At 32.4% G+C, this 72,089-nt stretch overlaps 2 protein-coding genes across 3 annotated transcripts in view; one reads left to right on the top strand and one right to left on the bottom strand.

The window, feature by feature from the left end:
• LOC127738691 (DEP domain-containing mTOR-interacting protein-like) overlaps positions 1-13,012 on the top strand; it is an 18,213-nt gene extending 5,201 nt beyond the window's left edge. The window contains exons 4-9 of the mRNA XM_052250030.1: positions 3,040-3,215; positions 4,224-4,475; positions 5,649-5,750; positions 6,758-6,828; positions 10,381-10,485; positions 11,123-13,012. Coding sequence (XP_052105990.1) covers positions 3,040-3,215; positions 4,224-4,475; positions 5,649-5,750; positions 6,758-6,828; positions 10,381-10,485; positions 11,123-11,287 — 871 coding nt within the window. The 3' untranslated portion in view covers positions 11,288-13,012. The remainder of the gene's footprint in view (positions 1-3,039; positions 3,216-4,223; positions 4,476-5,648; positions 5,751-6,757; positions 6,829-10,380; positions 10,486-11,122) is intronic.
• Positions 13,013-29,428: 16,416 nt separating this feature from the next.
• LOC127730482 (sister chromatid cohesion protein DCC1-like) lies at positions 29,429-58,926 on the bottom strand. Of its 2 annotated transcripts, XM_052238914.1 has the most exons (13): positions 58,821-58,926; positions 51,574-51,594; positions 48,148-48,312; positions 46,393-46,561; positions 45,814-45,948; positions 44,188-44,278; positions 43,396-43,534; positions 42,423-42,508; positions 39,609-39,688; positions 39,284-39,361; positions 32,122-32,207; positions 31,627-31,689; positions 29,429-29,579 (listed from the first exon to the last, which is right to left on the bottom strand). In XM_052238914.1, exons 1-13 carry the CDS (start codon positions 58,853-58,855, stop codon positions 29,471-29,473), a joined length of 1,257 nt encoding a protein of 418 aa, XP_052094874.1. In that variant the 5' UTR covers positions 58,856-58,926; the 3' UTR covers positions 29,429-29,470. The 2 variants fall into 2 exon arrangements, with proteins under 2 accessions (XP_052094874.1, XP_052094881.1); XM_052238921.1 differs by lacking the exon at positions 51,574-51,594.
• Between the last annotated feature and the right edge of the window lie 13,163 nt (positions 58,927-72,089).

Below are 72,089 nucleotides of genomic sequence, written 5' to 3' on the forward strand. Positions count from 1 at the left end.
CCCTTTTGACCTCAATATGAACCAATTTGATAGCGGGCCCACAAATAAAAAATCTAAATACATGGTAAGATTCAGCATATCAAAGAACCCCATATATTCAATTTTTGTTGAAATCAAACAAAGTTTAATTTTGGACCCCAATTTGGACCAACTTGAAAACTGGGCCAAAAATCTAAAATCTAAATACATGTTTAGATTCAGCATATCAAAGAACCCCATATATTCAATTTTTGTTGAAATCAAACAAAGTTTAATTTTGGACCCCAACTTGGACCAACTTGAAAACTGGGCCCATAATCAAAAATCTAAACACATGTTTAGATTCAGCATATCAAAGAACCCCAAGAATTCAATTTTTGTTAAAATCAAACTAAGTTTAATTTTGGACCCTTTGGACCTTAATGTAGACCAATTTAAAAACGGGACCCAAAATTAAAAATCTAAATACACGGTTAGATTTGGCATATCAAAGAACCCCAATAATTCAATTTTTGATGAAATCAAACAAAGTTTAATTTTGGACCCTTTTGACCTCAATATGAACCAATTTGATAGCGGGTCCACAAATAAAAAATCTAAATACATGGTTAGATTCAGCATATCAAAGAACCCCAAGAATTCAATTTTTGATGAAATCAAACAAAGTTTAATTTTGGACCCTTTTGACCTCAATGTGGACAAAGTTGATAACGGGGCCCAAAAATCAAAAATCTAAATACATGGTTAGATTCAGCATATCAAAGAACCCCATATATTCAATTTTTGTTGAAATCAAACAAAGTTTAATTTTGGACCCCGATTTGGACCAACTTGAAAACTGGGCCCATAATCAAAAATCTAAATACATGTTTAGATTCAGCATATCAAAGTACCCTAAAAATTCAATTTTTGTTAAAATCAAACTAAGTTAAATTTTGGACCCTTTTGACCTTAATGTAGACCAATTTGAAAACGGAACCAAAAATTAAGAATCTAAATACACGGTTAGATTCGGCATATCAAAGAACCCCAATAATTCAATTTTTGATGAAATCAAACAAAGTTAAATTTTGGACCCTTTGGACCTCAATGTGGACCAATTTAAAAACGGGGCCCAAAATCCAAAAACTTAATACACGGTTAGATTCAGCATATTAAAGAACCCCAAGAATTCAAGAATAAAACCCCATTGAAATTGATCAAGAAATAAGCAATTTATACGAAGTATCTTCTTTTGCACAATACTGTGCAATTAAATATTTCTTGCTATTGTGCAATACTGTACAATTGACAATTTCTTGCTATTGCGCAATATTGTGCTATTGGATATTTCTTGCTATTGCGCAATACTGTGCAATTGAAGATTTCTTGCTATTGCGCAATACTGTGCAATTGAAGATTTCTTGCAATTGTGCAATACTGTGCAATTGAAAATTTCTTGCTATTGCACAATACTTATTATATAATAATTTACACATCCTGTTTGGTGTGTATCTCCTACCATATCATTATTATTTGCTTTTAAATATTAATCAGAAATAACCAACTTAAAATGGAAAATTTTAAAAGAAAAAAAAAAGGAAAAAAAGAAAAAAAAAGAAAAAAAAAAATCCCCCCCCCCAAATTTTTTGAACCCCCTTATGATTCATCACCCCCAAACTCAATCCCAGCCTTCCCTTTGTGGTATGGTACCTTGCAGTACAATTTCAGAGAGATCCATACACTTGAACACAAGTTATTGTCTGGAAACTAGAAAAATGCTTATTTTTGGCCTCTTTTTGGCCCCCAATTCCTAAACGTTTCGGGCAATTACTCCCAAACTCAATTCCAGCTTTCCCTTTGTGATATGGAACCTTGTAGTACAATTTCAGAAATATCCAAACACTTACACACAAGTTATTGTCATGAAACTAGAAAAATGCTTGTTTTTTGCCCCTTTTTTGGCCCCTAATTCCTAAAATTTTGAGGCAATTACCCCCAAAATCAATTACAGCCTTCCCTTTGTGATATGGAACCTTGTGGTACAATGTCAGAGAGATCCATACACTTACACACAAGTTATTGTCTGGAAGTTACAAAAATGCTTATTTTTGGCCCCTTTTTGGCCCCTAATTCCTTAACAGTTGGTACCATAACCCCCAAAATCAATCCCCACCTTCCTTTCGTGGTATTGAACCTTATGGTAAAATTTCATGGAGATCCATTCACTTAAACTAAAGTTAGAGTGCGAAAACCAATGTGTCTTCGGACGACGCTGGACGACGCCAGACGACGACGACGACGACGACGACGACGCCAACGTCATACCAATATACGACCAAAAAATTTTCAATTTTTGCGGTCGTATAAAAATTGGGGTTGTCATTTTGATATTTTGTGCTTAACATTTTACAATTTATGTTTATAATGATGTTTTAATCTGATTTTATAGAATAAATTATTTGACTTTTATTCATTTTCTTTATAAATAAAACTATTTCTTCATTTCAGTTATTATGTATAATCCCTGACGTTTTTTCTAGTGATTATACATAATCCCTGAAAATTTTAGTGATTATATATAATCCCTAAACTAGCCAGTGATTCTACATAATCCCTGAAAATTTCAGGGATTCTACATAATCACTGATTATACATATTTACTGTAACATATCTATACATATAGGTACATGTTACCTACATACCAATTTAGAAAATAAAGTGCAAATGGAACATGAGAATAGTATCTTCTGAAATCGAATCATATATATATTTGTTGTCATTGAAACGACAATAAGCAAATTTTATCTTATGTACAGTATATACTTTAGCCCTGTAAAGAGTGGTTAAAATTTAAATTGAACCCTTACCACTTTTGGTAGCTTTAAATAACTTCAACTTTGTGTGTCTAAAAGAAAATGACAAGAAAAACAAAACAAAATTGCAAGGAAATGAGTTTGTCTTTTTATCATTTTTCTGTTTGGAAAGATGAACAATGTTTAATGAAGTTATCATGCAGTAGACCATTTATAAATATGTTTTGCAATATAATTTGATTACATGCTATATATAATATTACAGAGCTACAGCTAAAAAGAAAGGCATAATCCGTGATTATCAGTTAAATTCTCAAGTATACAAAGAGGCTTTTATTGGGTCTGCTTTTGTTGACTGGTTAAGCAATCAAGAACATATTAGTACTGAAGACGCAGTAGATTTAGGCAGAAAGTTACTGGACTATAATATCATAAAGCATGGCAAGTGACAACTTTATTTCATACTAATATTTCTTTTTTAAGTTTAAGCAGGACAAAAGAACAAAATGGACTTTATAGTCAGATGATTGAATTAAAAGACAAGATTAGTATGGGTCGATATAAAAATAAAGGGATATAATTGCCAACGAGACAACTCTCCATAGACCGAAAGACAAATATCTGATCAGTAACAGGTCGACGAAGGGCCTTCAGCAATGAACGAAATCAATACCGTGAAGTAAGCTGTGAAAGGTTCCGTTATCACAAACCATAAAACAAGTTAAACAACTCAGTAAACCACAGGTTAAATTTTACTTTTACTACAGCTATGAACGAAAAACAATTATTAATAGCAGATAGCAACCAACGACAACCACTGGATTACAGGTTTCTGGCTTGGGTTAGGTATAGAATGTGGCGGGGTTTAACATGTTTGTGGTCGCTCACATACCCCCTCCCTTTCCCCGTAACCATGGGCAGTGGTGTAAAAACAACCATAAGAACAAAGTGTAAACACTAGTAGGAAGGGCTTCAATTATAGGTTGGTACTTAGAACAAAATCAAATAGCAAAAAAACAATAGACACATACTACTTTGAGTTCTCGCTGTAACTGAAAGTTCAAAACCCAAATTCCACTAATAAATAAACCATGTTCTCCAAGACAGAAATGTCATTCAGTACCACTCTAAAGAATTTAGGGTAAAGACGTTTAAGGAGTTTGAAAAAAGCATGGACATGCATGTGAAATGGTTGAATAAAAGCATTGACAGGATGTAGATCCATAAGTGTTAATACCTTGATAACAATACATGTTTATTCATTTAATAAATTATTAGAAATAAGATCAATGTTAGCACCGATGAAGACAATATTCTAAGATCTTACTTCTAGACTAAATTTGAAATTCAAGTGTTTTATGTACGTTTTCGGCAGAGTTTAGATTAAACATGTATGTATTATTTCTTTTTTTAACTTTTATTCAAAATTCCCAGTTCTTTCTTTTTCAGTTACAGACGACCACCATTTTAAACATGACAACTGTTTACTTTATCAGTTTGAATTTGACTTTGATCAGAAGTTTACTTTTCACAATGTGTTTAAGTTTTCTATGCGGACACATTCCCGGAACTTTTCGGATTCGTCAATTATTGTGAAAGACTATGACCGAAAAAGATCGTCCAGTAGTGAAAAATCTCATTTATCGGTTGATTCTCATGACGAATTTGACCCAAGCAGAAGATTCTCAGATTCGTACACATGTATGTATGCATACTATTTATCTTTCATTCTCTTACAGATAAATTGATATAACGAAAAGGAGATAACTATTGGAAAGTAAATTTAATAGTCAAATATTTTTTTTATAATTAGTTCCAGTTTAAATTTGCAATGTACATGTACAATGAATTCATCTCAATTATTGTAACACTGGAGTTCAAGAGTTCTAATTTGAAAAGGATATCTTTAATTATTTAAGAATATTTTTGCTAGAGCTTTTATTTTCAAAGGGAAGCATGAAATTCCATAAGATCACGCTAAATTCAGTGACTATTCTTATGGTTGGAGTATTGACGATGGAAAAATATGCCATTACCTCACATTACTATTGAGATTTTCCCCATATTATGTTATTCCTATAAGTGAACAAATTCATATCGCAAGATGCTGTGAAACCAGTCAAGTGAATTTTGATTAATCCCGTTAGAGAATTTAAAGAAATATTATGAAAAAATGTTTATTTCAGTGATATTAATCTGATTCTAAGTATAGAAATTATGTGTTGCTATCTTATAACAAAGAAATTCTACAAAACACATGCCTGTTACAGATTTTATTTCCTTGAGTTATTTGCTTATTTCCCGAGTCCCAAGTATCATCCAGTAGATACCAGTTTCAATTTTCAACCGAATCCTATAAATGACAACACTGACAGAGGTATTTGAATACAGAACCTTAAAGATACCATCTACAATCAAGTATATAAAATATTATGATGTAAGATCGACGAAGAATAAATATTCAAATCTATGAACTATGTGATCCATGGAAACCCTTTTTTGTTGAAAAAAGTTATAACATAGATGAAAAAGAGGGGGAAGATTGTGTGGGGACATTTAAAACTCATAAGTGGAAGAAAAGTAACAACGCCATGGCAATAATCTAAAAAAGACAAGAAAATGTACACAATCTACAAAACACAACATGGAAAACCAAAGACTGAGCAACACGAAACAGTTATGTTGATTTGTACTTGAGTTTAAAAGTTCGGCTGGTACAAGTAATATTACAACTAATTAACTAATAATTTAGGCCGGGAACTAAGCGTTCATTTTGAAAGAACCAGCGTGAGCTGACCAGGAAGCCTATTTGCTCTATTATTGTTGTTTTGTTACACTTTGAAAGCAGACACTACAAGTACTCTTTTATTTAAGGTTCCATCCATGACAAAATTAGTGTAACGTCGTCAGATAATGAAAGTTTTGACGGTACAGAATCAATTGATGGTGACAGTTCATTAATATCGCCAAAGTCAGGTAAATCTTTTACGTACATTGAATATCTATCGAACAAGGTTTGCAATTTACATGAGTAAAAATTGTTAGAAATAATACTAGATACGAATGCATTTTTTATTACTGGACACCCCTTTATCTACCATTTTCTAAATAACAAAAAGTGTATATTTAAGATTTAAAACGATAAAACTAGAGAAGACTAAACTGCCAACACTAAGACCAGTTTAACATTTTTCTGAAACGATACAATTCCTTTAAATTTTTCTTCAGAACAAAATGTTATGTATTTGTAACCAAACGGTTTTTGATGGGTTCGTTTTGCTCATTCATGAGTTTTCTTTGGTAGTGTTTTATTGACTGTGTTTGTTGTCTGTTTGTCATTTTTGTATATGTAAAGCTTGTGAGTACCCTGTTACATAATACACATGTTTTTACTTTGTCAGTACATTTCATATTCTGTTAATACACATGTTTTACTTTGTCAGTTCATTTCATATTCTGTTAATACACATGTTTTACTTTGTCAGTTCATTTCATATTCTGTTAATAAACATGTTTTTACTTTGTCAGCTCATTTTATATTCTGTTAATACACATGTTTTTACTTTGTCAGTTCATTTCATATTCTGTTAATACCCATGTATTTACTTTGTCAGTTCATTTCATATTCTGTTAATACACATGTTTTTACTTTGTCAGTTCATTTCATATTCTATTTACACACATGTTATTTCTAAGTCAGTCCATACCATATTCTATTAATACACATTGTGCTTACTTAGTCAGACCACTTTATATCCCTTTTAGTTTGGTGTTTTTTTCTCATTATGCCTGCATGGCATGACATTTTGTTTTTATGGACCCAACTCTGTTAACATTTAGATGCACTCCGTTGGTATGTGATACCATCATAGCAAGAGCTACTTTTTCTTAATTTTTATTCGATTTTATGTATTGTTTGTAATCTTTAGAACATTCAGTGCTTTGATCTATTAAAGGTTTTGTAGTTATGTGTTTTGTTTCAGTTTTGCTGAGACATGCAACAGTAGCTGAGTTAGTGTCTCCGGAAACCCCATATATCAAAAGATCATTGAGAGTAAGTTTATATAAGTTATTATAACAAGAGAATGTCGCGACTGATTTTTTTATGTCGTCTAAGTTAGTTTAGTGAGGGTATGTTATCATAGTGTTATTGCCATTTTACCAATGCTTAGAAATATGATAGCTTCAGGAGATAAGATTTCTTCTTTAGATAAATTACCAAGACTGACAGGATAAAGCCAACAACCAAGCACACGAACAGACACTCGTCCTTTGACATTTAACGAGTTATATTTTTTAACAGAACAGTATAAAATAACGGTTGCCTTTTCTTTCTATCTTTCATTTGAATTTTACAAACAGATAATTCATTCATATACGGTACAAAATTTCACGGCGCTTATTTTTTAGGAATACTTTTTATTACTTATATATTTTGGTTGAAGTCCTTTTCAATTTTCCTTAATGAAACGGGAGTCCCATTTAAACCTATTTTTTTACCTGAACCTAATTTCCATTTTATACAGTTTTATACAACTTTTCTTTTACACTTTTTGGCGTTAACATCTGGGTTACCCTAGACATTTACAATCATTAACCGTTAGTCAAGTTAGAAGTATTAAGAAGATACAAATGGGGCAATCAAAATCAAGTCAAAATTTTAAACAAAGCATTTGGAAATGGTTTGGCTTGCAGATCCCTTATTTATAATTGACGATTTATAATTATAGCATTTTCGAAAAAGTAACCATCTCCCGAAAGGGTTTCTTGCTACTATTTTTTGATTTTTTTATATGCGTGTCAACTTCCAGGGTCTTGATTTGGGGTCCTTCATGTCGGTCATTTTTCTCTATTCTTTATATTTTAGCACCCCTTTATTCTCTATTCTTTATTTTTTTGCCCTCTTTTTCTCTACTATTTTATTTTTTTTGCCATTTATTCAGCACATTTTACCATTATTCTCTACTCTGTTAACCCGATCCAGACCCTCATAGTTATATAGAGCGATTCCTTTTTCCTGTTTATATAGCTCGTAAAAATACATTTTATTTTGTCGGTCAATGTGCTTATATAGACAATAACTGTTTAGTGTCTTTAAATATCAGCTGTATTTGTACGAGGCTAAGAAAAAGGTATAATGCGAGCTTCAGCGAGCTGTTACTCCTGTTTCGAGCCGAGTACAAATACAGCTGATATTTAAAGACACTAAACAGTTATTGTCTTTATCTTGCAATTAATTTTGTACATTTTTTTTCCATCCCAATCGTTGAATTTGTTTTTGAAAGAAATCGACATGACTTAAACGCGGACCGCAATGAGGACCCCAAATTGAACTGTGACGTAAACAGTAATTTGACATAACTGTTCGCTCGCAACAGAAGCAGGATACCAGGAGACTATAAACGTCTAGTATACGTATATCGCTTCGTGTTATCTGTACACCTGTATTATTATAGTAGAAAGGTTGATTGCAGGATAAATTGTTTTTATTCTGCAATTTAACCCTGACGCTTTACGTCTTTTTTTTTTATTCTCGGTCGAGTTTAATAGAAATCGACATGGTTTAATTTTCTTCAATCATTGATGAAAGTGAAATAGTGAAATTATAATTCGCTTTTAGCAACCAGTTTAGTTCAATTTTGTCCAAATAAGCTAAGAAACATCGCTGATGAATTATTCACTTGCAAGTGAATAATTCGACCTCATTGAATTCGTATTCATGTGACTTTCAATGTAACCAATTAGCTAGAGATTGGTCACGGATGTATTAGTCGTGTTCAGCCATTAAAAGGAAACGAATGTCAACATTGAAAGTGAAACAAAGGTGATCCATTTCGTTGACTGATTCGATCCACAAAAAATCATTCTTATACAGGTAAAAACGACGATTAACTATTTTTTTTAACCTATAACATGAATTCAAACAGACCTACAAAAGATCAATTACACTAGGTCGCTATCTATTTAGATTTATGTTTATGTTTATATCGGGTTATGTGACCGTCGTCAGTCTTCGGAGGTCATCTCGATGGTTAATTAGATGGCGTCTAGACTAAAATACACACGAAATGCTGATATATATATATTATCGAGTCCATGTATTGTTAATTGTTTATTTCAGACTTATTGTAATTTGGATATACGTTTCAGTATGTTATTAATCAAATATGAAAATTTGAGTTAAATCGGTGAACATGAATTTTAACAGCTAATGCCCCTTTAAACGTGGACCTCGAAAATGAACTGTGATGTAAACAATAATTTTAACATTACTGTTTGCTCAGCATAGAAGTTTTTATCTGTAGAAGTACGAATAAAGAATATTGATATACATGGACCTGTTATTTCTAAAATGGTTTGCTAATCTATTCAACACAATGAGATTATGGCTAATGTAAATTGATAGGTCTTTCAAGAAATTTACGTTATATGAGGATAAACCATGACTAATGCAAGAATCATGCAAGATATCCCATTACTTTAATGACACCATGCGGTAAGACAACTTGTTCTTACAAAATGTCTGACAAAATAGCCTTTTATATAATGTATGATACCGATTTCAGTCACAATATATGTTTTTGGAATAAAGTTTGTATAATCAAAACCAGAAGGATCAAAGTCGTTCAAGGTAAACTTTGCCCCAGAGAGTTGCAAAATCACCTTTAGAACAATTACAGAATTTACATAAAAACCCAAATTATGGTGTAAACGTGACTTCGCTCATTTTATATTTTGTGTCTTTTACTGACCTTTTACGAACATGCACTTCCTTAAAACGAAAACATGCACTTCCTTAAAACGAAAATGAATCTCTGTGCATTCATGTGTGTTTTTTTTATTTATTGGAAGTAACGTAACCATTCTATTCATTTATCTCTACTTTTGGAAGCATTGCGGTAAAAAATTACACACGGAAAAGTGCACAAAACGTGAATTTAAAATGTATGAAAATAAAAATAACACTTCATAAATTTGAAGCGCTTTTTTGGATTTTCATTCATCAGAAACGCCCAAACACAAAAATTTGAAAGCAAGGGATGTATAAATAGACTTGATTGCGTGAGGAGATGTACAAACAAAATGAAATTAAAGAGAATAGCAAAATCCAACTAAGGTCAACTTGAAAAGACTTTGTTATATTAATAATTTATACACCTACCAACGAAGAATTCAAGAAAAGTGAAAATATCGATAAATACATAAAGAAGACAATAAATATAAGATAATTAAAAAAATCCGGAAATAATTCAAAATTAAATATAATTAATCAAAAACAACCTCCCGAATGACTTGGTTAAAAACATAACAAGATAATCAACAACTCGCCGAGAAACGCAAACTCCTTTTGTCACGCAGGGGCCATTTATAGCTAAAAATACGGTATCGGATGTGCTCATTGTTGAAGGCCATATAGCGCTCTAAAGTTGTTTATATCTTAGTCCTTTGAGCTTTAGTGGATAATTGTCTCATTGGCAATCATACCATATCTCCTTTTTCTTAAAACACCGTTATCAAAACAAGCTGTAAATAGAATACAAATCTTTAAAAGTGGTATATGATTATGTTTTGTTGCCAGTTTAATTTCATGTATTCCATATTTTAGATCACAAGTGACTCTGTTGGCTATGGATTCGTTGTTAGAGGTGATGGTCCGACTTACGTCCAGACCATTGATCCATTGGGGCCTGCGGCAGCTGCAGGACTTAAGGTGACCAGTTAAAACATATAAATTAAGTAAAGATATGGTCATTAGTTTTCAATACATAAATCAAATGTTATATGTTAAAACTTATATTGGTGCGCAAGTGTTGTTTTGTTTTTAAATCCGCTTGGGGACGAAATTTCGGACAATGGAAAAGAAATAGACTAAATATCCTTAAGCGATCAACATTTGCACATAAAAATGATGTTGAATCAATATTTGGGGCTTTTGTATTTACCAGAATGTGCTTGTTATAGAATCTGAAATTATATCTGAACGATACTCTCTAGAAAAAGACGTTTTGAAAGCCAAAAATATCAAAATTTTATAGTTTACAAACCAAATGGGCCTACATTATTTCATAGCAACCATGCATCAAAGGTGCACTTACAAATTTACACCGGAAAAAAAGAATAGAGGGCATCAAATATAAACTACTGTTATTTCCGATATCGTATGGATAAGAGCAAGAACACATTGAATAAGTGAAAATAGATGAAAATAAGTTAAGATATTAAAGATTTTTATAAAAAAAAAACACAAACGAAAACAAACAAAATATATAGATAAAAGCGTGGTCCTTACCCTAAACGCCTGTGATTCAAAACAATCCAATGTGACGTAAATATTATTTGTTTTCTAGGTACGCCAGTATATCCACTCGGTGAATGGAATAAATGTCTTGAAGTTCAATCACAAACAAGTTGCCAAAATGATTATGGACGTAGATCAATATCTTACTATTTGTATTATGGTACATAAAAGAGATGCAGTTTTTACCGACATCGATTCATTAAAAACTACTTAGACATAAATATTATATCGTAGTGATTTCAAGAAATAATTTTACGTTTTGAAGTTTCTACATCAATTTGAGCCAATCAAATATTAGAGATATTAACATTATAATATTTCCTGAATACTATTGGGTCGGTACTTATACTATTGAATACTACAAGATTGTTATACTTTTGTGTGTTGCCTTATTATGATACTGGGACCTACTGTTATTGAAATACCCCCTTCCTTTAAAATAACAACAAACAAATTAAAACAGGCAGGCAAGTTGGTGCATTACTTCTTTCATAAAGTAGTAATACATTTACGTTTGATGCCAGTTTTTAGTGCTACCTCACGGGGACAGAGTTTGTCCTCCTGCGAGAGCATAATCTATTGCCGGTGATTTGGTCCTGACCGGGGGTTGGTTTGTTTAATTTGTTTCAGAAACTAACGGCATTAAAACAATCATTATGTTGATAACTTTTTCATCAATGTATAACACTTACTTCGCGAACTATTTTACATCGATTTTTTATTTCAAACGTCTTGAAAATTCGCAAAACGAAATTTTCCTGATTATGTGTTGGTGATAAGAAAATGTCCCGGTTCTGTGCGATAAAGTGGCAAATATGCAAGACCATACATGCCAAAAATTAATGTAATTGATACAAAAAGAAAACTAGCATACATATTTCAGATAAGCAAATCTAAGTATATTTTGTTCATTTTCGATTTTTCGATTAAGAAAATGTGTGTATATAATTGGCAGGTTTATTTCATAAACATGATCAAATGCGTATAAGGACCGTCTTCTTTTCTATTTGATTTTAGAATTTTTTTTCTAATCATAATTCTTATAGTTCATATGATAAGAAACATTGTGACATCATATAGTCCATCGTTTTGCTTGCAAATAAAGCTTTATATAAATAAACACCCCTGATTAATCGAACTACAATAACTAAAATGCACTTAAAAGTTATGTTCGATACGGAATTACTGAGTAACTGTAGAAATAGTTTCCGTTTATCGATCAGTAAGAGTCCAACAGCTAAACTATACCCAAATGTTTGGTAATCTTCTTTACTTTCGTGTGTCCGTCTGTCCTGTGAAATTGTCGTATATTTCTAAAGATTTACAAACCAGAGCTGAATGAAATTTTGTAATAAGCTATATGCGAGCATGCTATACCATGTGAGGCATTTCACATACAGTGCTCATCGCCTTTCTGTTCACAGAAAGGTGCGTTTTCAATGTACACGATACGATTTCTATCCGGATGGTGGTTTTCCATTCGATTCAACGACGTCTTCAAATAAATCGAAAGGCGATTTGTATTCCATCTGATTTTCAAACGACTTTTGCAGGTGCTTTAGCAAAGACCTTTAAGGCAGTTTCACTTCGAATATATATTTTATATCCATACAGGAAATGAACTCCTTTATTTATTCGATCAACTCGACTTCAAAAATGCTCTTGGAAAGGGTAGTAAATATTGAGTCAAATAAAGTAAGAACAAGTTCTATAATATTTGAAATAAAAATTGACTATTTTAACGAATTATAGGAGTGTGCAAAACCTAACTTATTTCGTTCCTTGAACCATATTTATTTTCCACTAAATATATTTCAGTCCCGGGAAATCTTTGTTTGTTCTCTGACGATAGACTCACTTTTACGTTCTTCTAAATAATTGTTTTGTTCCAGATACATATTATTTGTCATTTTCTCAAATAAAACATTTGTTAAATCAACATGTTATTCTGTTATCTTGAAATAATTTCATTTGTTGTATGATTAAACACATGTTTCTGGAGGTAATACTGATCAATTATCTTTAGACAAAACGTGTTCAATCTTTATAATTCTCAACCCACACGTTTGTTATTTTTAGCTCATCTAGCTTTTATCTTAAAAATCATAATAGACTGAGAGAAACTAGCGACTCATTCTTGGAGTTAATTGTCCTTTAATGACGATTTTCATCAATTTATTGCCTTTTTACCTCATTTCTGAAAAACTATTATAGATATATACAAGCTTAAATAAGCAAAAATAATTAATAAGACAAAATTTACAATTAAGGAAACTTAAATAAACAAAATTGATCAGCAAGTCCAGATCTACAAATAAGTTTGCATTGATGAAATCGATTGACGACCCCTTGTTAGAGTTATTGTCCTTTGACATGTTTAATGACAATTTTTACCATTTTTTTTGCGTTTTGTGTAGTAACTGAAAAACTATCACAGATAAATAGAAACTTAATTTAACAAAAATTATCAGCAAGATAAGATCTACAAAACGTTATCATGGTTGAAATCGACTCATGACCCCTTATTGGAGATGTTACCCTTTAATGAAGATTTTTACCTTTTTTTTTTTGCATTTTTGACTAATATCTGAAAAACTAAAATAGATAGGTAGAAACTTAAATAAGCAAAATTGAACAGCAAGACATGATCTACAAACAAGTCTACTGGCTGAAATTGTCAGTTTCTTATTGGAGTTCTTGCTCTTTAATGACGATTTTTACCAATATTTTACGTTTTTGCATATTATCTTGAAAACTATTTAAGATAGAAAGACGGCAAAAATGGTCAGCAAGACTAGATCTACAAATATCTTAAATTTTGCCAAAAACGTTAGTGGACTCATTATAGGAGCGATTTAACCCTTTTTTGTGTTTTGGGCAAAAACTAAAGAAGACAGAGAGAAACTGTACACAGAAAAAATTATCAGCAATACAAGATCAACAAAAAAGAGATTTTTGTCATGAATTCTATTATATTCAATAATGTTGGAGGGTGTCCATTGTTGAAGATGCACATAGACCTAGGTGAGCGACATAGGTTCTTTAGAGCCTCTTGTTTTCTTTCAATTTTAACTTTCTTGGAACCCCAGGATTCCATTCATATATATGATGCTGTATCGTGCAAAAATTGATTACAGTAAAATCGACGTAGTGCTAACATCGATTAAAAGGCAACGTAAAAATAAGATGTGGTAATGATAGCCGATAAGACACCTCTCCACCAGAGACCAAATCATCATCTGACGGGCAAACGACGTAAAAGTTAACTACTATAGGTCACCGTACGACCTTAAACAATGAGCAAAACCTATACCGCATATATATAGTAAGCTATAAAAGGCCCCGAAATGACAACGTAAAACAATTCAAACGAGAAAACTACCGGCCTGATTTATGTACAAAAAAATAAACGAAAAACAAATATGATATACCACATCAAACGACGACCACTGAATTACAGGTACCTGTTTTCTGGCACCAAGCCCTTCCCAAAACTTGGGACAGTGGTGTTACAGTAAAACATAAGAACAAACTATAAAAATAAGTTGAAAAGGGCTTAAAAACAAAAACACAAAGTACAGATCTGAGAGTACTCGCAGTTACTGAAAGCTAGTTCAAAGCCAATAACAACTAATAAAAAATCATGTATCTAAGACTAAAATATCAATCATTACACATCCAACATCCAATGGCGTCATTAACAGTCAAGAGAAAAACATGACCTGGTGCAATGCTAAAATATAGTAACGACAGATTGTAGTACCGTGAAAGTGCATATGTGTATAACAATAACATTTAGTATGATTTTAATTTACTGATAACAAAATCAATATTTATACCAATAAAAACACTTTGCAAAGATCTAATTACAGTGTTGAATATGTAACTTTTTAGAATAAGTTAATCTAAAGGATTGAAAAATTTATCTAAATTTCCGGGCTTGGTTATCAACATCACCGTAAAAATTAGGATGCGCTATTCCGTTTGAAGTAAGTTTTCTATATATATATATACAGGTACAGCCAAACTTCCAAACCAATTGTTTGTATCTATGGAAGAATTTTGTAAAGGTTTTAAGTAATTCGTAGTAAAGAAATCCCTGACTTAATAACTTACCAGTAATACATAGATTACGATCATTGAAATCCAAAACGTCACTACAGACACAGGCATAGTGCACAAGTTGGGACATATAAACACCATAAGACGGTGCCAAAAACATCACCGTCCAAAAAAGGAAAATTATTAATAGGGAAAGAAAAATCGTCCCTTTTGTCGTAAATTTTTGTGTAGAGTTTCTCGTGTAAAAACTTAAATATCTCAATCTAGAAAAGGACAATTATTGCAGTTAATATTTAATTTATTTAAAGTAAATTCCTTTTGGTAAATTTCGGCAGTATATTTAGAGAATTCTTAATTATTAAACGAAAAAATATCATCAAGATAACGGTAAGTGTTGTTGAGTTTATCAATTAAATGGAATTTAGACGGGTCTTTACTGACTTTGGCCATAAACTGTGATTTATGACAGTACAGATACAAGTCTGCTACTAAAGGGGCACAATTGGTGCCCATAGGAATACCTATAACATGTCGATAAACTTTATTGCCGAAACGTACATGAATGTTGGCAAGGAGAAAATGTATAGATTTAATCATCTCATCACACCTCACATAAGTATATCTAGTATATGAACCTTTCTCATCAGAGAATGAAAGTACTGACGTGCTGTTTACTCGGATAAATCCAAGATCTGATGGCTGGCAAAAACAGAAAAAAAGTTCTACCTCCATATAGACTACTAGCAGTTGCTTTTTCAGGTCAAATATCAAACATTTCAGCCACATTTAAGACGTTAACATACTAGTATTTAAAAAGTAATCAATTGTCTAGGTTCTGTGAGCATAGAGGGTTTAAAGGGGAAACAAAAAAGTTGAATGTGTTTTGCACTGTCTGAAGACTGGATAATACATTAAATGAATGCATTCGATCAGACGTGATTGTGTTTAAAACAGACGCTCTTCCCAATACAAGAATAGAGAAATTTATGTAACTATAATTCTATACGCATAGGTTGTCCTTTTTCTTAAAACCTCACAGCATAGATGAAAATGTGATTTTTATGCCCAATCCATCAACACCATCACAAGTAAATAAATTGGGGTCCTACATCAAAAATTCTTTAGAACTGAGAACATGAGACTATGGACTATTTACTGTAAATGATTGTGTATATATATGTGAATTTCAGTTATATTGTATATATACTTATTTGTTGTTTAAACTTTATATGGCAATTAACATTTGAATTTGAATTTGAATTATAAGCCTATATGTTTTTAAATTTAAATCCAGTTTCCAAGAGTTGTAATATATCACGACTGGTTTCAATGATAGTTATTTATCACTGAGATTACTCTAAGTTTATCAACATAACACTACGGAGACAATACATACTTTCATCTCATGATTGTACATAATTTAAAAAAAATATCTACTTATAAGCGTATGATATACACAATACACAGAGTCCAATACACAGCTTGCTTATCAGGAAAACAAACGTAAAGTAATATCCCTTTCCTTATTTTGTTTTTGTCAAATGCTTGTAAGGATCAACAGGGACGGATCCATAAATTTTTCAGGGGGTGTCTTCAAAACGAACATTCAAAATATTTCAATTTTTTTAGTTGATATTAAGGTCATCATAGGTAGTAACGAAACAAATGGTAACACATGGTAGTTGTGGGTTAGAACCCCGGCCGGGTAAAACCAAAGACGTGGAAATATGTATTTGCTGCTTCTCCGCTAGGCACGCGGCATCTAGTAGTAAGAGCATAGACTGGTCGACTCGGAGTCAGAATAATTTGTCCACGTAGGCTGACATGTCTATCTGTGGACTGTTTCCTTGTGAAAAAGCACATTAAGAATCAGGCTTAGTGTGTCGGTTCAGTACAATGCAGGGTTTATACTCTGATCATATCACATCATTATCAAGGTATAAGTGTAAATATGTAATACACGTTCATAAGTGCTATCCATTTTCAGGAACATATTTAAATGCTCACATTCGGAAATGGTTACTATCAAGCAGACAATTTAAGAATGACAACGATGCATTTGGATGGTCAAACTGGACGCATGTCTTTATGCTGATCATGGGCAATATTTCTTTAGTATTTTGCCAGAAAGAAAGACTACTTTGCCGCATTAACACAACAACAGTTTTAGGTTTTCGAGCCATGACCAGGTCTTGACTCGGGGGAGGAGGCATTTTCTATATGATATGTGGTAGGGATCGCTGGAGTAGGTAAAAGAGAGGCGAAGGATACCAAAGGGACATTCAAACTCATAAGTCGAAAATAAACTGACAACGCCATGGCTAAAAAAGAAAAAGACAAACAGACAAACAGTACATCAAACACAACATAGAAAACCAAAGACTGAGCAACATGAACCCCACCAAAAACGGGGTGCTCTCAGGTGCTCCGGAAGGGTAAGCAGATCCTGTTCCACATGTGGCACCCGTCGTGTTGCTCATGTTAGTACAAACCCGGTGATAAGTCTAATTCGGTAGGTCACATTCGGGGGGAAAGGGTCCGTAAAATTTACGAAGGGACGATTTCAACTTCACCATTTGGAACTCTTGGTTTGATAGATTCCTTGTGAGCAGTAAACCTCTATCAAGGAAATCATGATAGGAAATACAAACCCTGGAATATCGTATCAACTGGGAGATCTATACTCCGTATGCAGGCGCTGCTGGAATGTTGCTACATAGAAATGGAAAGTTCACAATTGGGAAGCTGAAATCATCTCTTTTGTCGTAAAGTTTTGTTTTCAACCGTAAATGTCAATGTTTTCCGCTTCATTATACGGATTAGACAGAAAATGTGTTTGTGTATGTATGTGTGTGTGTGTGTTTAAAAAGGGAGTTGATTCTAAAAGTGGAAAGCAAAAAAAACTGTTCTATAGTCAAATAGTATAGAAGTAATACAGTTTTGCCCCTTGCTACAACGCACTCAGTAAAGTTTAACAGGCACTTTATTCAATGTTTGAATTCAAGCAAATCAAACGATATTTCCGATAGACTTTGAATTTTCAATATCGCAAGTAGTCAATAGATGTCTATGCATGTCAATCTTTTTTTTAGGTTGCTGACGCGCTGACTTTTAACTAAGTATCTCCTTATTCATATCTTAAATATTAGTATTTAATATAATAGAATGTTTGGCTCTTTCCTCCTCCCCTGACTGACATGTAAACACACCCCTTTTTAATAGTTTCTTGATCCACTAGTTACTTATTAAACTAACCGAATCAAAATATGCTTCTTAGATTGAACAATTTATAAAGACAAATAAAACAATTGCTACTATAAACATGGTTGAAATGACATGACTTTAATATGTTATGCATTAGTGGGGTCATGGCATAATTAAGAAACAGTGAGTAAATTAGAAATAATTAAAACTAACCAAAGAACAAAAAATGTAGTTATCAAAAAATGTGTTTCTTAGCTCCCTATTTAATTCACAATCTAATAAATAATGTTTGTCATCTTCTAATGGCACAATCTCTGCTCTTTAGGAATATTAAAATGTCTTCCTTTTTCTTTATTTAAATTATGTTCTCTAATTCTTAGTTTTGTTATTAATTTTCTATATGTAAAGTTTTGTGTTCTTAAATAATAGTCTTCAAACATAAAATTTTGTTTAAGGTTCTTATATAAATAAAGTATACATTTTTCATCATTTTTTTGTCTTCATTTTATTATAAATCAAATTTTGTAAGTAGTTTTTAGAACTTGTTTTTATATAATCTTCAAATGAATTATTCATCGGAATATATTTTTTACATAGGTAAACCTTATAATGATTACTCTAAAGTAGGGACGCACACATAATAATGTCTTTGAAACAATTATTCTATAAGAACTATTGTACAAAATAAATACATTCAGTTTCATGTAGTGTTACCAGTTATGTTAAGAAGTAAAACCTGATCGATCGATGATGTAGCATAACTAGTGATAGTAGTAAAAATGTAGATAACTCTGTATAATTACGTCCGTCCTATTGTTATTCACAAGGAACATGCATATGCATACAATTCTTAAAATTCATCCGTGTGCATTATGGTTACTTAGATGACCACTATATCTAGGTACCTGTTCGTTATTATATGATATTCATGATTTTTTACTGATATTTCTCGAGACAAAACATGTTGATTACAAATAAATGTTCTTAAAAAATATTTTCTTGAAATTTCATTGATACTATTAATATATATGAAACGATAAACAATTCCATTTTGCACTCGATAACGTCAGTGTATTTACATGTGTATGTAATAATGCGTGTTTTGAGGCACACAGAAACTACCATAGCATTACTTCGGATTCCCTCACGGTTATCCGAGTAAAAAAGGCTTAATATGAGTTGCAGCAAATAAATTTGCAATCAGATTTATCAAACGATTTATCAGTTTGTTTCCGATTTATGAGTTTGAATGTCCCTTTGGTATCTTTCACCTATCTTTTCATATTAATCCTCATAATATAGTTTCCTATAAATGAATTGATAACATAACTAAGTCATACTATTTTTTATCACGAATTTTGCAGAAGGCTACAGAAAAGGATTAGGAAGATGAATATTGAATGACTTTTGTATTGACTTGATTTTTTGTTATAAATATATTATGATGGATAATGACAGAATGATTATGCTACTGCAGCTGATGATTTAATAATGTTTGTATTATTAATATTTTGTGATTAATTTTCATAAAATGGCTAATTTGACTTGATTAAACCGTACATTTGTTTATGTTTCTGGTCTATATGGAATGATATGGAAACTGTTTTTTATTTATTTATTTGTATGTAGTTAACCTATAGCTGTACAATAGAACCTATGGGATAAATCTTAATAACCAAAAGTTGTTCATCCGGTGCAAAAAGCGTCAATTTTGACGATTTTTCGTCCCAGTAATTCTTGACCAGGAAGACCGAGAGATGCTGATAGATGTATCCCACAGTAGTCTGCATGTAGAGTGGACCCCAAATACATTACATTCGGAGTGAAACTGATCTGTGTACAGCAGTCTAAAGAAGGTCATTTGCACAAAAAAAACCCGGAATTTCTCGATTTTTCCCGATTGTTGGCTTCAACTGGACCAGCAACCGGAATTAGTCATTCATTAAGTGTATTTCAACAATAAACACGATCAGCAGTTATATTCCCGCGGGTTTACACTATTTTTGAAAGATTTAGGCCTCTGGACTGCGACACCGAAAGGAAGCCCACCCCTTCAGAAAAAAAACAGTTTTATCCGATTTCAATTTCCAAGTTTGTATTTGAGCTCAAACGCACCTTAAAGCCGAGAAACATGACAATAAATAGCATAAGGTTGAGGGAACATGCATCAACTTCGAAATTAATGTCATAAAGTTAACCTCTTAAAGTATGGAGAGCCATTGGAGCTAAATAACGGTATTTTGGATATGACCGTCATATTACGGTCACCGTATTATAACGTCGTCACCACGTAAAAAGATAACGTTGTGCACTAACGAGTATGAAACGTTGTGGGATAACGTTGGTACAACGTAAGACTGACGAGTACTGTCCCCTGGATTGATACCTACGCTCAACCAGATTTGAGACATATTTATCAGTCTAGTACAACGTCGGTCAGAGGTAATAGTTATTACTATAATTGACATTATCGCACCGCGGGTAAATTATTACGTTGTGATTGGTTTAACGCCGTCACGTGGTGGCCCCCTATGGATCCGTAGGGGGTTAGTAAATTTCATAATGGGTTCATGACGTCACGTCTACTGTTAATGGTGACGTCATCTATTGATGTTGTATTTCATTGTTTATTTTTCTACAAAACGCTGCAGAAAAAGTCTCGCGTGCGATAAATTCGTTATACGGTTCACTACTGACCCCCTACGGACCATAGAGGGTGAATAAAATCCACAGGGGATTCGGCCTTCGGCCTCACCCCCTATGGATTTTACTAACCCTCTATGGATCCGTAGGGGGTCAGTAGCGAACCATATAACTTATAAAGTGTCCCCAACGTTGCCACGTTTACACATTACGTTTTGATGACGTTGTCACAACGTTGAAGAAATTCTGTTTTATGATTTTATTTATTTTGCTTAATATATGCTATATACATGATATAAGTTGAATTGAAAGTAAAAAATTACCTAAATAAAACAATTGGGGACTAAACAGTATTTTTTCCGCTTCACAGTTGCGAAAGAAGTTGGAACTAATGAACAAAACTCAGTGAAATATAGTTTTTAATATACTTCTAATCTCCCCTTCTTATACGACAGTTTGAACAATTTAGGTTTTGGTGATCCTTTTAAAATTCATACCATATTTAACCCATTTGTTTACCGTATCTTTTATATTTCATTCTTTATAGTAAATTTCATTATTTCTTAACAATAGAAAAACGATCCATGCAAAAATAAAAAAATATGTAACACCATTATGAAATATAAGAAGAAATTATATATCATCTGAAAATATGAAGTGAAAGAAATTAATCACATTATTATTAATGTGGTCAGCTGATGATAGACACCAGACAGGTAAATCACTCTCTAATAAATAACTGATTTCCTCTGTCATAATGATGGGATTAGCTTTCGCAATAGGTAGGTAGTCAAAATATCGTAAGCTAGCTATACTAGGAAAAACACTACCAATATGGAAATAATGGAAATGAAAGAAATTCTTAGAATCAATAAAAAATAAGCATATAGGTATACAAATAAATTAAGAGGAGGTCTTTTGATTCGTAGCTCTGTACTACCATCTGCTGTCTAGAAAACACCTAAAAAATACAGTCTGGATCATTACTTCGTACCAACGTTGTGTGGATGCCTTTGAGTCTACAAAGTAACGTTATGTTCACGTCATTTTGTGACGTTGTCACAACGGTAAACTTATGTTATCACAACGTTGTAACAATGTTAAATTGTTTGCTGGGAATGTCTAGTCTATACTAGTAACTATAAATACTTTTCATTATCGCAGTTTGCATATGATATAATTAGCAACTCAATTGACCTATTACAGGTTAAACGAATTCTTTGCGAAGAATACAAGGGCTTGACTAACAGTTTTTATACGCCCGTCAATTTTTGACGGGGCGTATTATGGTATACAAATGTCCGGTGTCCGTCCGTCTGTCTGTCTGTCCGGCGTAAACATGTCGCACCGTAACTTGAGAATGACTTATCCAAATTTCATGAAACTTAACATAGTTGTTTCTTATGATGGTCAAACGATCTGTATACTTTTTGGTGAAAATAAGATTAAAACTTTTTGAGTTACGGGACTTAGTAACTAAAACAGGTGTGTGTTTTTTTTTCACATGTCGCGCCGTATCTCAAAAACAATTTAAGATTATTGCTTAAAACTTTACACACTTCTTAGTTATATTAATCTTAAGATCTGTATACTTTTTGGTGATGATTCAAAATTTTATTTTAGAGATATTGAGTATTTTGTTAAAAAAAGGGGAGGGGTTTTTCACATGTCGCGCCGTATCTCAAAAACAGTTTATGATTATTGCTTAAAACTTTACACACTTCTTAGTTATATTAACCTTAAGATCTGTATTTTTTTTGGTGATGATTCAAAATTTTATTTTTGAGTTATTGAGTATTTTGTAAAAAAAAGGGGGAGGGGTTTTTCACATGTCGCGCCGTATCTCAAAAACGATTTATGATTATTGCTTAAAATTTTACACCCTTCTTAGTTATATTAATCTAAAGATCTGAATACTTTTTGGTTTTGATTCAAAATTTTATTTTTGAGATATTGATTTTTTTTTTAAAAAGGGGGGTTTTCACATGTCGCGCCGTATCTCAAAAATGATTTATGATTATTGCTTAAAATTTTACACACTTCTTATCTATATTAAATCTAAAGATCTGTATACTTTTTGGTTTTGATTCAAAATTTTATTTTAGAGATATTGAGTTTTTTGTAAAAAAAAAAAAGGGGGTTTTCGCATGTCACGCCGTATGTCAGAAACTATTTATGCTATTTGCATAAAAATTCACACACAAGATGACGGGCGTATCATGCGCTCATGGCGCAGCTGTTTATTTTTCTCCTGACGTTCGTTTGGGATATTGACTTTCCGGTCAGCAACCTTCACAACCAACATTAACAAGTCACTTATCAAATACATTACTTTTGAAGACACTTTTGCATTTATTTATTCACCGGCTTATGAAAACTACTAATTCAATTTAATTTCAGGTCTCTTTCACTGTTTGTATATATAATTTGTTGTCCAATGTGAAATTAGTAGAAAGGTTTAATACTCTTAGGGATCTAGTCGAAGCGTTACAAATGCGTTTGAGTCTGTTCCAGTTCAAAAACCTTTGCATAATTAGTCGTTGCCTACGTCATATTGGTCCAGTTGATTTTGTCCTTTTAGGAATTAACATGTTATAACGTCAATGTCTCGTCTATCCGCTGTGCTTTTGAGAACTTGTCATGTGTTCGTCGACGAATACGGTATGAGGATATCTTGGAATTAATTTGTTTACGTGTTTTGTTAAATGTCATCTAAAAGCTGTTTAAATATCACCTCTAATTCTATTGGATAATTACGTCGATGCTGACATAAATTTATATATATATATATATATTAATATAAATATAAATTCCGCACACAGCCTTTATAATTATCTAGCTCGTTGGAACATCAGAAGAGAAGACAATTCTTTAAGACGAGTAAGTTTTTTGGGGTATATCTTGCAAATAAAATATCTAATTTAAATAAAGATAAAATGAATAAACTATTTCTTTTTTAATTTACATTTAGTTTTTATTTAAAAAAAATATTTGTCATTACCGTTAATCCTCCGAAAAATTGTCGTTAATCTTTGTTCTCTTCCAAATTTCAATCAGATGGATTCTTAGGCTTCTAAGCCAGTTGAATCATATCAAAATTATAAGGAGGCATAGTAAAAAGCATCTGGTTCATGAAATTGGAATGATAAGTTAAAATGATAATTTTTCTTTCAAATTTGTTTATTTTACTGAGAATTGAATTGGAATAATCCTGTCGTTTTTATGCCACTGTGACGTTAAACACACGTCAAATTGACATTGGCAATTATACCACAACTCCTTATTTTTACTTTCGACCTGTAAAGGAAAAAATAAATATGTGCAACAAGCTTATCCAAAATGACAAAACTAACATCAACATAATCTTACATTGTATAAAAAATTTTGAGCAAGATATTATGTGATAGTTTTTCAGGTCTTATCTATAAATGCAAGAGGTTCAAGAACTTTAAAAAGCAAATATTTTTAAAGATAATAAAATTATCTAAATTGACATCTAAAAGAATGCTGTTCCCTAAACGACATCGTTAGGTTATCATGTTCAAATATGTAAAAGGTTCACTTATTTTAGACCCTTAAATTACAAAGCGAATTGTATCTATGTTAAATGATATTCTTCAGATGTTTACAAGACTTTCAGATATAAAGTAATTCTATTTTGAAATTTGCATCAGATATTCGTTCTTTGATTTCATTTCCTGTTAAAGTCACGTTTTTTCCTTTCTTCTCGAATCAACATTCACTCGTTACTTATATCTATAATTAAGACTATGACGTTAAAATGACACAGATGAAAAGATATGTTGTCCGTATGCATATTAAGTTATATAGAAAATTGTATTAATTTTCAAATATAATTTGATATTCATATCGTATTTTTTCTATTGCAGCCTGTTACAATGAAAGGCTCATCAGATTCTGTAGTTTGTTGTTGCTTGTAAGTATAATAATAACATCAGTTAATTAACAAAGTTCATCCAATGACCTATTTCTTTAACCATCAGAGCATAGTTTGTAACTTCGTTTAGTTATTATTGGACTAGAATATGCTTATGTTCATGCATTGGTAAAAAAAAAACCGAAACACTTTGTTGTTGACTGTTGATTCAAGAATGCCACAAAAGAAATTTTGCTCTAAATGTCATTTTCAAAATAATGCTTGAAACTCCCTCAGGCAAAATTGATCTAAGATGGCTTTTTTTGTTTGGACTTTTGGCCGAAAATGAGGAGATGCAGTATGATTACAAAATGGGACAAGTATCTACCAGAGACCAAAGGACAATGGGTGTAATCAACTATACGGCCTTTAACAATAAGCAAAACCCATACTGCATAGTAGATATAGTGTATTCCAGAAACGTGTTGTGCACATGGAAATCATATCTGTTGTTTTTACCATCAATGGGTCGATACTCCTGCTGATGAACTAAGTTTCCGATACCATCCGCCCATTAGCCAAATTAAAATGATACATTTTGTTTGTTAATTTCAAGATCACAATATTATGTAATTATGCTAAAACTAAGATTTCAACTCCCATGCAGTTTACCTAAGACGGTGATGGCCTTCTATTTAGTATTTAGTCCCTTTTGGTTTTTCTGCTCTTAAAAGCCCATTTTTCCTATCAAAACTTGGTCAGAAGAGTACTTTGATGAATGCAAATCCAGAAAAATGTGCTCTGCGCACGATAATCATGTTTGTCTGTTTCTTTTAACTTTTTAATATTAGTTATTTGACTACGTCCAACGACCAAAAATTCCAAAGTGGCGCGTTGGTTTTTTAACGTTACCATTATATACCAGCAAAAGCAGCTAGACATTTAAATGATTTATTCTAGATAAATTTCGGCGAATACATTTTATGGCAACAAGGAGTAAATATCAAAACATAACGGAACAAAACAGAAGGAGTCGTGAAGTTTTCTCAAGAAGCAACCATTTGATTTAAAGAGGTGTTTTATGAATAAAGAACGTGTGGGGTATACTTTTGTGGAGCTGATATGTAGTTCTGGAAAATACCCCCTTTTGTCTGCCTTTAAGGGGAAAAAATGACTGGAAATGTAATTGCAATTTGCACGAGTAGAACCATGCGAGAGAAAAATGCATTAAACGTTCCAAGAAGATGTCGCAAAATCAAGTTTCGATTTATTTTTTTCAGGTCGCTTGTTATATGATTAAGTTGAGGCTTATGCTTTTTACAGGTAGCCTCATTCAGCTGACCTGACGTTATAAATACTCGTTAGCGCATCTTGTTGTGTAAGTCGTTTATCAAGAAAACTAGTAACCTTTATTTATGTTTTGTAGAATCATCATGGTTTGTTTTACAATGATACACTCGACTCTATCAGTTGAAATTATTGATTCAAACAACGTGGACAATGGAGGTCAACAGGAGTTGGAGTATGATTTACAAGTATTACCATCCAAAAGAGAAAGAAAAATAATGAGATTTTCATCCCTCAGGGAACTGCTGCAAGCATTAAAACCTCGTAGCTGGAGTAACAACTATTTCCGATTATATAAACAATTTTGAAAACATTGTTAAAAATTGCATTTCGCCTCTTAGTTTTCACACGACTTATTTTCTCAATGTAAACAATCTACTATTACTTTATATCATTTATTATGAACTTATCTTTTCCAAATAAAAATTGTAATAACAGCATTCGAAGATTTTATGTCGTTTTTGTTTTACCAACATCAGTTCATGGACTCTGGTGTTGAAAAAAAACGTGCACATCATGCTTTATTTTTTTTCTTAATTTCAATTTAAACAAATTTACGAATATATCAAATATTCTCATGATTCAAACAACCATCGTAAGTGATAGACCATTGATTGAGTATACCATCAAGATTTTCTATGTATTAAATTATTGATTGACTGTTAACTTCCAGTGGCAAAATAGTTCATGTATGTTCATGACGAGAACAAACCAACAATCAATACAATAGGTTGGTTTTGCAAGATATGTCAACCCTTCGGGATGAAGATGGAAATTTGGAAAACCACTGGTAAATGAGTGTGGGGAAAGTGGGGCAGATATTTTTCCTTGTTACAGACCAGTTTTTTTCAAGAATTCTTTCACGTGCAGAGAGCGTGACACTCTTCCTGCACAAAACATTAGATTAAACTTCCACAGTCTGACCAGACGCCGTGTATTAGTTAGAATTTTACTGCTGGAAGTGAGAAGTCCAGGGATGACCATATTTCTATCAGTTAACACTGAACACTTTAAATTTGCAAAACACTCATTTGCAAATCCGCCGCCACACTTCCTTAAAGATATGGGGTCGTGTAAATAACCAAAATTTGCAGAATAACATGGGATTCATTAAATACAAAGTTTTAAACCTCTAGACTATAACGTTCTTTTGCATTTTGAATTTAAAAAACATGGGATTTTATAATTGTTGTTTAAATCAAATAAAATATATTGGCAAACTCGCTTCTGATGTATTTCATGATGGTTCAATAAAATAATCTTACTGTTCTGTACAAGGTCTACAGGTACATGTGTATAAAACAAAATTAATGTTCTTTAATGTGAGCAACACCTCCCCCAATTACCAAACCTTTAAAAAATCTTTTGATTCCAACAGATACTCAGTAAGTGGGACCTTCTGAGAAATTCAATGCAGATTTTTGAATATTTAAAATTTAACTGTCGAGAGGGGATAAATATCATATTGCATGAGATTTGTGGTGGAATTTGTTTCTCTAATGATTTTTAGACGATTTGCAGACAATCTTAATCCTCCTCTTCGAATGACTTGCAGAAAGATGTGTTCTTTCTATGTGACGTCATCAGACATGGTCGCCTTTTTTCATGACGTCACAATAGGAATTTCAGAGGAAAGCAAGAAAATTTGACGTTGAATTTTGACCAATGAATAATTGAGATCAAACGAACCACACTTTGATTAAATAAAAATAACCAACAGGTCAGGAAAAGGATAAATCGGGTAAGAATTAGAGAAAAAGAATTTTATAATGAAAGGTCCTTTTCTAGTAGAGAGCTCTATACATGTAGAAAAAAATATTATGCATAATACAAACACAAACTACCTTCTTACTGACAAAAATAAAAAATATGCTAATTTCTTTGGTCATTGGACGTAAATTTTGTTCAACTTATTTTAAGACTTTTTTGTGAAAAATAACCCAGTAATTGAATGAAACTAGTTAAAAATAGAGGAAACATACAAATGCAACCATTACAATCTAAACTATATAGCTATATTCCTTTCAAATTGCGGCACACTTTTTCATCAAATTCATTCATTTAATATGATAGATAATTTTTTTTCATTTTCAATTAGTACATTGCATAGTTCAAAAGAAGATTTTTCTACATAATTCTCAGAGCCCCCTAACTCAAGACATATTCCAGCAGTAATAATGGTTGGGTGATTGGAAATTATGTACATTCAACATCTGTAAGTTAAAAAGCATGGACATTTCATTCATTTTTGATTTCCACTGGTGAACTAACCCTCAAAAAGACTTTCCAAAATTTGATCTGTAGGTTCCAATGTGAAAGTTTCCTTCTGGTTACTATTGACCAGCTGATCAGCATCAAAGTAACTATACCTTACAATTTGCTTTTAGAACAACATATTTTCATAATATTAATATAACTTAAAACTAAATGCTCTATTCTAAGATGACATTCTCCTTTCACTTTGGAAACAAAGCCATGTTCTAAATCCAAAAGAACATGGGCTGCATGTGATTGACTTACAATTTAAAAAAAATGCAACATCAGTTGTATTTTGAACAACACCCTGAGATTAAAAAGGACATTTGTGTTGATGTTGTTCCCTAGGAAATTAAATAAAATCATTCTAAAAGTAAGTTTACATATATCTGTTCATTTTTCATTGTGAAACAATTTTCTACAACGTTGTGGCTTCATCAAATCAAAATGGCTGTCTTTCAAACGTGTATTATAGGTCTGCTTCAAAGTACAAAAGTTCTAAATTTTCCTATTAAATTCGAAATAATTCTATCATGCCATGCTCTATGCTCATTTTAACATGGGTAGGCATTATATTTGTCAATATGTTTATACCGAGCTTCAGCGAAGTATTTTTTAAAATGTTGACAAATATAATGCCTACCCATGTTAAAATGAGAGTAGAGCATGGCATGAAAGAACTATTTCTTAAATGAAAAAAAAAAGTCTCTTGCTGGTAACCATATTTGTTGGATGTGGTGCACTAGTTCTGAAGGATAGATTTGTCATCAAATTAGTCAGAACTTATGACAATACTTTCTTATATCAGGAATATTTCTGCCAAATTTGGTCTCATTTTCATCAGTCATTTGGGAAATTTTTACAATGTTTACAATTGATGGACAACAAGTAATGAAATATACTGCTTTGGCTTAAAATGATAGGGATGAACAATGAATAGCAAATGATAATAAAAGTTCAAACTGGTTAAAATGATATGAAATAATTTATAATACATTTTAAGTAAAATTACAACAAAGGTTTTCTTGAATTAAACACTTTGACACCATTCTGCATAGATGACCTGGCATACTTAGTCAACAGTCCCCCAACATCTAATTTTTCTGTAGTTAGATCTCTGAAAAAACAGATTTAAAACAATATTTTATTAGGCTTCTATTAAACTATCCACTCAAGTTACTTGTCTTACTTAATAATAGCTCAAAGATTGACCAAACAATGCAAATTCCATGTTTCCAATGTGACACATAAAAAGGCTGGTAGTACATTATCAATTTGTTATTTAAATAACCAAATAAAACATGCATGTATATAATTGTGATGCAATAATTCAGCAGATAACTTTCTTCACCAAGTAACATGGTGGAGAAAACATGAATATCATTTTTAAACCATAGGTACATACATAGGAGCCTGAATTGCTTACACAACAAATATATGCCAAATTGATCTTTATCTTTAACAGTATTTCCAGTACATCCAAGTGAAACCAAGACCAATACTCTTTTTCAGTGCCAGGATTATACTTGTAATTTTCATAAATTTTAGGAAAAAAACACCTTTACAAAATCTACTAGGCCACCCCAATCAAATGGTTGTTTCCTAAATAGAAATCGCAAGGTAAATGTCCACTGAAACGATTATGTTTACCAATTTTGCTGAATAAAATTTTTCTCTGTCTATAATTGTCTTTGATTAAATATTCAAAACGCTTCATTGTCTTCAATTAAAAATTCAAAATGCTAAAAAGTCATAAATATTATAATTAAAGGGCAGAAATTGTCTGAGAAATTTGGCATATGAAGTTTTTTGCTTGATCAAAAATAATATTTTAAGGAAAAGTAACTCTTGTAATAAGTCAATTGATGGTTTCAGTCTAATTACATTTTTTTCTTTAAATCTTGTACTGCTGATCATTTTTGCTGTTTACAATTCCTTCCATCTATAATAGTTTTCAAGATGATAGTTCAGGGACAATAACAAACTAGAGGCTCTAAAGAACCTGTGTCGCTCACCTGTCTATGTGCATAATCAACAATGAACTCTCTCCAACATTGTAGACAAGAATAGAATTCATGACAAAAATTTCTTTTGTGTTGATCTTGTATTTCTGATCATTTGGTCTGTTAAGTTTCTCTCTATCTTCTTTAGTTTTTGCTCAAAACACAAAAGAGGGTAAAACAAATCCTCATTTAAGGGCAATCATTCCTATGAAGAGTGGGAATCATGTAAGGCAAAACGTAAAAACAAATTGATAAAAACTGTCATTAAAGGGCAATAACTCTAATAAGGAGTTGTCGGAAAATTTCCTCCATATTGTCTGAAATGTAAAATTATGTCTTGCTAATCATTTTTGCTTATTTAAGTTTCTATCTATCTATTATAATTTTTAAGACACACGGCAAAAATACAAAAAATTGGTAAAAATCGTCATCAAAGGGCAATAACTCTAATTAGGAGTCAACTGACGATTTAGACAATGCATTCTTCTTCGTAGATTTTGTCTTGCTGATCATTTTTGCAACGTAAATTTTCTCTGTATCTATTCAAGTTTTCAAAATAAAAGGCAAAAATGAAAAAAAAGGTAAAATTTGTCTTTTAAGGGCAATTAACTCCTATAACAAGTTGTCTGACAGTTTTGAAGTCAATGAACAATTGGTAGAGCTCAACATTCTGAACATTTCTGCCCTTGTCTGATTTTCTCTATTAATTATGATTTTAAAAATAATAGACAAAACTTGCATTTTAACCCTATGTTCTATTTTTAGCTATGTTGTCCATCTTGATTGGCAGGCAGGGTCATTTGACACACTTTTTAAACTAGATACCCTAATGATGATTGTGGCCAAGTTTGGTTAAATATAGTCCAGTAGTCCCCTATGGGCCAGGTGAGCTAAAAATGAGTTCAAATTTTCTTTCATGGGCAATAACTCCTACAGGGGGATGAATAGACAATTTTAGCCATATTGACATTTGACCCATTTGAAATCAGAGGAAAAGGTTTTTTAAAGGTTAACAACAAATGAGGGATAGACAACAAAAGACAGCAGTTGATGCCAGGTGATGCCATGTGGAAACAATAACTACACCATTAAGACACTAATTTAATACTATGAACACATGACAAGGAATTTGTGCAAATTGTAGCCTTTATAATTACTGACCTGATATAGGGGGATATTTCTTCTAATGACCACTTTTCTTTTGTTCTAAATAGCTCATCAAATCTACAGTAAAAAGAATAAGTAAATAAATCAAACTTTCAAACCAAGGTGATACCAATCTTTCCATGTGCAGCATGGTATGACCAGAGAAAGTCAAGAAGAACTCCTTTAGAAACCAATACAATCTATTAGTTCTTTCAATATTTCAGAAGCTTATTTTGAGTTTGATTCTTGTTGTGTCTATTAACTGCTGGTAAATCTTTTTGTTTATGTACTGATTGAGTTTTCAAGTAGTATAAGAGCTTGAGCTTAATTCTTTGGTCAACATAACTAGATTTTGATCTATAGGGTCTATATCATTCATATTGGTTCTTTCCTATTTAAAGATATAAAAATCTTGCAAAAAACTGAAAATCTGACAGATAGTCATGGAATTTACTTCTGAACTCTGTTGAATGTAATTTGTGATATTGACTTTGAAAATAAATTATGTACCTTTCTCCAACCTCCTCAGGAAGATCATCAACAGAATAATAAGTAATTGTCTCCAGCTGACTACTTCTGTCTATTAAAGCCATACCCTGGAAAGCATTACATAAGTAAATGACTGTGGTTACATCAATCAATACCTTACTTTGATGATCAAACTACAATAGCTTTGTGGCTGCTAAATGACCAGTTTCTAACCCCAATGGTACCATATAAAGAAAATATGAAACCTTCTGTGGTTTTAATCTCAATTTCATTAATGTTTTGTTTTCTTTAAAGAAAGCATGTGTATTACTGATATCAAAAACTCCATTAGAAATTGATTAACATATCATTTTACATATTTACTTCCTATAATAGACTAATCATAAAAGTACATGTGAAAAATGTTTCATGCTGTTCTTAAATCATTTATTTTTATGTTGGCAAACTTTCACAATACAATCCATATTTCTAAGGCCAGAGACTTAAACAATATTTTTTTTGGTCAAAGCTGGACAGCAAAAAAAGTTGGAGTATGTCAGTAGGTGATTTAAAAAAAAAATAAAAATTCAAACATTGTGGAACTAGATAACAGAAAGAAAATAAGCACAAGGTTAAAAGATTAAGCTTAAATTTTGTATCAAATATCAAGAAATTAGATTTGTTGCTGGTGAGAAAAATACAACAAAGTTTCTTAATCATTATATATGCATCAATGTTAAGAACATACATGTATTGGGTTAACAGGAAGTTGACAAGTGAGGGATCTGAAAATGTGTCGCACGGTATAGCTTACCAATATGAAACTTGGCAACAAATATTTGTAGTTGCAGACAAACATGCAACAAACTGTTATAAGGACAGACAGAGGTAAACCAGTATACCTCCGTTAAATTTTAAAATATAAGAATATTAAAACTTAAGTAAAATAAAAGAACAGAGTTCCAATGTCCCCCACGTTGCACATATTTTATATTTCCAAATTGCATAACTCTTTTTAAAATTGTCAATCTTCCACCATTATAAAACTTGTAAGAGATATTGCTGATATTAACCTATAGTATAAGTTTTATAAAAATCTGGCAAGAATTGTACCTGTGAGAGCGCTAACGAGGCTATTTTCTGTAAATTTAATATTTCCAAGGGGCATAACTCTTTTAAAAAAAGTCGATCGTCCACCATTATAAAACTTGTCCAAGATATTGCTGATATTTACCTATAGTATAAGTTTTATAAAAATCTGGCAAGAATTGTATCCGTGAGAGCGCTAATGAGGCCGTTTTCCATAAATTTAATATTTCCAAGGAGCATCGGACACCGGTGATTACCAGCAGCCTATATTGTGCAAATGTTTTTATCACTATGCACTTTTTGCACTAAATATCCAGGGAGAATATTCAGTAAAAGTAACAATAAATAACATTGGTATAAATATCTGAATACAGAAATTACTGTTACAAACAGTCTTTACTAATACAAAATTAGTATATTATTTATATTTATAATAATATCTGTAATATTACAATATCTGTAATTACACAAGTTTGTAAGTATTTTTACAGAAATTATTCGTTACTCCGGAATGTTTTTTTTTAATACTATCTCTAATGTATCAGACACGAAATATGGTCAGTGACCTCGCACAATTTTTCAATCCGCAAGTTCGGATATATACTTTTGTGTATTACAACTTATTGAATAAATTTGTTATTTGATTTGACCCAAATAAATATTGTGCCATGACCTTTACCTATCAAATGTTTGTAAACATTTAAAACAATATATAACGTACATGTGGTACATAGTACAGTACCAATATATTCAAATATCACACACACCCCTACATATACCAATACATCTGATGTACACACAGAAACATACTTAGGTACATACATACTTTTGCAACTACAACATCACATGCATATGCATTCAGCTACATATAACAAAAATACATTCTGTAGCTTTATTAATAGTACCAGCTCAATTTTACAAAATTACATCAATTTCTGCTCAGAGTATAGAGCACTTTTGTTAGTAAACTAATTGATACATACATTTCATACTGTTTTGTTTTTGTACTCATTTCTTCATATCATAGGTGAATTATTAAAGCATATTTTTTTGGAACAAATTTATACCCAAAACTCAAACACACACACACCCAAAGTACATCACATGCATTAACACATTAATTGACACCCTCTGGTTTTTTTCACTAGTAGCTCAATACCATAAAATGACACCAATTTTTTCTCAAAATATTCAACACCTTTGTTAATAAGCAGCTTATCTCTATATTTGCCATACTATATAATTCTACTATATTTTTTACTTCATATTTGAAAATTCTTAATGTGTCTACCATTTTAGCCTTTTGATTAGAAACATAATAAGCTTTATAAACTGAAAAGAACATTAAGCTAAGCAGATGATTTAGTGTATAGTATGCATCATCATGAATTTTGTATCCTATTACAAGAGAATGGAGACTTATTACATGTTTGTCAATGCAGACTTTTTCATTTCTTAACAGATTTCAATAAAAAAAAAAATGTATTTAAAGTAAGGTTTACATCAACAATATCTCAATCAACAGAAAAGGTCTTGTGAAAAATTTGTAAGTGTTGTCCCTTGAATTCATGAATGTGAAAACTGCCTTGTTTGTGCTATCATCCTTAAAACACTTAAACATGTTAAATGGATTTTTATAAAATAGATATGAAGTTTTATATTACCAACATCTTATTGAGTTCCATATGGAAGCTGAATGAAAATTTTCATGGTAGAAATGGCCCTGAGAATGTACATTTTGTAAAAAAAATTCCTTGTAATAGCTCTCGGGTTTACAATAAAAGTTGATCATAGTGATTTTTTTTCATTCAAAGATTTAATGGAGTTATTACACATCATTTGGAGAATTTAATTGCAAGAACTACATGTACTTTTTTCTGCCATAAATTAAGTAACATTTACTTCATCAATGGTCAAGGGACATTTGACACTGTTCATTTATTTTACAATTTGGTCATTTTTTTGTAATTTTTTTTTTAAATACAGTTTATTTTAACTATCTTCCTAAAAGATATTTGAAAAAAAAACATCAACATATTTAGAAAAAAACTAGATATAAATACAAGGAGATGTGGTATGATTGCCAATGAGACAACTATCCACCAGAGTTTAAATGACGAAGATAAAAGCAGTTATAGGTCACTGTACGGCCTTGAAGAATGAAAAAAAACTTGTACAGTTTATGTTGATGTCAAGGTTGCCAAGTCTCATGCTTATTCAATAGTTACACACTGTTAACATGGCATTTTGTTAAACACAGCATGTACACTTGTTCCAAGCATTTACATGTAAACATACACAGTCTTGCATGTTCTTGTTCCCTGTTATGTAACAAGTACTTGGATTTAAGTTCTATTTCTATGCCCAGGATTTCTTCACCAATTTGTTAAAGGATGGTTTCCACAAAAACATTTACAAAATTGTTTTCTGGAAAATTATTACATGTAGTGATAGTTTCCTGGACCTTAATTTACGGTAGACTGGTAGCCCATAAAACTTTCTTTGCTGAGAATAAATCAAAGCACTGTGAGTGCTGTGGGCAGTTAACCAAGACAAAAGTAAAGATGGAAATTATGTGGTTTAATTATTTATCACAGATTGTCATATCTCAAGTATCAACATTTTTCTGTACTGTACTGTTTTCCACTTTCCACAACAACTATACCATTTGTTTTCAGAGGTCAATTACCAGATTTTAAGTAACTTTAAAATATGTATACTTTTTAAAAGATTCAATGTCTGAGAAGATGTATGTATATGTATGCATGTCTCCATTGAATTCATTGGAAAAAAAGCAAACGCATCTATCAAGGGACTTTATGAAAAGGTGGTTTAGTGAGTTTAATGGGAAGGTTCAATCATACGATACATTTTTTTCCCACAAAATATTACTGGTATATAGAATGCTAATATGGATATGAACGTTGGTGTGTTAATGATTATGAACCTTGCTTTAATTGTTTCGCCTGCTTTACTAATCATGATTTATTTTATGTTGATAATCTTAAAGATGAAGTTTTACTTAGTCTACAAGTATCACATTAACTTGACATTATCAATAATCCATGAAAATAAGGTCATGGTCAGATTAACCAAGCCAGACAGACATGTATACCTTACAATCATTACATACATTTGTACACCAAATATTGTTGACATACTGCTTATAGTATACAAGAAACAGACCAAACCATGAAAACTTCATATTGACCAATGAACCATGAAAATGAGGTCAAGGTAAGATGGACCCTGTCAGACAGACATGTACACTTTACAACCATTCCATACACCAAATTAATATAGCTGACTTATTGTGTATAGTATCTTAAAAAAGGAGCTTACTACTGAAACTTAACTTTGACCAATGTGCCATGAAAATGAGATCAAGGACAGGTGATACCAGTCAGACATTACACCTTACAATCATTTCATACACCAAAATAAAGATGACCTATTGCTTATTGTTTTAGAAAAATAAAACATTGACCAATGAACCGTGAAAATGAGGTCAAGGTCTGGCGAATCCTGGCAGACTGACATGTACACTTTACAGTCATTCCATACACCAAATATAATTGGTCTTACGTATACAGTATCTGAGAAACTGACCTACTCATGTAACTTTAACCTTGATCACTGATCCATGAAAGGAGGACAAAGTCAGCTGCACCCTGTCTGACAGACATGTAGATCTTGCAAGAAACACATATACCAAATTTAATTATCCTTTTACTCATACAGTACTGTAATAATTGAGAAATTCACATCACAAAAAAACTTTTAAAAAAATTGAAGCAGTCGCTGAACCATGAAAATGAGGTCAAGGACAATGGACATATGACAGACAGAAACTTCATAACATAAAGCATCTGTATGCAACGCATGAAGCCTCCAGTCACTACCCTCTGAAATATAAAGATGAATACAAATAGTTTACGCCGCCACCAGATTGTACTCCCTATGTCTCGCATTCTGAGACTTTCGTCACAGGCGAGACAAAAATGGTTAACTCTGACATTTTGCAGAGCTGTTGAAATCTTTTGGGGTCTGACAGACTCTTTGAGGTTTTGCCACTTTATTTATTTTATATAAACTGAGCATTTCAGTAAGTCATGTTCTCGTATGCATTGTTGAAGTCTTTCTAAATATTACAATATACTAGATAAAGGCAAATACAAAAAAATACTGGACTCCAAGGGAAATGTCTAGAAGAATAGACAAGTCAGTATCCACAAAGTCAAGAATTCCTCAATGCAATCAACAAACAGAATAAATGTCACATCTCCGACTTGTACAGGCTTTAAAAAATAATGATGGTTAAAACAGGGATTTGTGATTCACATGTGTTGCCTTTTCTCACCTTTAACCCTTTTTCATACTAAAACAGGAACACTTACACACATCCTAATCACCAACACAAGAAATGGTTCAAGTCATTGAGTCATAAAAATAAACCAACTGCAACTTCAAAGCATTATACATTTTTTGTTCATGCTATAAGTTTAAAATTTATAGAATGAATGGGACAGATAAATTTTGCTGTTGATTTCTCACTTTCAGAGAATGAATTCTTAATTCTCATCTGTTTTAAATCAATGCATGGCATAGCTGTTTAAAGATAATAATAAAGTAGAGAATAAACAACATGCAATGTGCCATTCCATTTAATATCTGAAATGGAGTGGGTGGTTACCTTATCAAAGACCCCAATTAAGCAAATTTTCAGGCAAATTTCCATGAATCCCTCAGATGCTTGGCTTTTAACCCCTGATGCCAAATTGTATCATTGACCCCTCATTTTTACATATTTAAACAAGAAAAGACTTCTCAGAAACAAAAAAAAAGGGTACCCCTCAGATATATTGTGAGCCAATCGGTGTCCATAAGAAATGACTTTTGATACCCCTCAGAGAAAACCTCCACCCCCTTCTCGGATTTTAAATGGAATGGTCCAATAAAGGAGGACTAATGAATCATTTGAAAAAATAATTCAGTACGGAATGTTTTATGAATCGTAACCAAAAATTATTCGGACAGCCAGATGACCTGGGTCAAACAGCAAATGTCATTTACAAGTCTTTAATTACTCAACAAAAACACCGGTAGAAAAATAGTCTTGCACAGTTATTTTTTAATTTGTGACGACTTGTATCCAAATATAAACACTTGCCACAATGTAGATCTAGGCCCCTCTATTGACCGACAAGTTATAAGGAAAAGACATTTAAGATGATGAAATCCTTATATGATGCTCCAACTTTGGTATCATTATTGTTTCCTTATTTAAAACTTAATTTCATTGTAATATTATGTGTTGAAGAGACATTCAAGAGCACTGATACCCGGATTGCTTTTCGTCTTCAACTTAAATTTACCACCATACAATATTTATGCGCATATTGCCATTTGACAAATATAAATGGACTGTAAATAGAAAGTTTCGGTGATGAAATATTTCATACAATTGTTTTTTAACATCCTTATCAAAAGTACAGAAAATATAAAAGAATGTAAGACTTTCCATTGAGCACTATTTAATATATGCAACGTCACTTATTTTGGGTTGTTAGACAATCATTTAAGGTAATTCTCGAGATATATTTGTTTTTCCCGAATTAAAAGCATAAAAAAATGTCCAATTAGTTATAAATAACCTACAAGTACTCTAGATAAAGGCAATGACACCAATTTCAGTATTCCTGAGGAACAAAAGCAAATCTGGTGTGCTAGCATAGGGCAGCTTAACTGCTCAAAAAACCATGTCACATGATTTTACAGGCTGTTTTGCATACCTATCATATCAGGACATAATTTCTCATTGCTGTAGGTTGACAACTATGAAATATCCATTGGTATATATCAAAACTGGGCATTTTCAGTTTTTCTTGGGAGTTTCAAAGCAAATTTGTTTGATGAAATCTGAAAACATCCAAACTGATACCTTGTAGACAATGTTTGTATGAAACACAAAAGAATTCTGCAGGTCACGTCACCTTAAAAATACAGCTGTTTTGTCAGTCATTCACTCATGACCTTTTCATCAAATCACAGAAAGTAATTGTAATGATAGCTGACCACTCCTTCCATCCTTATATGAATAACTAATATTACTAACCTGTAGTTGTTGATCCATTGTCTGCATACCTGAAGGAACTGTTTGCTGCCAAGTATTGCTAAAATCTTCATAGTTGAACTAGTGAAAATAGTAATACATGTACTATAATTTTACACAAAGAAACATTTCTTTTCCCTAAATTACATCTTAATTCAAGTAACAAAAAACCTTATATTAAAGGTATTGGTAACCCATTGTTCACAGGGTCATAATTCAGATTCTGCATATTTTGTTGTTGACTTTTGTTGCATATTTAATAAATATATTCATTATAACAATTGTTTAATGTTTATAAAAAAGGAAATACAAGAACATTTTACCATACCTTTCCTCTTGAATGTTTAAGAATTTGCTCTGCGAAAAAACGGCAAACTTTGTCCTCATTCAGATAATAAAAATCCACATCTGAAAGGGAAGACAAAAATAAATGATTATGATTTGTTTTGTTTTTGACAGAACATGACAGTAAGCAGAGTAGTTGAAATATATTTTATTCCTGCAACACTTCTGAAAGTGCCCTGTAATTATTAAAGCTCACACACTTTTGTAAATGCAGCAAAATTGCATCATTATAATAATAGAGATGTGGTATGATTGCCAATGAGACAACTATACATCCTAGACTAATTATATATGACAAGGATGTTAAGTATTATCATTACTTTAAATATGACTGCTCTTATTATTTTTTTTCAAGGCATTTGCTGAAACAGTAAAAAAAAATCATGCACTGGGTTTTACCTATTCTTCTATTAAATGTCATCAGGGATTCCTCTGGCCGTCTCCATTATGGCATTTTGCAGTAAACAGCTGCGCCATGAGCGCATGATACGCCCGTCGTCTTGTGTGTGAATTTTTATGCAATAAGCATAAATAGTTTCTGACATACGGCGTGACATGCGAAAACCCCCTTTTTTTTTTACAAAAAACTCAATATCTCTAAAATAAAATTTTGAATCAAAACCAAAAAGTATACAGATCTTTAGATTAATATAACTAAGAAGTGTGTAAAATTTAAAGCAATAATCATAAATCGTTTTTTGAGATACGGCGCGACATGTGAAAACCCCCCCTTTAAAAAAAAAATCAATATCTCAAAAATTAAATTTTAAATCAAAACCAAAAAGTATACAGATCTTAAGATTAATATAACTAAGAAGTGTGTAAAATTTTAAGCAATAATCATAAATCGTTTTTGAGATACGGCGCGACATGTGAAAAACCCCTCCCCCTTTTTTTACAAAATACTCAATATCTCTAAAATAAAATTTTGAATCATCACCAAAAAGTATACAGATCTTAAGATTAATATAACTAAGAAGTGTGTAAAGTTTTAAGCAATAATCATAAATTGTTTTTGAGATACGGTGCGACATGTGAAAAAAAACACACACCTGTTTTAGTTTCTAAGTCCCGTAACTCAAAAAGTTTTAATCTTATTTTCACCAAAAAGTATACAGATCGTTTGACCATCATAAAAAACAACTATGTTTAGTTTCATGAAATTTGGATAAGTCATTTTTAAGTTACGGTGCGACATGTTTACGCCGGACAGACAGACGGACACCGGACATTTGTATACCATAATACGTCCCGTCAAAAATTGACGGGTGTATAAAAATTGTGGCAAAGTTTTCTTTTTTATAGGCAAAAGTTTTTTGCAGAAGAGTTTTAACCATTCAATATCGTTCATCTTGTTCAATCTTTTGGGTTTCTCCTACTTTTTCCTTATCAGTCAGCTTTTTAACCTTGAACTTGTCACAAGATCTTGACAGAAAAGCAATAATTAACTGATTGGAAAAAAGGAGAAGAATTTGATAGCAATCAACAACTTATCAATAAAAGGTGTTAATTGAATTGTTAAATAAAATTGTGTGAGCTAATAGGCTTCCCATGTCACTTAATTATTGACATAAGAGCACTTACAATGCAATTTTCAATATAATTAATATATCCATGGGCACAACTTGGTGCTAACCAACTCTTTTAAAATAGTTGATCAGCACTGATTTTCTAACTTGTCCGACACATAGCTGGTATAAACCTTTGATATAAATTTCATAAAAATCTGAAATAAGTTATACATGCAAGAGCGCTTACTATGCAATTTTCCATACAATTAATATTTCCAAGGGGCATAACTCTTTAAAAATAGTTGATCAACATTGACTTTTGAACTTATTTAAGACATTGCTGTCAGATATAAACCATTGATATAAATTTCATAATGATCTGGCAAAAATAATTATACATGTGAGAGTGCTAACAAGACCTGACAAAAGCCTAGTATTTCTATGTCCCCCAAACATGTTGCATGGGGGGACAATTACTGTTCCAATTTAGTGTTCACTTATCAAAATGTTGATTATAAATTAGATGTGTGGGATTTATGTACACTGGAACTCCATATTACATGTTATATTAGAACCCAAATTGACATGAGACAATGTGGCTGCAAATTGAAATTTAGTTTGCTGTTAAATGGTACCTATTCTTTTGAACATTGTAAGTTGAAAGTCCAATTAGTATACAGGTATATGTTGTGTACAAATTGTAATGTTGTACAAATCAAAATTTTTGAATGTTTTTTTTTGTGCAAGTTAAAACCAGAATTTTGTGAACCTATATATATGAAGTATATATATTTGTGAATAAAACTTCAAGCTGGTTAATTATTAGATAAACTTGTATCACTAATGAAAGAGGGTGTGTGCCAAGTTATTGATAACTTGTACAAAAACAAGAATGTGTGTCCATAGTACACAGATGCCCCACTCACACTATCATTTTCTATGTTCAGTGGACCGTGAATTTGGGTCAAAACTCTAATTTGGCATTAAAATTAGAAAGATCAAATCATAGGGAACATGTGTACTAAGTTTCAAGTTGATTGGACTTCAACTTCATCAAAAACTACCTTGACCAAAAACTTTAACCTGAAGTGGGACAGAAGGACGAACAGATGCACAGACCGAAAAACATAATGCCCCTAGGTGGGGCATAAAAACCTCTACAAATTATAATTTGTACAAAGTTACAACTTGTACACGACATATGCATATATTAATAAAGTCAACATTGTTCAGCCATAGGGATATCACACTTAATCCCAGCCTGAAAAAATTGGTGTAAAATTTACCAATTTCCATTTTATCTTCATCATCTTCTGTGTTAGATGGTTTAGCTTTGTCTGCATAACTCTGTAAAACATGGTCTAACACCTCTCTAAAATTGAAAGCAAAATTTAACACTAATTGTTCTTATGAATAAGAGGAAATATGGGAGTATACAGCAGTCATCAGTGAGACAACAACCTAACAACATACAATCAGAAAAAATGTCTCAATGTCAACATTTGGTCTTCAACAAAAAAACAGTGTCTAAATAGCCCATGTGAATGAATTTGACAAGACACTTTCAAACCATTTCCTAAAACATCATAAACTTTTTAGGAAAACAATAAATTAAACAATTGTTGTCTCAGAATCAGTCTTATTAAGAAAGGGCTAAGTTTAGATTTTTTTATCCTACAATATTTTGGAAAATGTTAGTACCCAGCTACAGGATAGTAGTAGTAACCACCACCTATGTATAGCAGGGTGTTAATAAGCAAACAGTAATTGGGGTTATACCACATACATGAATATACATAGGAGTGTCTAAGGTTTTTTTTACCATGATCATCAATGTAAGATCTTTCTCCATGAAAGGACACACCTTCTAGTAGTGGTGAAAAATCACACCACATTTGTTTCCTGAACTTCAAATTGTTTCAAAGTTAGAGAGCAGAAACAATTCTTGTACATATACAAAGGGGTGGCTAAGTTGAGCTAAGTATTTTACCATGACTTTCAGTGAACAGTTTCTTCCTTGTAAACAAGACACCTTCTGTTAGTGGTGAATAATCATGTCAAGTTTCATCACTGAACTCCAAGAACTTTATAAGTTTGACAGGGGAAACAATTAATGACGGGCAAGATATTTACTATAGACCTTGTTCCGATTAATTGTTTGGGCCCTTAAAAACACATATCAAAAACTCTCCATATGCAACATTTGAATCTGATAACTCAATATATAATTCAAGATGAAGTCAACTTAAACTGTAATACCTAGGAAACAGTTCCACTAATGTCTTCATACACTCTTCATAAGGCATCCCAGACTTTATCCAATCATTCTCATCACACAGCTGTATCACATGACTTAATACCAACGATAAAAACTGGAAGTCAAGTATTCTCCAATACCCTATAAATAGGAAATATATCATTATCTGATTATTTCAAATTTTGTTCATTTTTTGATGCAGCAGATTAACAAAAATACAAGAGGCTATTAAATTGACAGCAAACCTTGTGTTTCCTACATTTATAGTGTCATTGTTAAAGCAATCAAGGGACTGATAACAAATACAGGAACAAGACAATTCATATAGACTGTGACATATTGACAAAACATTTTGTATACTACTTTATATATAAGTAAAATACTCAGTAAGGGGAGGCAACTAATCTTTTCTTGAGTGGATAAATTTTGAAACAATTCTTAAGCTTTGATTGCAATTATAAGGGAACATTCAACTATATAGCTAAACACCAATTTGAAAAGTAGTGTTTAAATAATTCACAATTGTTGATAATTTGCTTTAGACCAACTGATTAGCAATGTAACTGTATCACATCTCTAAAATCAACTTTGTCGATATACTTTCAGGTGGATATATCCACGTATCGAGCTCATACAAAGGCTATAATTGTATAATGTAAAATAAGGAGATGTGGTATGATTGCCTATGAGACAACTATCCAAAAGAGTCCAAATGATGCAGATTTAAGCAATTATAGGTCACCAAAAGGCCTGCTATACTCATAAATATTTTCATTAAGCTTATAAAATCTTACCTTCAAGCTTACAAGCCTGAACTTTCGTGAGTGCTGTTTGTAGCTCCAATCTACTGGCTTGAACCAAGTTCAGTAGGTCATCATAAGTGTACTTCAAAAGAATGATAACTTTAGAAATAATACAATAATAGCACCCCCAAAAATATTAGTCAAAAATTGTGTTAATATACTACAATTAATAAGATTTAAAACATTTATAGTTTTTAGTATTCTTAAGAATTGTTTCAATCTTTGCAGTCATAAATATTTGATTTATAATGTACATTATATAATTGATTCTTATTCCAACTCTTACTCTACAATGATACACAACCAACCCCAGATTTTTTTTTTAATTGGATATATTCTCTACAAAATGTCTAACCACTTTGACCATAATTTTCTTCTGGAATCATGCTGCTAAACAGATGGAACCATACTGCTAAACAGATGGAATCATACCACTAATCAGATGGAATCATACTGCTAAACAGATGGAAGCATACTAAACAGATGGAATCATACTTTTAAACAGATGGATTCATACTGCTAAACAGAGGGAATCATACCACTAGTCAGATGGAATCATACTGCTAAAAAGATGGAAGCATACTAAGCAGATAGATTCATACTGCTAAACAGAGGAAATCTAAGGCTTAACAGATGGAATCTTAGGCTAAACAGATAGAATCATACTGCTAAACCAATGGAATCATACTGCCCAACAGATAGAAACATACTGCTAAACAGATGAAATGATACTACTAAACAGAGGGAATGATATTGCTAAACAAGTGGAAGCATACTAAATATATAGATTCATACTGCTAAACAGAGAGAATTTAAGGCTAAACAGATTGAATCTTAGGCTAAACAGATGGAATAATATGGGTAAACAGAGAGAATTTAAGGCTAAACAGATTGAATCTTAGGCTAAACAGATGGAATAATACGGCTAAACAGATAGAATCATACTGCTAAACCGATGGAATGATACTACTAAACAGAGGGAATGATACTGCTAAACAGAGTGAATCCTACTGCTAAACAGAGGGAATCATACTACTAAACAGAGGAAATCCTACTGCTAAACAGAGGGAATCATACTGCTAAACAGAGATATTCATACTGCTAAACAGTTGGAATCATACTGCTAAATAGAGGGAATCATAAGGCTAATCAGAGGGAATCATACTGCTTAACAGAGGGATTCATACTGCTACACAGATGGAATCATACTGCTAAACAGATGGAATCATACTGCTAAACAAATGGAATCATACCGCTAAACAGATGGAATGATACTGCTAAACAGAGGAAATCATACTGCTAAATAGAGGAAATCATTCTGCTAAACAGAGGAAATCATACTGCTAAACAGAGGAAATTATACTGCTAAACAGATGGAATAATACTTCTAAACAGGAAATCATACTGCTAAACAGATGGAATCATACTGCTAAACAGAGGAAATTATACTGCTAAACAGAGGAAATTATACTGCTAAACAGAGGAAATCATTCTGCTAAACAGAGGAAATTATACTGCTAAACAGATGGAATTATACTGCTAAACAAATGGAATAATTCTGCTAAACAGATGGAATAATACTTCTAAACAGAAAACAAAACATAAATAGCATTATACCTTTCTTCCTTGATGTTCTTCATCTTCTTCACATTCTTTTCCACTGTACATATTCTCTTCCAGTAATATTCGTAATTTCTTCACCTTAGGTTTACAGTGTCGTAATTCATAGTAGTTATGTATCGTGGAGGTTACCTACAGTTAACAATGTTTTTTTCACATTAAATGATTTCATTCATCTTATCTTTGTATTACCCTAGACTTCAAAGCTCTGGTATATAACTGGTTACATCACTGAAGTCTCATCAAACTTTCCCTTTATTTCTAAAAGAAATACATTGACATCTGACAAGACTGCAAAAGTCTTAAAGTGACCTCAATATCTTATGAATAATACATGTATATGTCTTTTGTTTTTTTGTGTAGTTCGGTTTCTCAAATCTTATATGTGTATACCCCAATATCTCATTTTATTCATACAGAAAATTGAATATTTCTATCTTTTGAACTCGATAACAGAATTATTTTCATATACATGATATAAATTATTTATGTTTCAAACATATTTGTCTGGTGCAAAACTAATAATCAGACTGTTCTTTGCAATTCATACACCCCAATTTGATAATATAAGTTTACCTGTCTGATATTAAGTTCCTGACCCAGACTATCACCATCTAAATCTTGACCTGTTTTAAGTTGTGGTATAATTAACATGGAATTAGATATCTCTGCTTCCTTGATGTCGTATGTTTTGTCCTTCGTACATAACACAGCCATTTCATCTTTGTCTCCACGTATCACAAGTCTAAAAAAAAGCCAGGTCAATTAGAGATACTGTTTATTTCATGACCTCATGCTTTTCATTCATTTGATGTGTTGAGCTTTTGATTTTGCCATTTGATAAAGGACTTTCCGTTTTGAATTCTACTTGGTGTTCAATATTTTGGCCATTTAACTATTTCAGATAGACAAAAAACTAGTTTAAGAGTTCCTGATAACATAGATAATTTCCAAGTGCAAATGCTAAAAAAAAAAAAAACACAAAATACATATGCTTGAGAAATTGTCACAAGGATAATTTATTCCAATAAACAGTCTATTATGACCTGTTGTCAGGTCATTAAAGATTGCATATTTTGGCTTTAATATTGATTCACTTATAGGGTCTTTGCATCGGAATCCAACATATTTATTCTAAAACCAGTTGTTGGCATGACACGGGTTATGTTCTTCTCATATATTTTATGATGGTATAATACTAAACCCCTAACAGGAGGGATTGTGCCTGATATTCATGTGATGAAGACATAATCTTTCAATCAGTTTAATTGAGGTCTGGAGCTGGCATGTCAGTAACTGCTAGTAGTCTGTTGATATTTATGTATTATTGTCATTTTGTTTATTTTCTTTTGTTTCCTATTCTGACATCGGACTCAGACTTCTCTTAAACTGAGTTTTACTGTGCATACTGTTGTACGTTTGTTTTTTCTACATTGGCTAGAGGTATGGGGGAGGGTTGAGATCTCAAAAAACATGTTTAACCCCGCCGCATTTTTGCGCCTGTCCCAAGTCAGGAGCCTCTGGCCTTTGTTAGTCTTGTATCATTTTTAATTTTAGTTTCTTGTGTATAATTTGGAGTTTAGTATGACGTCCATTATCACTGAACTAGTATACATATTTGTTTAGGGGCCAGCTGAAGGACGCCTCCGGGTGCGGGAGTTTCTCGCTGCATTGAAGACCCATTGGTGGCCTTCGGCTGTTGTCTGCTGTATGGTCGGGTTGTTGTCTCTTTGACACATTACCCATTTCCATTCTCAATTTTATATTGACAGTTACATCATGTGACTAGTTTTAAATATTGCTTTGCAGATAATTTTTGCTGTCTATAGTTTAATAAATACATGTTTAATAGTTTCATTTAAGGGCAATAATTCCTATAAGGATTCAACTAATGATTGAACAATTGAAGTCATATTGGTATGTAATTTTGTGAGTGTTGTAGATTTGGATACCAATCATTGCAATCTAAGATTGCAAAATACTCCATATCATCCTGACATGTACTGCAATTCCATTTCATTTTGACCCAAAACATGTTTTTAATGCAAATTTTACATATAGAATCAGTTTGGAATAATATATTATAACTATATATGAATTTTCATTGTAATCCTAGCACAGAAAGAAGTTTCACAAAATTTATGATAAAATTTGTGATTTTTAAACAAAAAGTAAGTTTTTTCCTAAAATTAATGAGCACAATTTCACCAAAATATTTTGCGTTTATAAAAATTGTTGACGAACAGATGAAAGATGTATAAAGTGAAAATTATAGGGCTCCCCCATCCTCGATGCGGGGCCCCAATATCGCCAGAACTAGGTGTTACTTACTCATCACCAATTTTTATAGTATTTAGAATGCAACTATCCACTTCCATAAGTTTGAAGGCATCATTGTCCATTTGTGAAGAGAAATATATACTTTGTATTGATGGCTTCACCTCAGATTTATCTAACTTGGCATATTCCATTACTAAGTTGATATCTTGAAGTGTTCTAAAGAAAATTCAAATAGGTAAATCAGGATGCCTAATATAGTGTACACAGAAATGTATCATTCAGCTGGGATTCATTAAATTAAAGTGAAATATCTTTAACAAAATTTTTTATTTTTTTATCAAATGAATTTACAAATTACAGATAAATATTCTTTCACTTTGAAGGTAAAACACATGTGAATATTATACAGAAAAATATTTAACTTAACAAAATACATGTATGATCTCATTTTACAAAATTTAATTTTGTTTACAATACAAAAACCAATACAGATAAACACATATCTTTAAATACTGTTCCTATGATGTGGCATGTATGTGAATTTTGGACAAATAGTAATACAGAAAAACATAAATAAATATATACATGTTCAAAGTCCAAAAAAAGATATATATATAAATATATATATACATAATTACTCTGAATATCAGCACAACTTAGATGATTTACAGTACCTTAACATTTTCAGATAAATATAAACATAGTACATGTACATACATGTATACATATTCATTTTCTCAATATTCCATTTACTGACCTTACAACAATGTTCAATGTTTATGTAAAAGTAAACTGTACTAGTTGCATGTGCTGTACATATAGCATTCAAGTTATATGAAGCTATAGCTAATCCAAAGAATTTTGAAAGATGGCCATGAAAAAAAATATATCTAAATTATTTCAATGATTATTTCATCTTATTTTACCAACATTTTAGACCAAAGCACTGTTAAAAGTAATGATTGCTTTGATTATTTAATAACTTATTAAAATGAGGTCAAGGCCATAGCCAATTTTCAGATGACTTGTATTTGCATTTGTACTGGTTACAATAAATCCAATTACCAAATGTTGTAGACCCAGTAAATATGAACAGACCTGCATTTTTCTTAAAATTTGGCCTTATGTATAAACATGAAGAAATACTCATACAACATGTACAACTGTACAAAAATATATGTCAAAGCTTATACTTATTACATTAGCCAGACTTATAAAAAAGTATACTTATCACAAGAAATATACAAACCTACTATTGTTATAAACCTATATATTATCAACAACAAAAACCTTAAGTTTGTATTCCTGAAAATTTAACCTGACCACTGGTAAGTAAAAAGTGAGGTCAAGCCATCAAGGCCATATGACATGTCAAGCTAACATATATTTTTTAAAACAAATGCATAAACCATATATTGTTGATTTATGACATTTGTACAAACAAACCCACATTCTGTATTCCTGTAAAGTTAATCGGACTGCTAAAATCAAAGTGAGGTCCAGGCTGTCTAATGTATGACTTGTTACAATAAATTCACACACATGCACATACATGTACCAAAGCTTGTAGACCATAACAATTCATGCATAGTTCCAAATGGCAAATACTAGTGACATGTAAAGCATTATTGAAATTGGAGGAACAGACCAAATCTTAACCTAACTACTTAAGCATACATACATGTATATAATGGTGCTACATATAAAATGACAATTACAGACTGTAGATATTGTCATACGTGTATCAAACATCCATACAAATGTTTATTCACCTTTATCATGTTTATGAAAGAACTTGTTTAAGATGAGACAAAATTTGTATGAAATTTTTTAAAAAATCAAGAAATTATTTGAAATTTGTACATGATGTATTAAACATCTATATCATACGAGTTTGACTTTTGTAAGACAAGATATTTCAGGGCTTATATTTCCTATAAAGACCTCCATGATAGAGGGTTGCTGCTTTAATACATGGAAGATATTGAACCAAAGTAAAGTGATAAATGGTAAACTTAAATTCATCCCTTTAAAAGTTTTACAGACATCATAATTTAATTGACTACAATGGAATGGATGACTGTCTCACAGACATGACAGATGACCATGACTATGTTCTATATGTAGTAGTCACAATACTATTCTCTTTTCCTTGATTGCGACATCTGCCAATGCTACTTATCACTGAATTCTTACTAGCAAATAAGTAACACTGATGGAATAGGAACTACTAACCCTTCTGGAGTACCTGTGTTCACCCCAGTTCTTGGAGAAGTGCTCAATGTTAACACTGATGGAACAGGAACTGCTAACCCTTCTGGAGCACCTGTGTTCACCCCAGTTCTTGGAGAAGTGCTCAATGTTTGTTTTCCGTGTAGTGTTTTGTGGACTTGTCTATTTGGTCATGGAATTGTCTGCTTTTTCTTTAGTTATGATGTTTTAAAAAATATATTGCCCCTTCGTATTGTCTTCCTCTTCTTTGTAAGAATAAAATTATATTTCTCCCTTTATTTTCTTGAAAGTTTTAATCTTGAAGAAATACTTACACACTTGTTTTCATTGGAGTTTGTGTTGTTCAGTCTTTAGTTTCCTATGTTGTGTTTTGTGTACTGTGATCATCAGATAATATACATTGTACATGTGATGTGGTATGAATTCAAGTGAGACAACAATTAACCAAATGATAAAATAAAGAGATGCGCCATGAGCGCATGATACACCCGACGCTTTTTCAAAGAATAAAGTTCCATAACTCTTCAATGTCAAATCAGAAATTTATAAAAAAAAACTAAAGGGAGGTTATTTTAATAGATATAAACCAGTCACCAAAGTTTCATGAAAACTCAGCTCACAGCTCAAAGCACTTTTGAGTTATTGTCTGAAAACTGGAAAATCCCCCTTTTTTATGAATAAAATCTCATAACTCAGAAACGTTAAATCTAATATTTATAAAAATCAAAAGGGAGCTTACATCAACATATATAAACTAGTCACCAAAGGTTCATGAAAACTGTGCAAAGCATTTTTGAGTTATTGTCTGAAAACTGGAAAATCCCCTTTTTTGATGAATAAAACCCCATAACTCGGAAACATAAAATCTAAAATTTATAAAAATCGAAAGGGAGCTCACATCAATAGATATAAACAATTCACCAAAGTTTCATGCAAATTAGTTAAAGTGTTTTTTAGTTATTGACTGACATGTTGACAACAGACAGACGGACAACTCAAACCCATCCTAAAATATAAAAGTTCTGAAATAACTGTCAAGTAGTTAACAAACATGTAGAGGAAAACAATTTTGTAAACAGTAACTACTGGACTACATGCTCCTGACTTTGAGACAGGTACATAAAGAATTACAAATGTAGGTTCTTTCAAGAAACAAGTATAGGAATCTACTTATAAAACTATATTAATATATTCTATGCTATATCATATGCATATTACAAAACAATCACACTATTGCTACTTTACCTGATGTCTGGAATCTCATTCCTTTAATAAAATAACATAAAATAAAGCATAATTCATAAATATGGGGCTATTATGATTGATTTAAAAAAGTTTATTCTTTAAAAATCTTTTATGCTAAGCCTTTCTGTCATTTCAAACTAGTTTACGTCAGTTATAACCTGTTAATTAATTTTTAACTTAAAGTGATCTATGTCTGCAAATCAGAAATCAAATAAAAATCTATATATATAAAAATAAGGAGATATGGTATGATTGCCAATGAGACAACTATCCACCAGAGTTCAAATGAAGCTTATTTAGCAAATATAGGCAACAGTACGGCCTTCACCTATGAGAAAAGCTCATACTGCATAGTCAGCTATAAAAGTCCCGACATGAAAAATGTGAAACAATTCAGATAAGAAAACGACCTAACTTATAACAAAACAATTTACATAAAACAAAATATGAAAGACACTTGAGACATGAACCAATGACAATCACTGAACTACAGACTCCTGACTTGGGACAGGCACATAAAGAATGTAGCAGAGTTAAACATGTTTATAATCGATCCCCCTAACCTGGGACAGTGGTACAGTCGATTCCGGTTATTTGCATAGCCTATTTGACAAAATTATGCAATTAAGTGGAGTATGCTTAGTATATCCGAAATGCCAAATTACGGAGTCAAATACAACACCACATGTACATGTACAACATAAGAACAAACTGTAAAACAGTAGCAATTGGCTTAACTCAAAAGATCTTTACAAGGCACAAAAACAATTAAACACAACTGTATGATACATGTATCCATCCTTACCCAGTTCCCAAATTTATAAATGATATCTTAACCCTTACCATGCTGAGCCCGTCATATGACGGCATGACCCAGACCACCGTTATTTGGCTCTAATGGCTCTCAATACTTTTAGAGGTCAACTTTATGATACTTATTTCGAAATTGATGCACATTCCCTCAACCTGAGGCTATCTATTGTCATGTTTCTCATGTTTAAGTAGCATTTTGAGCTCAAATACGAACTTGGAAAATTGAAATTGGATAAAACTGGTTTTTCTGGAGGGGTGGGCTTCCCTTCTGTGTCTTACACAGGAAGTTCAGAGGCCTAAAACTTTCAAAAATAGTGTAAACCCGCAGACATATATCTACTGATCATAATTATTATTGAAATATGCAGAGGAAACGACTACTTCCAGTTTCAGGTCCAGTTGAAGTCCAAAATCAGAAAAAAATCGTGAAATTCCGTATTTTTTGTCCAAATGACCTTCTTTAGACTGGTGTTCCCAGATCAGTTTCACTCCAACCTAAGAACTGTTGTGGTTAATGTGTTTACTGGGGTCCACTGTACATGCAGACTACAGATGGATACCTATTTCAGCATCCCTCGGTCTTTGGGGTCAAGTAATAGGACGAAAAATCGTCAAAAATGACGCTTTTTGCACCTGATGACCAACTTTGGGGCACATATTTTAGATTTGACAAACAGTGATGTTGGCATACAACTTGAAATTGTTACACTGTCTGTAAGACACAAATGATGCCCCCGCCTGACCATTGGAAATAATTTTACACTATGTATGATGATCTATGTTTTATTCTTATGCTAAAGGCTACACTTGCAGAACTGAATGTCTAGCCAAAAGCTTTCAACTTTTAAAAATACTGTCGGCTACAAGTTTTTCTTAAATATAAAGCTGTAGCTCCAAAACTGTAGGAGGAGATAGCCGGAAAAACCATGATCTCTTTATGCAGCTAGTACCAAAAAAATGACTAAGTCCAACTACCTGTCATTTTCTGAATATTTAAAAGAAATCAAAATCCTGTGGTCATGCACACCTTCATTATGTGTATGAACATTCTACAAAATATTAAAGTTGTACCTCCAAAACTGTAGGAGGAGACAGCCGCACAAACAATGTATCCTAATCCTGACGGACGGACAGGGGTAAATTAATATGCCCCTCAACATTTTGTTGCCGGGGGCATAATTATCTCAACAGTCAGTAACCTGCTGACATTATTTTTTGAAGTGGTCATTTCTAATAAACTTCTGCTTCTGTCCTTTGGTGGTCACCATTATTAATGCCACTTTTAGTCAAACAAAGGTCGAAGGACTTGTCTTTTCTAGGAGGAGACTTTTCATTTTTGAATTACAAAACTTAAGGACCTCCCATTTTTTACACTGTCAGATGGTTTAAATTTATACAGAATTGATGACTTTCATTTAACTTTCTTCAGGAGGACCTTTTGTTTGATAATTCAAATGGTCCCCAACTTAAATTGTCTAAAGCAAATTTGAACCCCTTGAAGGTGTACATGTGTGCATAATTTGTGAATTTACAAGGAATTTATTATAATAAACAAAAAAAGTCCTGTACAAATCAAATGTGCAAATTGATTTAAATTGAATCAAGTAATAGATATAACAAGAATGTGTCCATAGTACACGGATGCCCCACTCGCACTATCATTTTCTATGTTCAATGGACGTTGAAATTGGGGTCAAAACTCTAATTCAGCATTAAAATTAGAAAGAGCATATCATAGGGAACATGTGTACAAAGTTTCTAGTTGATTGGACCTCAACTTCATCAAAAACTATCTTGACCAAAAACTTTAAACTGAAGCAGGACAGACGGACAGACGAACAGACGTACAGACTGAAAAACATAATGCCCCTAGGTGGGGCATAAAAATAAGAAGATGTGGTAAGATTACCAATGAGAAAACCCCTTGAATGAATCAAGAGTCTTGGCCTTGTCAGTATCAAGTTAGAGCATTCTAGTCACATGTTCCTTTAATAGAACATCTTTGAGCAACTGTGCTGCTGGATGGTACATGCATTCGGAAGGATACTAAATACAAAAATTATGTGTGTTCAATGGCATAAAGAGTCTATCTGACAAATCAAGTCCATTATTATTTTTGTACATCAGTAGTAGTTTTGATCTTACATTGTATATAAACTATACTCTCTCGTCACTTTGCATTTGTAAACTACTGTCATAGAAATTCATGACTGACACTTTTTATTTTCTGACAATTATAGGTACATGTTCATCATATTTGTAGTCATGACCCTCCTCCATATTTATTATTTTTACTAAAAAAAGATCCTATGTTACTGTCCAGATGAAGGTAGCACAATTAAGTTATTTAATGCTGATCATTCAATAGCAATGGTGACAAATTGATTGTATTCTATTGATGGATGGACACAGGGAAAACTGCGCAGCTTTATCTTCATTGTCTTTGAAAGATGTTTGTTTTTTCTGTATCTTTTTACTCAGCGAGGTGGTGGCTCAGGACAATCTCTAATCATATGACCTCACATCAGTAACATTTTCGCCATGAAGAATTTCTCGACTTCTCCTACTGATGGTATCATGTTATCCGATTTTTTATTATTACTAACTGCTTCCCATGGGTAGGGTAAGCATCATTTATTATAGCCTGGGGTCCTGGCTAATCTTGTCAGTATAGCCAGGCGTGTATCAATGTCCTGCCTGTCAATGATTGGTTAATACTAATTTTGTCGCGCAATGTTTGTTTTACATCTGTATCCAATCAATTTTTGTTTAACATCAATTAGTAAAAATTAGACTGTATTTATTTTTCTTTGTGAATTGATGTACAGTGTTATCATATCTAATTATTAGTATGATGATAATTAGTAAGCAGAAAAGGGTTAATTCTTATCAGCAATCAACTGGTGAGAAAGTTAAAAGTTTAAGATTTCACATGACCAAGGTGTGAATTGGATTTCACTTTTACGACCTAATTTACATGTACACATGTATCTCAAAGGCCAAAAAATATATGGAAAAAACCGTAAAAAGTAAAGGCCAACAAAAATTGCAGATATTTTTTTTTGGGGGGTTACATTTCAAATGACATGTACATGTGCGAAGATACACCATCGTACATCTATTTTAAATTATAATTACATTAGACAATTACAATATTTATTAAGTTTGATTTTTTTTATTATAAAGAGTTGTTTCGTTGACTCTTACCCCATATAATCCTTCCTGATAAAATATATATTAAATGTACAACATTTTTCAAAGTTTCTTTTGATTACACATACTAGTATTTATCTATACTGTTTAATATATATTTATTTTATTATAATACTGACAATGGGGACTCGTCAATCTGAGAGCAAAATTTATTGAATCAGAAGCAATGTTTCTTAATCATTGGTTTGAAATCGCTGGTTTACATCAAACATCAAAATTTATGCAAATATTTATTCAGCCTCACTTTAGATTCAGAGTCAACTGGCACTGAATCGATCACGTGGTATTTGTTCCCCACCTGGCCCTTGCGACGTGCAGCTAGATCGGGCCAGGATGCCAGGCTACATTTATTATTTTCAAAAAGACTTATCCCCCAAATGATTACACAATGTATTTAAACTGGTGAAAAGGTCACTCATTTGGTTTCCAAGAAAAATTATTGTCTGAATCAACTGACGTACAAAATGTACTTGCTGTTCGTATTTTGCCAGGTTCCTTTCCCTGACAAGTCAATTAGAATAGCAGCTTTCTTGTTAGGGACGACATCAAAGATCGATGTCGGATAAAAAACTTAATTCAAATAGTTTGGGGGTGGGGGGCTTAAGTTTTGTTATCCGACATCGATTTTCCGATTGAAAACTACGGATTTAAGTTCGGCCCTAACATATATGTTTGGACTTTTAAACCAAATGAATGCCATCAAATCGTACCGGAAAGCTTATTTTTGGCCGAAAGTATTGGGGGGAAATTAATCAAAGTACCTATGTCGTTTAAACACTTTATCGATCATGAATTTTGAATAATATGAAACCATATACAGATCAACAGATTGTTTTGGTCCACATGGCATGGTGGAATTCTAAAAACTAACTATGAAATTTTCTTTGAATTGTGTTAATTATTTAAATTATTAAAATGAAACTGAAATATAAATTCAAATAAAAATTTGAAGATTATATAGAATTTTTTGAGATAGTAGAAAAATATATATGACAGTGGTAAACAGACATTGAATAGAAAGTACATAGATCATATCACATTCACTACATTCATTTGGGATTGTGCTTTTCCCTCTCTCCACAGTTGGCACAAATGCACTGCCCTTTCATCACCATACATTTCAATGGACCACTATTTAATTTAAAGCAATATATTTTATATGAAACAATGAACTGTTTTCAGGGCCTAATCTAGGATTTTTGAGTGAGTGACTTCTCCTTCCATGAGAGAGTTGGGAGAAGTGAAATTCCATTACCCTTTTTTTTGCATAGTGTTTTCATGCACATCATAAAGGGAAAATTGTTTTATTTGTGCAATAAAAAACATACTTGCAGTGTTTTATATGATTATGATATTGAATAAAATGTATGAATTGAAAATTCTTAATAAAAAGGTTTAGACAATGTAATTGTTATTTATCCATTCAACCTTTTGTGCTGTCAACTTGAAATTAAGTTTGTTGCTTGCCTAGTAATATTATCATGCATTAATCCCATGTGCATCTGATTCAATTTTTTTTTATAAAGTTCAGAAAAATTTGACTCCCAGTTTATGTGATGACTTTTTAATGATTGGGCAATTTAATGTTTATCATCACGTCATAATTTTGTAAAATATTGACTGTCCAGGACATCATGTCAGCTGTAAGTTGAGAATCTCGTGAAAGATTCTAAGCCTATATATTAATGAAAATATTTATCAATTACATTTTAATTAATCGATAAAGACCTAATTTTTTATTATTTTGTTATAAAAGATATATCCCTCATTAACAATTTGGTCGTGAAAAACCCACTTCTGACCACAAGCGTGTTGTACGTTTGCAATCAACTTATCCATTAGCTGTCTTTATACCTTTTATGTTTCAATTTTTAATCAAAGAATATATAAAATCTTCCGTTCATTCCCACCCTTATCCTACCGAATAGTAAAATTGATCGTCTCGTGATAAAAAGAAAACAAATCAGCTGAGTGATTACGCAACATCCTCAGATGAAAATCATCGTAAAATGATGACTCAAATAGGCGCTCGGTTTCTCGTTTCAATAGTTTTGAATGTTAATTTCATGGATGTATTAAGTCCCTGTTGTATTTATTTCATTTAAACGTCGACAGTATTAGTCCTGGGTCGTATCGAAAATTTTGATTTTCCATGTCGACCGCCATTTTTGTTTACCTGTGAGACTTGTAAAATTCAAGTTGTCTCCCTTTTACCAATTTTTGATAGCAATTTGACTTCGCCAAGTAGTCAGTCGGCCGGCAAGTTTTAGCGATTTTCAAAATTCCTTGGCGACTTAAATCGTCATTTCGCCGGCAAGATTATGGCCTGTGTTTTATATTCATTTGAGAAAAGAAACAAAAACAATCAAAACCATAAACCCACTATTTACATGCCAATAGTGGGCAGATGAAAAATGCAGAATCCATTCTGACTGTAGTGTTTATAAAATTATAATTTAACAGTCAGTGCCTTTTTTGATGCATACTTAAAATACACATCACTTTTTTCCAATATTTTTTAAAAGTGCTGTCCAAGTCAATATACAGAACAAACATACAATGTACATTGTTGACGAAAAACAGGACCCATGATTCAAAAAGTATACTCTGAAAGCATATGCCCATATTAGTCAATCAATTTTTCCCAAATTAAGTTAAGATGGGGATGGGGGTCAGTGAAAAGGGGGGGGGGGGGGGGGTCAGTGAAAAAACTATATGAATTAAGTTTTTTATCCTACATGTACATTGAACTTTTGATGTCATCCCTTATGTAACAGGACCAGTGCATACACTTTAAAACGAGCACAGAGATAATACGTTGAGCATAAAGCACGAAGGAGAAAACCTGCACATTCGAGACAATTTGTGCCAACAGGCCTTTGAGATTGAGGATCCATCAGCACATTGATGACAAATATATTGGCTCCATTAGAACAACTTAGGTTACAATATCAAAGTTTCTGCATAAAATAATTAGAGGGCGAAAATTGCCGAAATTACACGTATCCTTATTGTGGGTTTTCGTGCTATTAAGAATGCATTGTGTTGTCACAATTTCCATTGAAAAAGCATGCATAGTACGACAGCTTATGATCTGACGATAACTAGTGAATTTAAAACCGTGGGAAACCGGAAGACGTGGACAAAACATTCATTATTTTCATAGACTGAATGGAGATATCATTTTTCATAAGAAAATATACATATTTTTCATTTATGACCTGGTATAACTGCTGTCTGATTCCTGCCCTGACATTTTGATGGTTGGTTTCCTTGCTTTTCACTTGTTGGCGATTGTTGTTTTTCAGAGATGGCGCCAAATTTGCAATTTAGAGAACCAAAGTCGGGCAAATTTTCCGGAAATTGCTTTCCTCTCCAGGAATATACAAACGGGCATTAAGCGGTATCTTTTTGTAATCAAAGTTTGTCCATACCCTTGACCATCTCTGGCGACTAATTTATTTTTTGACTCGATAAATATCCTTTTAGATAAAGGTTCTAAATCTATAGAAAATTATACAATTATTAGAGAGAAAATTTAAAATACAAAACAAACAAAACTTGGGGAAAAGTATAGAAAACAAAGAAATTTGGAAACACTTGAAATTAAAAGTAAGTATATGAAATGGTTATGTCTGACCAGTTAACTGAATTTTTTGAAAATATATTTCATGATTTTTTTATGTGCATTAGAGAAAACGTCATGGATGTCAGACAACTCTGTCTCTGACGAGACTCCTCAGTCAAGTTGAACATGTTGAAGATTGGAAAGATTTGATAAAAACAGCCGGTATGTGGTAGCAATACTTATGGATTTTTCGAAAGCTTTTTACTGTCTAACACATGACATTCTTTTAAGTAAATTATCTGCCAATGGTCTTTCTTCAAAATTATCTTACAGATCGTAGGCAACAAATTAAACGCACTAGTTGGGGTGACAACCAGAAAGGTGTACCCCAAAGTTCCATCCTGGGACCTTTATTATTTAATATTTTTATAAATGACATACTCTATTTATTGAATATGGAACCATTACACAAAAAATAAGATAATTTAGATGTATATAAATGTTTGGAGAAGTATTTATCTAAAAATCTGGAGATAAGGAGAAGTTCAAAGATAATAAACGCAAATTAACCACAAATATACTTATTTTGAGTGGTATATTTTATAGATGTTATTTGTATTATCTGGTTCTGTCCTGACTTAAAAGTCTTTATAATATAACAGTTATTATAAAAGTGTTGTTTTCTTTTATATTTCTCAATTTATGTCTAATCTTATGTATTTGTATGTAATGTGATAAAAGCTCTTTATAGGGCACTTTAACTTGGAAAATAAAATATTCTTATTCTTATTCTTATTCTTATTCTTATACGATTCGGCGATAATACTCCATCATATGTTCCTGATGATTTATGGCATTGTATTTATAATTGTTTTAGGGAAGGTTAAAATAGGTAGACCATTCACGCCCATGCAGGTTGAGGAACTGGGTAAGCAATTACATTAATATGTGCCAATCTGTGCTAAATGTTCTCCTTTACACCATTACTCATGATGGTGCTCCTTTAAAAGAAGGAATATACAGAGCATACATTACATGAACATTTAAACCAAAAAAAAAAAAAAAACAATAATCAAACATACATACAAAGGACCTACCAGACCACGTAGACTATGATACTTACCTATTTGCGAACGACACTCAGATGTTTACAATAATTAGATATCATTGAGATGGGAGCCATCTCTGTGGGCCCCGCTGTGAATAATGTGTGGTAAAAACTGATTTGTATCCGTTTATCATTGGACAGGGTGTTGTCAACTGAAACCAAAGTTTTTGACCTTGACCTTTGACCTTGGAAGTTGTACATAAATTCTGACACACCCTCTGGTTTTGGTTTATATACATGGCAAGAATAAATTTTGAAATCATAACGGTTCTCAAGATATAGAGCGGACACGATCTTTACCATAGGACATGGGGTTGTCAACTTAAACCAAAGTTTTTGACCTTGACCTTTGACCTAGGAAGTTGTACATATATTATGACACACCCTCTGGTGTTGGTTAATATACATGTCAAGTATAAACTTTGAAATCATAACGGTTCTCTAGATAAAGAGCGGACACAATTTGTTACGGACGGACAGACTGACAGACTGATCACTATAGGGCGTCATTAAAGAACCAAGCGACAGAAATATTGAAAAACATAGAAACGTGGAGTGATAAATAGCTATTGAAATTTCATCCGAAAAACGTAAGCACATGAAAATATGCAGGAAAGCAGGGGTGTGTTTTATTGGTCTCTTCTGTACATTTTCAGAATGTCTTCTGGTGAAGAGTCCAAAAAAATGAATATGGACCTCTTCTTGAGATATTCTGTTTATTAGAAAATAAATATAAGTCAGTTTCGATTCGGTAGACATTGGTTGTCGTTTGTTGCTGTGTAACATATTTGTTTTTCGTTCATTATTTTGTACATGAATTAGCCGTTAGTTTTCTCGTTTGAATTGTTTTACATTTGTCATTTCGGGGCCTTTTATATCTGACTATGCGGTATGGGCTTTGCTCATTGCTGAAGGCCGTAGGATGATCTATACTTATTAATTAATTTCTGTGTCATTTAGTGGAGAGTTGTCTCATTGGCAATTATACCTCATTTTATTTTTTTTAAATGACTGTAACATTGTGCTCTGTTTTGGCATATTGATGTAATTATATAATAAGTGTCTGACTAACAAAGAAAATTGGTTGGAAGAAATCGCTGTGTTCGGGATATTTTTTCTTTATGCTTTCCTAACTCAATTTTGCTAAACAAATTCGGCTTAAAGCCCTGACCATTTATATCTGGAATAATCCTAAACTGTACAAGAATTTGTCAATGTTTGTCTGGTAAATGATCGAAAAAGGATATCTTGTCTATTAATTTTTTTTTAAAGTAACCAAACTGGATTATTTTTTTATAAAGCAAAGATATCGCAGAGTTCTCAAAATCTTGTTTTCCCTGGTGGTCCTTGAAGAACATCTACTGGTCCTAACTATTATTTAAATTGCAAAGTTTTGATGTTCAATATCACCAGCCCAGTAGTCAGCACTTCTGTGTTGACATGAATTATCATTGATATGGTCATAATTATAAATTAACTGTTTACAAAACTTTGAATTTTTGAAATACTAAGGCCTTTAATTTCTACCCCAGGAATAGATTACCTTAGCTGTATTTGGCAAAACTTTTAGGAATGTTTGGTCCTCAATGCTCTTTAACTTCGTACTTTATTTGGCCTTTTTAACTTTTTTTTATTCGAGCGTCACTGATGAGTCTTTTGTAGACAAAACGCGCGTCTGGCGCAAATACAAAATTTCAATCCTGGTATCTATGATGAGTTTATTTCGGACCACCACTTTTCGAAAACCTTAATTGTATATGCATGTATAAAAGGTATACAAGGTCATTGCGTTTCTCAGACTGTTTATGACTTAATCCGTTGGTTGTGTACTTATTGATACTTTAGTCTGGGAGAACAAGATTTATTTCAGTGATACTAGTAGCTTTGAACTAACTTTCAGTAACTGCAAATACTCTTATTTTGTTACTTTGTGTCTATTGTCTTAATGTTAGTTGTTGTTTTTTTTGTGTGTCTCGTACCGATCTTTTGAGTTAATCTAATTGCAACTTCTTTTTACAGTTTGTTCTTATGTTATACGGTTACACCACTGTCCAAGTTTAGGGAGGGTTGAGCGCTCACAAACATGTTTAGCCCTGCCATATTTTTTAATGCCTGTCCCAAGAGCCTGTAGTATAGTAGTTGTCGTTGGTTCATGACTGTCGACTCATATTTGATTTTTATGCCCCACCTAGGGGCATAATGTTTTTCGGTCTGTGCGTCCGTTCGTTCATTTGTTTGTCCGTCTGTCCGTCCGTTCGTCCTTCTGTCCTGCTTCAGGTTAAAGTTTTTGGTCAAGGTAGTTTTTGATGAAGTTGAAGTCCAATCAACTTGAAACTTAGTACACATGTTCCCTATGATATGATCTTTCTAATTTTAATGCCAAATTAGAGTTTTTATCCCAATTTCACGGTCCACTGAACATAGAAAATGATAGTGCGAGTGGGGCATCCGTGTACTATGGACACATTCTTGTTTGTAAATTGTTTTGTTATATATAATTAAGCCGTTAGTTTTTTCGTTTGTTTCACATTTTTTATGTCGGGGTCTTTTATAGCGGATTACACGGTATGGATTTTTGTCATTGCCGAAGGCCATACGGTTACCTTCTTCATTTGAACTCCGGTGGATAGTTACCTCATTGACAATCAAACCACATCTCCTTATTTTCATATTACATACCTGACTTTTAAACTCGTATTTTCCTGAACATGCATGAAATATTTGTCACTGGACGTTAAAAATAAGCAACCAACAATCAATCAATTTAAACTTGTGTTAAATAAGGGGAAATCCATTTGATATTCATTTTTATTTTTATGATGTCTTGGGCAACAGGGGGATTTTAAATATGAATATGGTGGCCTAATAAGAGCTTAAAAAAGGCACAATTATCGTCAGATTAAAATGAATAATAAATCCGCAAAAAATCCTCCTGCCCCTCCCCCTCCCCAGAATATCAAAAAGTCGTCTACCTACTGTTCTGTCCGTGTAGTTCTTATATTAACCCAGCTTATCGTCCCTACTGGGATGTCCTAATAAGGCTGCCATACCATAAAAACGTTTATCACACAGCTCACATTCTATTAAATCTGCATTCATAAATGTATTAATTGTAATTATGAATAAGCGACGCCATGTTTATTATGTGCCTCTGCCGTCTAAACTACCTATTTAAAAGGAAGAGATAGAAGAGAGCCAGAAGATCTTCCCAATGCAAAAAAAAAAAACAAAAACAGAAATGGACCTCTTCTGGCTCACTACCGAAGAACAAAAAAACACGCCCCAGATAACAAAATGGAACAGATCCTGTAACAAATGTGTAACACGTTTTCTACATGTACATGTTTTTTTTAATATCATTCTTGTATTTTGATATTTCAATGAACTAAAGCAATGGGAAAATAAACAGCAATCAAAAATCTAGATTCAGAAACGATAACTAAGATTGATTGATTGTTGGTTGCTTAACGTCCAGTGGCAAACATCTCATACATGTTCAGGACGTTAACAAATTAACAATAAATACAATACGTAGGTCCTGTAATAAGAAGCCGTTCGGGATGAAGGTCTGCCACGAGAAAATGATTGTATATTGGACAGGGGCTGAAATTTAGCCTTGCAACTGACCACCTACGGAACCCTCAGAGAGTTGTTACAAGGGTTCTTAACGTGCAAAGAGCGTGGCATCCTCTATACACAACGTCCCTATTTTGACCGAACGTGGCTGCATGCGTACTTGTACATCCCGCACAACCAAACGGACGCCCCCACTTTGGCGAGGGTTTTACTGCCGGTCGGAGGAAGATCAATGGTGACTATACTTCTATTCCCCAGTCACCTTTTTGGGACGATTACTAAGTATTTATATTTAAGTATTTATAATTAAAAAAAAAGTAGTTATTTTACTCCTAACGGTTAAATTTACGACAAAAACGACGATTTTTCGTTCGTTAATCAGTAAGTTTTCTTTTTTTTGCGGTGATGTTCCTTTGGCACCATCTTACGGTGTTTGTATATATAATTCAACTTGTTCGTTATGGCCGTGTCTGTTGTGACGTTTTGGATTTCAATGAACGTAATCTATGTATTACTGGTAAATTATTAAGTCAGGGATTTCGTTACCGGCACAAATTACCTAAAACCTTACTAAATTTTTCCATAGATACAAAGATTTGATTTGGAAGTTTGGCTGTATCTGTAGAAAACTTATTTCAACGGGATAGCAAATCCTAATTTTTACGGAGATGTTGTTTACCGAGCCTTGAAATTAAGATACGATCCGGGTACACTTATCGATCCTTTAAATAAACTTAATCTAAAAGGTTATCAATTCAACTTTGTAATTAAATCTTTGAATATTGTTTTTATTGGTATAAATATTGATTTTGTTATCAGTAAATAAAAATCAAAATAAATATTGTTTTTATATGCATATGCACATTCATCGCTCTACAATCTGTCGATACCTATATCTTGGCATTGCACAAGGTCATGTTTTTCTCTGATTGTTAATAACGTCTTACACTAAATTCATTGGATGTTGGATGTGTACTGATTGATATTATAGTCTAAGATACATGATTTTTTTATTAGTTGTTATTGGCTTTCAACTAGCTGTTGGTAACTGCAAGTACTCTCATATCTGTACTTAGTGTCTTTTTTGTTGTGGGGATGTATAAATACCCTGCCACGTCAGGTCTGTGTATTTGTTGGATGTTTTTCTGCTTTTTATCGATCTAATGAGTTCAGCCCTTTTCAACTGATTTTTATAGTTTGTTCTTAATAATATGTTGTACTGTAAAACCACTGCCCAATCAAACTAGTTTAACCCCGCCACATTCTATATGTGCCTGTCCCAAGTCAGGAGCCTGTAATTCAGTGGTTGTCGTTTGTTCATAGCCGACTACTATGTGGTATGGGTTTTTCTCATTGTTGAAGGCCGTACGGCGATCTATAGTTGTAAACTTCTATGTCATTTGTTCTCTGGTTGAGAGTTATATCATTGTAATCATACCGCATCTTCTTATTTTTATATAAACCATCACTTTGTTCTAATTGTCATGAGTAATAGACACAATCACTTAAACTTTCTAAAAGGAATACTATTTTCCCCTAATTTTAATTGCAAGATTGTTTAAGTCAAAATGTCCTTCAATCTATTTGATAAGCACCTTTAACTTTCTTCACAACGCAATATTCAAGGTATCTTTTTACCGTTATCCAAATTTTAGATAAATAAAAATCATAAAGATTAGGAAATGTTCATGTTAATCTAGTATTTGTGGTGGGTCATTTTCTCTCTAATATGTACTATATGTGCATGAGTTTGGTTTGAGATTTACCTGCCATGTTTGTTTCGTTTTTGTAATCTTCCAGGTTTTGACGCTTGTGGTTTCAATCTCGGCGTTTCAGTGACATAAGAAAAGACATTCTTCATAATACTTTTAAAATACTTGACTCCTTGGTTCGACAAATGCACTCATCTGGTCCATAAAACTTGTTGATTGGTACATTAACACTACTTGAACCAGAAGTACTATTGATTGTAACATATACATGTATAAGATACGTATACTGTAATTAGATATTAATTTCTACAATTTTTTTATTCTCGTATTGTTGCAAATGGTCAAGATAATAAAATTTTAGCAAATAGACCATGCTTGTGTAATGCGCTTATTAAGTCTTATGGGTTTTTTATTGCACGCATTCTTCAGCTGCGTTATTCCGAATGTTGTTTGTGAAGACATGCAGCACAAGGCACTCGTATACATATAGTCGGTGTCTAACTCTTCTATTGTGTCCGTCATTTCTTCACTGGAGTGTTCAATGCATAAATAAACTACGCAATTTTGCAAAAAGTTGCCGGTTTTACATGCGCGTTATTAGTTATAGAAGCTTTTGAAGTTTTACTGTCCGAAATTGTTGCTTCATTTTTTACAATGTTATTATATGATAGTTGAGTGAATCAGTTGTAAGTTTCTAGTTCAAAATGTTGAGATCCTTGCGTGTCAATTCTTGTCATTCTTTAATATTGGATTATTTTGTTAATTTGTGAAGAAATCTAGTTTTATGTTCTTTGTGATATCAGAGTTTGTATTGACGCTTTTGTCAGTTGATTTGTCAGTTGGTTTGTCAGTTGGTTTGTAAGTCTGTTATAAAGTTTTATTGATGTTTCTAGTTCGGTGCTTATGGTTTCTAGTTTAGTTGATAACATCTTCCTTTTTAAACAGCAACACTCTATATGGCCTGATATAGATAATGTAAGCTCTGGAATATCGTATAAATCAACTCCATAAACCTCTCATTTGTTGCAAGGGTTTTTTAACGTGCAGATGCACTCTTCCTACACGAGACACCAGATACAGAGTCCGGGGCTGAGTATTCATACATCCCACACAGCCATATGGTCGCCTTTCCTTTATTTTTTGTTTTTCTATTGGATGAAAGAAGTCCAAGGATTACCCTATTTCTATACTCCAAGCAGGCAACAATGGGGTCTATGTAATTAGAAGATAATTTATAAATAAGTTAGAGTTATCACTCTTAGTCTAAAAACCATTATTCCAATAACTAATGTCTCGACATTACAATGAATTTCAGCCGTAGAGGAATTAGCTACTTCATTTCCGTATTAATGTTTTCCTTTTTTTGTCTGATTATTCGATATACATTTGAAAATCCTCCTTAAGTTTGGTTATCTTGATTTCGCACTTCTCCCATCCGAAAGTATAGCCCTTGCTAAAGTGGGGTGTCTGTTACCTGTTCGGGATGTATACATACGCAGCAACGTCCTGTCGGAATGGGGATGCCTCTTCTAAAAAGAGTGTCACACATTATCGAAACTTCTTGTCGCACTGCTCCTTTCAACCTCATGTCTATTATAGTATCTGCGCTATAGTTATTCTCTGTAATTTGAATTAGTTTAAAAGGATTGTAACAACAGAAATGCAAGACATGTTTTATTATTCTTTATTACTGTTAGTATTCTAATTGTTATCTGAAAATACTTTAACCGCTTCTTTTTTCAATTTACACAGAAACGCGCAAACTTCACTATATCTATTTATTTCTTATCCATGGTGTTATTGAAAGTTCTTATTGCAGCACTTCAATGTTTGATACTTTAAAATATAGTTAAGTTGTACCATTATCTCGTTATCAATTGTAAAAATATAGCTTAAACATTTTGTATCAATATCACGTTTTGGTATACAAATTTTACACGTATGCAAAATTTAGATTTTTTAGTTGCACTCAAATACTTTAATAATTGTCAACATCATTTATACTTTTAATATCAATCTATGTAGGATTTCAAACACTTTTAAAAGTACAAGACTGGATTAGTATACTTTAACCGTGAGAAGAGAAAATTTATTCACTTAAATTACATAACAATGTGAATGACTGAACTTGTGCTATAATTAAGTAGAATATAGGTGCTTGCTTTTATTAATACATGACATTTATGAAGTATATATAGTGGCTGACTAGTATAAACATAGCATTTAGTTATTTAACACTTTTACAACAGATTGTTACAACATGACGTTAGAACTTAGATACATGATGCGTGCAATCAAATTAGTTCGACAGATGTTATCACCTTGGAAGAATATGCTTTATACATATATTATACATTTTTGTACGTCAATGTAATAACATTATATTTTTATTATTTCTTATTTTTGTGAAATAAAATCTTATAATATAATGATTTGTATCTCCTTAGTTCAATAAAAGGAATGAAAGGTTGTAGGTCGTATGCACTCCTAAAATGTCTATAAAAATAATGAAACAACTGAAGCGAATTTAAAAATCATAACTGAATGCCACATGAAGTATCTAAACCTTAAATTAAGTCTGACAAACATGATGATAAAGAGTGGAAATGCCGAACAAGGACACAAGCAAAAAATATTAAACAATAAAAAAGTACGTCCTGAAACTTAGTTGTCCTTGCAGATATGAAAATTAGAAATTGTATACCATTTTAGTAAAATGTTGCTCTGAATCGTAAACACTCTTTGTCATATATTTTTGTGAGCATATGATGTATAAATACGCCACATTCACATCGAATTGAAACGTTAAATCCGAGGACTCGTGTAAAACAACAGTATTTTTTAGGGTTCGTGGGACCTGTTGCAAGGCATTTCTGTCCCTATCCAACATACCCTACTTTTCAGTGGCAGTCCAAAGTTCCAATTCTTCATCCTGGTCAACCGACTTCAAAACTTATCTAAAAGAGACAACAACCCGACCAAAGAGCAGAAAACAGCCCAAGACCACCAATGGGTCTACCCTTTTTGTTTTGAATATCATATGTATGAATTATTTGCCGTTGGACGGTAATCAATAAATCAATAATTATACATTTTCAACATGACCTTCAGTATTCAAACAAAATATTTTCTCTAAAAAAAACAAGATTTGTCTTAAATTATCATACTTAACTTGACCCAACACTTACTTTATTCATCGTTGAAAATGATTACTGTCACATTTGAGACCTTGATATTATATTTTTATGGTAATATTAAGAATAAACTATAACACTCAGGACTTGTTTCGATATGCATATAATTACAGTGAAGTGACAGATTTCAACGAACGTAATATTTTTATTGTTAAAAAATATACAGTAAAATTGAGAATGGAAATGGGGAATGTGTCAAAGAGACAACAACCCGACCATAGAGCAGACAACAGCCGTGCATAGGATACAATTGAATGTTGAATTACAAAAGGGATACACATATTATAATTTCGTCAAACATTACTGGATTTTAACACAAATATAGGGATTTATTACGGATGCATGTTTGATTATGTTGTATGAAGTTGTTTTTTTTATATTTTTAAAAGTGATATCAATGCTATTCATATTTTAGAGAAGAACACAATTTGTACTCAAAATGAGATATGTTCTCCTTTACTTAAATCATTACATTACACAAGATCAAGTCTTCCTGCACTGAACAATCTTGATGGTCTAATGATAGTATACCTGTCTCGGGTGCGAGAGGAGTAGGTTTGAACACAAGGGTCTAACCAAAGACTTTTAAATTGGTTTTGCTGCTTGTCTGCTATAAAAGAAGTAAGAGCAAAGACAAGTCGGCTTAGAGTCTGAATAATGAGTATAGCTATAGTAAGGTGAAATGGCCTCCTGTGGATTGTTACCTTGTAAACTATCACGCTTAAAATCCGGCTCAGCGTGTCGGTCTAGTACAAAGCATAGTTCATATCAAAATCGTATTAACATGTTCTCGTCCGGAAGATACATTTAAGTTGCTACTGGACGTTAAGCAGCCATCCATCTACCCATCTTCCTGCACTGTGTATGGCTTTGCTATATATCTGCAACATCGATATTTTATTAAGGATTGCAAATGAAAGTTTTGTCTTTTACGCTTGTTTTCAGCAACTTCGAACAGTCTTTGATATTTGTTCTTGCATTGCAATCAGTTATGCTTGCTTATTTGTAGATCTTATGTAGTGGCATTTTTTGTTGGTCTTGTAAAGATGATTATGAGGGTCTCGCCGAATGGCGGGTCGCCCTATAGTGATCAGTCTGTCCGTCCGTAACAAATTGTCTCCGCTCTATATCTAGAGAACCGTTATGATTTCATACTTTATACTAGACATGTATATTAACCAACACAAGAAGGTGTTTCATAATGTTTGAACAACTTCCTAGGTCAAAGGTCAAGGTCAAAAACTTTGGTTTCAGTTGACAACCCCATGTCCTATGGTAAAGGTCATGTCCGCTCTATATCTTGAGAACCTTTATGATTTCAAAGTTTATATCTAGAGAACCGTTATGATTTCATATTTTATACTTGACATGTATATTAACCAACACCATATGGTGTGTCATAATGTATGTACAACTTCCTAGGTCAAAGGTCAAGGTAAATACTATGGTTTCAGATGACAACCCCATGTCCTATGGTAAAGATACAAATTTTTTACCACACGTTATTCACAGCGGGGCCCACAGAGATGGCTCCCATCTCAATGATGTCTAGTTGTTACTGTGTATAGCTTATACCTATCTATTGAAGTTTTTCAGATAAAAAAAACGTCACTTGGTAGCAATAAATCCCATAACTAGTGTGACACATCAGCCATGTTGACTTACGTTTAGATCTTATTGTGCTGAACTATTTTACTTTTTAAAGTTTCTCACTATCTATTATTATATAAAAATAAGGAGATGTGGTATGAATGCCAATGATACAACTATCCACCAAAGTTCAAATAAAATGAATGTAAGCAATTATAGGCAACCGTATGGCCTATATTTTTTTCTCTCAAAAACTGCAAAAATAAAGAAATAAATCATCTTTTAAGGGTAATAACTTCTGAAAGGAATCAGTTACTGTGGACAATTTCGGCCATGTTGACTTATTTGTAGATCTTATTTTGCTTAAATCTTTTCTATTTACAACTTCTTTCTGTCTTCGTGATTTCTGCAAAAAATGGATAAAATGGATAAAAACAATCTTTCAAGGGCAATAACTCCTAAAAGCAGTCAATTGACTACTTCGGTTAAGTCGTCTTCTTTGTAGGTTTTATATTGATGAACACTTTTGCTTTCTAAATTTTTCTCTTTTTATTATAGTTTCTGCAAAAAAACGCAAAAAAGTGAGCAAAAATAGCTTTTCAACTATAACTATTAAAGGGTTTATTGACGATTCGTCCACGTTGCCTTATTCGTAGAATTTATTTTGATGAACATTTTTGCTTTTTTACTATTTCTTTTTATCGTTTCTGCAAAATCAGTAAAATAAGTCTTTCAAGGGCATTTACTCCTATAATGGGCCAATTGACAATTCATCTATGGTGTATGATTTATAGATCTTACTGTTTAAAATTTCTCTATATCTGTTATATTTTTCAAGATATTAATCAAAAACTGCGAAATTTGCAAAAATGACATTTCAGTGGCAATAACTCCAAATTGGGTAGTTTGATAAACCTTGACATGTTGGTTAATTCTACCCTATGTAAGATTAATTTGCAATAACTGCTTTAGTTTTTGAGACATAAGCCGAAAACTTTGAAATTTACTAAAAATTGACATTTCAGGGGCAACAACTCCAAAATTGATTGTCCATTTTTTCGGAAAACTTCACAGGAGATGGTGAGTGATAGACCATCACATGCTGATCAGTATGTTCCCATTTCAGATTTGCCCTAACTGCATTAGTTTTTGAGATATTAGCCAATAACTGCATTTTACTAAAAATGTTCTTTTTTTAACAACAGCGGCCATGCTTGTTAATGGATCAAATCCTCGGATACAATTTGTAAACTAGATACCCTAAGGAACATTTAGGTGAAGTTTAGTAACATTTTACCCATTTCAGAGAATATATAAGCCTTTACTTAAGCCAGGTGAGCTATAAAGTATGAGAATCTTGTTAAACTGTTTGGTTGACCATACTGATAATTACAATTGGAAAGTGTTGAATTGTAAAGGCCAGTACAGCTCAAATGAACTAGTTTAACTTCGTCATATGTTCATGTCCTTGTCCCGAATTTAGAAACCGAATTAGTAGTTATCTTCATGTTTTTTCATTGTAAATTTGATGTAGATAGATTTTTGAAAGTCTTAGATATTCACTACATTTTTAGACTGTTGATGCGATATTCCAGAGCTTGCATTTCCTATCATGAATTCCCTGATTTATGGTTGCTTCTCACAATGAAGCTATTAAACAAAGAGTTCCAAGTGGTGAAGTTGAAATCATCCCTTCGAAAGTTTTACAGACTCAATTACGAGTTGGTTGATATTTCACGACG

Source organism: Mytilus californianus, unplaced genomic scaffold (assembly GCF_021869535.1).
Source record: "Mytilus californianus isolate M0D057914Y unplaced genomic scaffold, xbMytCali1.0.p SCAF_1, whole genome shotgun sequence".
Classification (NCBI taxonomy): Eukaryota; Metazoa; Mollusca; class Bivalvia; order Mytilida; family Mytilidae; genus Mytilus; species Mytilus californianus.

Bases quoted from the DNA above. Each gene is read 5' to 3' on its own strand.
- LOC127730482 (XM_052238914.1), bottom strand. From the start codon at position 58,855: ATGTCAGGGCAGGAATCAGACAGCAGTTATACCAG. The intron at 39,362-39,608 runs GTATGGTAAAAT...TATTTTCACTAG, and splicing joins TTAAACATTCAAGAGGAAAG to TTCAACTATGAAGATTTTAG. The intron at 29,580-31,626 runs GTCAGTAATTAT...CTGTTTTTTCAG, and splicing joins GAAATATCCCCCTATATCAG to AGATCTAACTACAGAAAAAT.